Genomic DNA, 72,089 nt, shown 5'->3' on the forward strand with positions numbered 1-72,089 from the left:
GCATGACTGTGTCGATTTATTTCTGCTTTATCTGTGGGAGCCAGACAGACATACATATATAGAAGAAAGAAAGAAATACATTTATTTTATTTCATTTCATCCAGGGTGACAAAGCACAAAAATCTGTAGCTCTTACCCTGTCATCCAGGTTTTGCAGGGCTGCTTTTCCTCTGCTCTCCCGTATCTCGACCCTTGGCTGGGAGATGTCCGTCTGCCTGTCAATGACCTGTCCGTCACTCCTTCTACTGCCCCCCGGCAGTGACTGGAAATCCAACGTCTTGCTGTCGCCAGAACCTTCAACTGGACAGAACATGCCACAGAATTTCTGCCGTGGCATGGGGCTACCCGAGCCCATGTTCTTGAAGAAGGCAGGGACTTCCCCGGTAGTCGACATGATTGCACAGCGGGGTTGATGAGTTCTGATCCTTTGTAGCGCTGCTTGCGAATTGCGAACCCTAAGCTTGGACAGCCACCGCCTTGCCGGTTGATAGCGCAGGTGGTCGTCCCTGAACGGTATCAGCGCTGGATGAAAATACTGTTTCTGTCCTCAGTGCGAAAGGGAAGAATATCATTCATCATAATTTAATAGGAAAGGTGCGACATTATTTTATCTGTAAAATCGAAAATAGCTAAATATTTGCTAATGCAAGTCCAAATATTTCCTGAGCTCATCTCAAGCAATTACACAGAGATGCACCAAATGTTCACTATATCCTATAATTTTCTATACCCATACGATTTTGAGACCAAATGTAATCTCTTGCAGTCACATAATTGCTTTCTCATGTAGATAGAAAATACTGTATAACACACAGCCTAAATGCAAAACATGAATAAATGATCCAGTAACTTGCCCAGCCTAGTAACCTAATTCCCATCCCAAATGCGCAATGAATGAGTGAGGTTGAGATATGCTGAGAAGATTTACCTTTAAGATGCGAGCAAACTCCACAGTGTCTGGTAAATGGTGCTCAGATATAGCTGGAGGATATCAGAGCCGTCTGTCCGGAAGTAATGCCCAAAAATGAACAGTGCACTCACTAGCTAGGACAGACAATGCTTTCTTAATCAAATGTAGCTCATCTGTTGCCCCAATCGATTAAGAGTAGCCTACTACTTAGAGTGGTATGACGTCAATCAAAAGCCTCATACACTGGTCTGGTCTTAATGTGATTTGCACCGGAGAGGTAGTGAGAAAACTACGTCAATAAATGTAACTATTGGGTTAAATTGTGGTCAACTGAAAACTTCGAATCTTCAGAATGGGGTCAAAAGGCAGTCAGAGCACCTCTGACTTTTCCACGTCACACCCCGCTCAACAATGAAGGGCGCTGTCCCTTCAGCACCATCCCATCCACATGTGTGACTGGGCAAGTCTTCTGCACTAGTGGCGCTGAGAGCTCTGGCAGCAGTTGTTCATGTTCTGAATTCTTCCTCGCTTGCTCACACGTGGAAAAAACATGACTCAACTATATTCTGAAAAATAATTGCGTTTGAACTTTTACATATTTTCCTCAGTATCACAAAATCAGACTTTTTTTTTTATATCAGTGTCCACTGATATTTGGTATATACATGAATGCAGATTGTATAGGCCTATGTTTAGTTACATGATGATCATAAGTTCTCATGGGCATTTATGCATACTTGTACATTTGATGACATTAAATTGTATTTTTTCGATTACATAACATGTTATACATGGTTTCTTGTAACAGCATTAAGACAAAAGCTAGATCAGGCAGTATCACACATGATAATAGCGTTCAGCAGAGTCAAAACACAGTTTGCCCATCTTGGAAGGACACAAGGCCATTTTGTTCTCCTGTCAAGACAGACAGAGCCAAGGCCTAGTTTCCATAACAACATAGTACAAACTGGCCTGGCTGCTCTCCAGGGGGGACATCGGGGCCCGTGTCTGGGTGAGCATTAGGGTTGTCTAGGAAAGGGCAGAATGGAAGAGAGGAGTGGATGATTGGATGTCAAAGAGGAGTTTTTATGTCCACATGCAAACGCTAAAAGTATGTCCACACAACCACACCCAACAATCAAGAGTAGTGAGTAGTGAGAGGCCTGTCACTGTGGTGGCCTTTCATACTGTACAACCCTCTGTAATAAAGAGGGAAGAGGGAGGGACTTGGATAATAAGAGAGAAAAGTGGGCAGTTTGACAAAAAACTGAAGGGGCCCCATGTCTGACCTCTGGGTATTCCACCAGCATATGGAGGGTATGGTCCTGGCATTACGAAAACAGATGGTGTTCAAGGAGTCGTAAATCCATATTTTATACACTGTCGCTTCTGTTACACTGCCACAGATAACACATATCTGAACATCCCCCAATGGATAGAGAATGTGTTTCTGTGTCTGGATTAACAGGTAGTGCACAGCAATGATCACTGTTTTCTGTGGTAACAGACACACACACAAATAAACATTATGTTGCTCTCCATTCCTCCTCCTACCCCATCCCATCTCCTCCTCCTACACAATCCCCATATGGAACCTCAGAACACCTGCTTCCAGCCAATCCAGAGGCGGCAAGTTCCCCAGCTCCTCCCATTGCAGCTTGTGGTGTTACCATGGGTTACAGGGTGGTGGCCAGCTCTCTGTGTCGTTTCCTAGTGAAACACAACACTCCATATCTCAACAGGATTTTACTGATATTATCTAAAGAAAAAAGGGAGATGGAGGAGGATGTACATATAATGAACAAAAATATAAATGTATAATGCTACAATTTCAAGATTTTACTGAGTTACAGTTCATATAAGGGAATCAGTCAATTTAAATTAATTAGGCCCTAATCAAATTAATTAGGCCCTAATCTATAGATTTCACATGACTGGGCAGGGGCGCAGCCATGGGTTGGCCTGGGAGCATAGGCCCACCCACTGGGAGCCAGGTCCAGCAAATCAGAGTTTTTCCCCACAAAAGCTCTTTATTACAGACAGAAATACTCCTCAGTTTCTTCAGCTGTCCAGGTGGCTGGTCTCGAATGATCCCGTAGGTGAAACAGCCGGATGTCTGGCGTGGTTACACGTGGTCTACGGTTTTTAGTTCGTTTGGACGTACAGCAAAAGCCTCTAGAACGATATTGGAGGCAGCTTATGGTAGATAAATTAACATTCAACTCTCTGGCAACAGCTCTGGTGGAGATTCCTGCAGTCAGCATACCAATTGCACGGTCCTTCAAAACTTGAGACATCTGTGCCATTGTGTTGTGTGACAAAACTGCACATTTTAGAGTGGCCTTTTATTGTCCCCAGCACAAGGTGCACCTGTGAAATGATCATGCTGTTTAATCTGCTTCTTGATATGTCAAACCTGACAGGAGGATGGATTATATTTGCAAATGAGAAACAGGGACATAACCTAATTTGTGCACAACTGTCACGCCCTGACCTTAGATCCTTTTAATTCTCTATTTTGGTTAGGTCAGGATGTGACTAGGGTGGGCAATCCAGTTCATATTTCTTTGTTTGGCCTGGTATGGTTCCCAATCAGAGGCAGCTGTCTATCGTTGTCTCTGATTGGGGATCATACTTAGGCAGCCTTTTTCCCACCTTAGTTTGTGGGATCTTTATTTTTGTATAGTTGCTGTGTAGCCTGCAGATCTTTACGTTCGCTTTGTATTTTGTTGTTTTTCGGTGTTCATTTTAATAAAAGTAAGATGTTCGCCTACAACGCTGCACCTTGGTCTCCTCATTCTAACGAACGTAACAACAACATTTGAGAGAAATAACCTTTTTGTGAGTTTGGAAAATTTTGGGGATCTTTTATTTCAGCTCATGAAACATGGGACCAACACTTTACATGTTGTGATTATATTTTTGTTCAGTGTATTATGAAGGTGGAATGATGTCTAGGCATGCCATCCCACTTGTATGCATACATTATTACAAAGGAAGTAGAACTGAATTCTAGGATAATTCCTATTTGTATCCCCCCCTTCATTGATTACCATTAATTACTGTTCTGCCTCATGTCCCACTTGTTAGAGAAGAATTGGAGTGAGGGTGAATTTTTCTTGGATGCTGCTCAACAGCCACTGATTCAGCCGATTCAGGAAGCCGTACTGACTGTTTATCCGAGTCAACCACTTCACCACATGCCAGGCTGAGTATCAAAAGGTTCAGTGCAATTGTGTTAAGATCAAGTTACACTTCACTTTAGAGTCTGACTCTCAGTATCTGTGTCATTTGTATTGTCAGAGTGTACGAGTATTGCATAACTTCACCATATTGACACACATATCAGTCATTTCTACTGAACATGAACTTCATATAGGCTACAAACATACAGAGACACACAGGTCCCCAGCCTTCCCGAACACATAAAGCAGAGCCTCGCCTCATACTCATTTTCACCACTAGAGGACAGTATTCTTCATTAGGCACTGAACCAGAAAATACACTGAGTACACCAAACATTAGGAATTCTTGATACCAGTCACGGTTGGTGCCATTGAAGATGATGGAAGATGATAAAAAATGAGCATGTCCTTATTTCTATTACAGCATATTGGATGACTGTCATTCATATTCCATTCAACCAAATCAATCTAACATCAAGAGGTTTAGGCTACTACATGATACTTTAATTTTCCCTATACCCATCATGAGGTTGCTACAAACTAGCCTATTAATGAAAGGTTACAACGTAGGTGCACAGGTCGAGAGAAATTTGAGTAATCAAGGTGACAGACATTGACACATTCATTATTGTCTTGCACGCTCTTGCATGCGTCTGGCTGAATTAGGGTGTAATCTTTACTCCAACAGTTACAAACGAGAGTTTCTATTAGACAATATCAGGTATGTTTATTCCTGTTTCATTCCATTTGCTTCCATTTCAGAATTGTTTTTCAACAGAATCGACGGAATGAATACACCCCTGATCACATGCAAACACAGTTCACTTTCCTAGCAGCCACATAAAAAAAGCATGATCCCTTTGATCATTGTATTCCTTCTCGCATCTACGCGCTCACCTTCGCTCACCTTTTCCCTTCGCTTGTGGACAACACATCAGCTTTCTGTGACCAGTCAAAAAAAACTTTCCAAGCCAAACCTTCGTATCATAACTGCTTACCGCTACACACCGCCTACATCGTTGTCACCGTGTTAATATCATAGTGAACATAGCTACTAGAATTAGCGTGTTAGTAAACCCACTACAATCATGCAGTACCGCAAGCAGTTCAGCAGTTACACCGGCAGGCCCGATGACAATAAATTTAAAAAACAAAAGCTTATCTTGACTTGAAAGTGTTCCAATGTTGGATAGACATAGCCAGCTACCTAACATACAAGCCCTCTCTGTTTGACCCTGGTTTTTGAGTTGGTTAAACTAGCTAGCTGCATTCACTAGCTAAGTAAGTGAAAGTGAAAGTGAAAAAGAATACAACAACATATCTCTCTCTCTCTTGCTTCTCCTTTATTTGGGAAGAAATTCATTTGTTCAAAGCAGTTCAACTACTGCCTTTCTCTTTGAGTCAACTTCTCACCATATTTTATACACTGCAGTGCTAGCTAGCTGTACCTTATGCTTTCAGTGCTAGATTCATTCTCTGATCCTTTGATTGGGTGGACAACATGGCAGTTCATGCTGCAAGAGCTCTGATAGGTTGGAGGATGTCCTCTGGAAGTTGTCATAACTATTGTGTAAGTCTATGGAAGGGTGTGAGAACCATGAGCCTCCTAGGTTTTGTATTGAAGTCAATGTACGCAGAGGAGGACAGAAACTAGCTGTCTTCTGGCTACACCATGGTGCTACCCTATAGAATTCTGTTGAGGATACTGTAGACCTACATTGCAAAACAATGTGTTTTAATAAATTATTTGGTGATGTGAATATGTTTAGTATAGTTTATATAAAATGGATAACTTTAAGTGTTTCCCAATTTTATTTTTATGAAATTCACTGAAGAGAATGGTCCACCCCTTCCTCCTCTGAGGAGCCTCCAATGCTTCATACACATGGGAAACTGTTGAGCATGAAAAACCCAACAGTGTTGCAGTTCTTGACACTCAAAGCGCTGTGCCTGGCACCTACTACCATAACCTGTTCAAAGGCACTTCAATCTTGTGTCTTACCCATTCACCCTCTGAATGGCACACATACACATTCCACATACAAAATCCAGCTCCGACCGCAAGGCACTACAGAGGGTAGTGCGTATGGCCCAGTACATCACTGGGGCTTAGCTGCCTGCCATTCAGGACCTTTACACCAGACGGTGTCAGAGGAAGGCCCTAAAAATGTTCAAAGACCCCAGCCACTCTCTACTACCTCATGGCAAGCGGTACCAGAGTGCCAAGTCTAGGACAAAAAGGCTTCTCAACAGTTTTTACCCCCAAGCCATAAGACTCCTGAACAGGTAATCAAATGGCTACCCGGACTATTTGCTTTGTGTGCCACCCCCCCCAACCTCTCTTTTACGCTACTGCTACTCTCTGTTTATCTTATATGCATAGTCACTTTAATTATACATTCATGTACATACAGTGCCTTGCGAAAGTATTCGGCCCCATTGAACTTTGCGACCTTTTGCCACATTTCAGGTTTCAAACATAAAGATATAAAACTGTATTTTTTTGTGAAGAATCAACAACAAGTGAGACACAATCATGAAGTGGAACGACATTTATTGGATATTTCAAACTTTTTTAACAAATCAAAAAGTGAAAAATTGGGCGTGCAAAATTATTCAGCCCCTTTACTTTCAGTGCAGCAAACTCTCTCCAGAAGTTCAGTGAGGATCTCTGAATGATCCAATGTTGACCTAAATGACTAATGATGATAAATACAATCCACCTGTGTGTAATCAAGTCTCCGTATAAATGCACCTGCACTGTGATAGTCTCAGAGGTCCGTTAAAAGCGCAGAGAGCATCATGAAGAACAAGGAACACACCAGGCAGGTCCAAGATACTGTTGTGAAGAAGTTTAAAGCCGGATTTGGATACAAAAGATTTCCCAAGCTTTAAACATCCCAAGGAGCACTGTGCAAGCGATAATATTGAAATGGAAGGAGTATCAGACCACTGCAAATCTACCAAGACCTGGCTGTCCCTCTAAACTTTCAGCTCATACAAGGAGAAGACTGATCAGAGATGCAGCCAAGAGGCCCATGATCACTCTGGATGAACTGCAGAGTTCTACAGCTGAGGTGGGAGACTCTGTCCATAGGACAACAATCAGTCGTATATTGCACAAATCTGGCCTTTATGGAAGAGTGGTAAGAAGAAAGCCATTTCTTACAGATATCCATAAAAAGTGTCGTTTAAAGTTTGCCACAAGCCACCTGGGAGACACACCAAACATGTGGAAGAAGGTGCTCTGGTCAGATGCAACCAAAATTGAACTTTTTGGCAACAATGCAAAACGTTATGTTTGGCGTAAAAGCATCACAGCTGAACACACCATCCCCACTGTCAAACATGGTGGTGGCAGCATCATGGTTTGGGCCTGCTTTTCTTCAGCAGGGACAGGGAAGATGGTAAAAATTGATGGGAAGATGGATGGAGCCAAATACAGGACCATTCTGGAAGAAAACCTGATGGAGTCTGCAAAAGACCTGAGACTGGGACGGAGATTTGTCTTCCAACAAGACAATGATCCAAAATATAAAGCAAAATCTACAATGGAATGGTTCAAAAATAAACATATCCAGGTGTTAGAATGGCCAAGTCAAAGTTCAGACCTGAATCCAATCGAGAATCTGTGGAAAGAACTGAAAACTGCTGTTCAGAAATGCTCTCCATCCAACCTCACTGAGCTCGAGCTGTTTTGCAAGGAGGAATGGGAAAAAATTTCAGCCTCTCGATGTGCAAAACTGATAGAGACATACCCCAAGCGACTTACAGCTGTAATCGCAGCAAAAGGTGTCGCTACAAAGTATTAACTTAAGGGGGCTGAATAATTTTGCACGTCCAATTTTTCACTTTTTGATTTGTTAAAAAAGTTTGAAATATCCAATAAATGTCGTTCCACTTCATGATTGTGTCTCACTTGTTGTTGATTCTTCACAAAAAAATACAGTTTTATATCTTTATGTTTGAAGCCTGAAATGTGGCAAAAGGTCGCAAAGTTCAAGGGGGCCGAATATTTTCGCAAGGCACTGTATGTACATACTACCTAAATTGGGCCGACCAACCAGTGCACCCGCACATTGGCTAACCAGGCTATCCACCCACCAACCATCACCCGCCAACCCCTCTTTACGCTACTGCTACTCTCTGTCTATCATATATGCATAGTCACTTTAACCATATCTACATGTACATACTACCTCAATCAACCTGACTAACCGGTGTCTGTATGTAGGCTCGCTACTTTTATAGCCTCGCTACTGTTTATAGCCTCGCTACTTTTATAGCCTCGCTACTGTTTATAGCCTCGCTACTGTTTTTCACTGTCTTTTTACTGTTGTTTTTATTTCTTTACCTACCTATTGTTCACCTAATACCTTCTTTTGCACTATTGGTTAGAGCCTGTAAGTAAGCATTTCACTGTAAGGTGATTTGATTTGATGTCTCAATTGTCTCAAGGTGTCAAAATCCTTCTTTAACCGGTCTCCTCCCTTTCATCTGCACTGATTGAAGTGGATTTATCAGGCTACATGAATAAGGGATCTTAGCTTTCACCTGGTCAGTCTATGGGGCGGCAGGTAGCCTAGTGGTTAGAGCGTTGGGCCAGTAACAGGAAGGTTGCTGGATTGAATCCCTGAGCTGACAAGGTAAAAAATGTTGTTCTGCCCCTGAGAAAGGCAGTTAACCCACTGTTCCCCAGGCGCTGAAGACGTGTATGTCGATTAAGGCAACCCCCCGCACCTCTCTGATTCAGAGGGGTTGGGTTAAATGCGGAATACACATTTCAGTTGAATACATTCAGTTGGACAACTGACTTTCTATGTCATAGAAAGAGCAGGTGTTGTTCACCAGTGGTTGGTGAGACCTCTACAGTATATCTGTGCTGTGCCTACAGAAAGCCAGAGGCCACTAAAAGGGGTTTCACTGATTGATAATTTGAACCTAATCAGTTTAGTAACAGGATGTGTGTGAGTGTGCGTGCGTGCGAAAGAGAGAGGGGGGTGGTTACTTTCCAGTTGAGGAGCTTAAAAAGATATCCAAAATCATGTTAGAAGCAACAACACAGTGTTGTCAGTGTTGACTCCATGCACTTACATAAAGACAGCGATATGAGAAACAACAAGAGAGGGACAATGTCCAGGAAGAGAAAGAGGTTCCAGTCAGCAGAACCAGGCCTGTGGCCTCCCTAGGGACATTCAGGGAGAGACATGAGGAGCTCCATTGCAGGTGCGCACTCTGCTAAACATTTGGTGTTGTGTATGCCTGACCAGTTCCAAATGAAGGCTCTGGAATATGACAACTGACTGAGTGTTATAGGCTGAGGTATGAGGACTGGCTAGCAGCCATATCACCCTGCCTCTACCTGTTGGCTTTTATCTGAAGCAAAGCAGGAATGGGCTCTGACTGGTACCTGGGTAGGAGCTGAAAGGGGTGTCTCTCCAATGCATTCCCCAAATTTCCTTCTGACCACAATAGTTGTTCAGGAAAATACCAAAACCATGACAATAGTGAGATGATGCATTTAAGTTTGTGTGTGTTTCTAAACTGAACAAAAAATATGTTGATCCAATGTTTCATGAGCTGAAATAAAAGATCCCAAACATTTTCCATATGCACACAACGTTTATTTCTCTCAAATGCTGTGCACAAATTGGTTTACATCCCTGTTAGTGAACATTTCTCCTTTGCCAAGATAATCCATCCACCTGACAGGTGTGGCATATCAAAAAGTTAATTAAACAGCATGATCATTACACAGGTTCACCTTGTGCTGGGGACAATAAAAGACCACTCAAAAAGGTGCAGTTTTGTCACACAACGCCACAATGCCAAAGATGTCTCAAGTTTTGAGGGAGCATGCAATTGGCATGCTGACTGCAGGAATTGAAGGAAATGAACCACATATCATTGAGTGGTTCATTTCTCTACCATAAGCCGCCTCCTACATAATTGTAGAGAATTTGGCAGTATGTCCAACCGGCCTCACAACCGCAGACCACGTGTAACCACGCCAGCCTAGGACCTCCACGTGCAGCTTTTTCACCTGCAGGATTGTATGAGACCAGCCACCTGATGAAACTGAGTATTTCTGTCTGAAATAAAGCCCTTTTGTGGGGAAAAACTAATTCTGATTGGTTGGGCCTGGCTCCCAAGTTGGTGGGCCTATGCCCTTCCAGACTCACCCATGGCCACACCCCTGCAGCTTCATGTGAAATCCATTGATTATGGCCCATTGAATTTATTTCAATTGACAGATTTTCTTATATGAACTGTAACTCTGTAAAATCGTTGAAATTGTTGCATGTTGCGTTTATATTTTTGTTCAGTGTAGTTGATCAATCACAAAAGAATCCTTAGCAACAATTCAGCTTGATTCAGGGAATTTTATTGACAAATTATTTTTTACATTTTCCAATGAGGGGAAAAAACATCAAATGAAATCAAAAGGATGTGTATGATAATAACTATTGTTACCATAGCAGTCTGAGGGGAACCATTTCTACACATTCCTTTTCCTTTTCACATTGGGCCTTGCAAGGTGTCTTTCTAACATAATCTTCATTAAATCTCTGTAGTTCCATCTCATCATAGCTACACCTCATTCTCTGTCTGTTCAGACTCCAATGTCACAACAATACAGACAATAAAACTAATTGAGAAAAAAAACACCCCAAAAACATGCCATGGACTAGCCTCTCAATGTCTGATCACAGGCAGACAGTGAGACCAAAATAACCACAATGGAGGCTTGGGAACAGAGGTGAGGCACGTGGTTACTCAGAACAGTTGAGTTTCAAGGTGGACCTCAGTTCCTTTTGGCAGTTGTGTAGAGGGAGATGCAAATAAGATACTGTATACAAGAGGTTGATCTCAGCAAGGTCCAATGGTGGAGCTGGTACAAACAGCACATTGTGTCAACTTTGAAATACTGCTGTCCATCTTGGAGCACTGTGACATAGATCGCCGTGACAGTCAGAGCATGCTTAAGTTTGGACAGGCATATCAGAGGTCTACCCAGTGAACCAGGCCTAAATAACTAGGCCCATGATATGTTGTAGAGAACTCAAAACAGACAAACAAGAGAATGACACGCAACAGAACAAACACACCACCCCAGTGTGGCTACCCAACTTCCACCCACAAAACAACTGTCAGTTTACATTTAATAGGAAAAATATATCCATAATTTTCCAGTCATTCATGGCAGTTTTGAAAATGGTTTAAAATGCATTTGAAATGACAGACATTTTTATAATGATTAACAACTGGATACATGTGTAATATGATATTTTCCATCTAGGTGTAGATATATTCCTGATACCATAGGTCTTGTAGACATCTCATCTGGCAGGCCAAGCAGATTCCCTCCTGTGCACAGCGTCAGGTGGTTGTGGGTTTGAGATGGCCACTATGGTAACACCCTTCATAATCAAAACCCAGGCTTCATTATCAATACACCACTGGTGGTAAAATACATCTATAGGAAATTACCATAACTATAGTCAAATGTGTTTCTACTTCTGGACAAAATGATTACTTTCAAAGGCATGCTCACATCTTCAGGTTAGCTTCTTTCTTTCTGAATTTGGTTGGACCTGTTCAGGGTTTGAGAGTTTCACCCAACCACCGTTGTAGGTGGCACCATCTTGGGCTACTTCTATCTTCAAAATCTGTCGGGCAGACAGCTCTCTCTCGTACAACCAGGCAATTACAGAGTGCTGGAGCTAGTGTGTAGAAGAGTTAGGTTTGGTTTTACGCTTTGCCGCTTCCCAAAATACCCACCCAAACAGGAGCAAAGTATATGGCCTTACTCTGGAAGCAGTCAGAAAATGACTGATAGAAAGAGGGGCAGGGGGTAAAATAAGAGAAAGGGCAACGCATCTGTCCTGAGAACAGCACATCTCAGGTCTGCCCAGGATACAGGAAGAGGAAATGCTTTGACAGGTGGGAAAAAGCATACAGAGAGAGAGAGAAAGAGGGGTAAGGGAGAGAAGGAAAGTTTGAGGAGAGATGGGCATTCTTTGCAAAACAGCAACATTCCCCTCCCCCCAAAATATTACAGCCATTCCTCAGGCACTTCTTCAGTTTCCCGCTCAGAAAGAGCTTGTAGGGGGCGTGGTCAACCTCTTCCCAATGTACACCCTGAAGGGGGAGAGAGGGAGAGGGCAGTTACACCCTGAGTCATTAACTAGTAGGTTGATAAGTGACAGATACCCACCCAAACAGGAGCAAAGTATATGGCCTTACTCTGGAAGCAGTCAGAAAATGACTGATAGAAAGAGGGGCAGGGGGTAAAATAAGAGAAAGGGCAACGCATCTGTCCTGAGAACAGCACATCTCAGGTCTGCCCAGGATACAGGAAGAGGAAATGCTTTGACAGGTGGGAAAAAGCATACAGAGAGAGAGAGAAAGAGGGGTAAGGGAGAGAAGGAAAGTTTGAGGAGAGATGGGCATTCTTTGCAAAACAGCAACATTCCCCTCCCCCCAAAATATTACAGCCATTCCTCAGGCACTTCTTCAGTTTCTCTGTCCCTGTCATGTAATTTATAATGTATGCTGTCATAAAGTGTGTGTTAAGGGTGTGGTGCAGGTGTATATCCATGTCAGCAGCAGCTGTTTTACCAGCCAGACACAGACATAAACAGGGTTGGAGCATTGCAGCTTCCCACTGTCTGCTGCAGCCACACACCCTCTGCTGGTCTATACAGAAAACTGCATGGAAGTGTTTGTGTGTGTGTGTGTGTGTGTGTGTGAGCAGGTATGAGTCAGAGTTCATAATATATTGTTTCATAATTTTCTGTACATGCAGTTCTGTTCTATGGGTATCTGATTTCCAGTAAACAAAACAGTCCTCTCAATTTTCCTAACCACATTCTATATTGGATCGGATTGGGGTTTTCTAATTTTATGTTAACTGTAACAAAAGGAAATGAAAAGCTGTTCATGAGATTATATTTGGGAATTGCTGTGTTTGTCTACATTCATCTATGAATAGAGTATTTACTTGGCCAGTTAATGGCTAAATAATGGAAAATGTTTTTCTGCAGGCAGACCCATTGATGGGTTGAAACAAACATTCCATAAATGTCATCACTCGGCTTTTTCACTACCATAAAAAAAGTGACATCACATTTATCACAGAAATGATTGCCTAGCTGAGGTTGATGGCCAAATAGTGGCCTATGTTTTCTCTTACCCCAGCCCCAGAACCAGGATGTGTGACAGTAACAGCGAGGGGATGAACACTTTGAGGAACTCTGAAGAGAAGACGCCTCCTTTCTTCATCGCCCTTGTATTTCTCATGCTGAGTGTATCTGAACGCCGGGGGTGGCGGAAATGGAACTCCCTACAGGCAACAACACATTATAGTTACCATACAGTAACGTCAACATCATCATCAAGTTTACCAATCACTCTTCAACGAAAAACCAAAGTTGTCCATAACAGTATAATTCATCTTCTCTTCATCATGTCAAAATGTTCAGTCTAAGTTGTATAATGCAAACACACTAGGATTTACCAAGGAGACCAGATACACTAAGACTTGTATGTTTTAGGAGCAATGGGCTGTGTACATCACTCACTTAGGGGGAATGTTCTCGGGCCGACTGGACCAGTCTGCTACCCAGTCAGAGTCCTTCATGAGGATATCCATGTCCCTCTCCTTCTCCAGGGCATCCTCCTCTGACTGCACAGGAACACACGCTGAGCATTAGGACACTGATTTAAGTCAAATCAACAAGCCCATCCAACTCATCCTAGGTTGAGCCACTAAGACTATATGGCTGATCACCCATACAATACAGACCTTACAATAAACCCTGTGTGTGAGGCTGCCATGGTTACAGGCACATAGAGTCAAGTCTCCATTCATCAACAGACAAGAGTGTGGCTTTTCCATGTCATCCACTGACAGTGTGTGTGTGTGTGTGTGTATGCGTGTGTGTGTGTGTGTGTAACTGCAATGGAACCTGAAGCTGTGGCTACTGCCATGCCCATGGAGTCAAACCCACCGGGTCGGGGTTTCATGCCGCCATCACCATAGTAACAAATGCTATGGTTGTCATTCACATGGATACAGATAGTGAGGGAAGCAGCAGGTTATATTGCCATGGAAACAGACAAGTGACGTAGGCAGCTCAGGCAGACTGAGCAATAACTCTTACTTGGCTGTCTCTCCTGCTGCTCACGTCCACATCAAATATGATCTGTCCATCATGATCATCCTCCTGGGGACTATGAGGCCGGGGAGGACTGTAGGGAGGATCAAACAACAAAATAACAAACTGTTACAGCCAATCACTGCACTCCAAGTCTTTTCTCCCTTGGTGAATGAGAATGTAGGCAGTAATCAGGTTGAAGTTTTTGTTCAAATTCCCAATATATTAATAGAGAGATTTTATCTCTAATGGCTAAATGTGCATGCAGATCTTGCCTCTATTAGGATCTCACTTTGCCTCTCAGCCTGCAACCTCAAAGTGGATGGATGAGTCTGGATGAGTCTGTCTATCTGTAAGCTTCTGCAGTAAGCTGTTGTAGAAACACACCTGGTAAACATTGTCAGGTGACTCATTGACAGCTGACTGACTCCGGGTGATCAGATAAGCCTGGGTTTATAGCAGGCAGCCTCATGGGTCAGAAATGGAAAGCACACAGTGTGAGTGGATTTAAGTTTGGTGGGGAACATCACCCTGTGCACACACAGCTGATGAGGATGTTGTTTCCTATTGTAAATCCATTGTATTTACATCGCCATCACAGCACACTTTATACTATATGAATTCAGATATTAAATCACATTCATTTTGGGCTAGTACGTGACCTCACCAGGGAAATCAAAAGATTTTTAACCCTCCTTCTGTGTTCCGGTCGAATTGGACCGATTTACAAGTTCTCTCTGAAAAATGTAGTTCATTTAATCTGATTGTCATAAGGTTCCATGACTTTGTCCACACAGGGCATCTGAACACACAAAATACTTTTGATGACTTTCATAACATTTTGAGTGTTTTATTTAACTTTTGTACACCTGTGTTGTTCCCGCACACACACACCTCACTCCCCTTCTTGGTTTCCATGGCAACCCCCAAGGGAACCTTTCCCCAATATAATCTTTCCCCCACAGGCACCACACCACACCATTGTTTCAATAATATATAGAACTTTTCTCCAGCTCTGGTATATAAAGCTTTTTTGAGGCCTTGCTCGCAATTCATTCTGTGGCAGCACAACAACCAAACGATATACTGTATGTGAGACTCTTGATCATATCTTTGATCATGACACTGGTGAGGAGAAGAGAGTCCTTGTTAAACTTTGACACAAAGTAGTCTGTGATAAATAGCACAATATGTTTCATCTGAGTATTTGTTGTAGTCAAAATAATCCATACATGATGCTTTTTTTAACTCAAAAACTAGTTGTCTGAGCTCAGGTCAATGAGGCCTACAGGCCATAAATAGCAAATAGAAGTTCAAAACGTGTAATGTTCACAAGAACTTAAGTTGATAAAAAGATCTAACACAACATTAGGTGATAATTTATGTATTATTATGGATTTATTAATTTTGGACCGGGAACACAGAATTAATTAACATGAAAGGACCTCAACAGGGGGGGTAATTATCTACCTAGTTTTCCAAGGCCAAGATTAAAACTGTACTCTGCCCCCTACCTGTCACAGGAAGAGTTGCTGCGGCTGGACTCATGCTGAGCGTCCAGTAGAATTCTCTCCATGTCTCCATTATGGATAGAGGATGAGGAGGGCACGTGCTCCAGTCCCCCCACCATGGACTCCACCTCCTCCTCCACCTGAGGCAGGGGGAGCAGCTCCAGAGCCTGGCCTACGGCAGAGGCAGACTGGGACAACCTCGCTGCAGTTGTGGCCGCAGCTCTGTTCATCTCCAACTCCACCCAGGACCCTGAGGACAAGCACACATGGGACACATGATGTTAGTTCCATTCCGAAGTAAGGGGAGAATAAGCAAATGTATCCCCATTGAGCTCTAGAGAGCAACTTTGGTATGTTTTTGTATCTCATTGTTGATGTTATTACTATGGTTTCTGTTGGAGCAGACCTTGGGACATTGTGCCAGTATGCTGAACAAAAAATTATAAGAAAAACATTGTTTTTTTTCTGAAAAAAAAACCCCCAAACATTCAAAAGACAATGTAGACAAGGGAAGATGAAGGGGATAAAGATCAAACAACATTTTATTTGTCACGTTTTATAAACAACAGGTGAAAATGCTGACTTACTAACAGTGAAATGCTTACTATCCCTTCCCAACAAGGTAGAGAGAAAAATAGAACAATTAAAATAAAAAAACTATGACACAAAGAATAAATACACAATGAGTAACTAATAACTTGACTATATACACGGGGTACCAGTACCGAGTCGATGTGCAGGGGTAAGAGGCAATTGAGGTGGATATGTACATAAAGGTAGGGGTAAAGTGACTAGGCAACAGGATAGATAATAAACAATAGCAGCAGCGTATGTGATGGGTCAAAAGAGTTAGCGCAAAAAGGATCAATGCAGTCTGGGCAACTATATACAGTACGCTCTACCCTCTGTAGCACCTTGCGGTCGGATGCCAAGCAGTTGCCATACCAAGCGGTGAAGCAGCCAATCAAGATGCTCTCAATTGTGCAGCTATAAAACTTTGAAGATCTGATGACCCATGCCAAATATTTTCAGTCTCCTGAAGGGGAAGAGGTGTTGTCGTAACTTCTTTACTATTGTGTTGGTGTGTTTGGAGCATGATAATTCCTTAGGGATGTGGACACAGAGGCACTTGAAGCACTCGACCTGCTCCACTACAGTCCTGTCGATGTGGATGGGGGTGTGCTCGGCCCTCCGTTTCCTGTAGTCCACGATCAGCTCCTTTGTCTTGCTGACATTCAGATAGAGGTTTTTGTCCTGGCACCACACCACCTCACTGACCTCCTCCTTATTGGCTGCCTCATTGTCATCGGTGATCAGCATACCACCGTCGTGTTGTCAGCAAACTTAATGATGGTGTTGGGGTCGTGTGCGGCCACTCAGTTGTGGGTAAACAGGGAGTACAGGAGGAAACTACACACACACCCGAGTTGAGGGTCAGTGTGGGGGGTGTGTTGTTGCCTACTCTCACCACCTGGGGGCGGCTGTCAGGAAGTCCAGGATCCAGTTGCCAAGAGAGGTTGGAGGGCACTGTGTTGAACGCTGAGCTAGACAGACAGAAAGTCTGGCAGAAACACACAACCAAGGAAGTTTAACTCTCCCTAAGCCGGTCTTGTGTCTATTTACTGCATGGTGAAAGGGCAGTAAATACCTCTGTGTGATGTCAGTTTTTACAGTCCCTGTTGTGATATACAAGCCAGCTGATCATGCTCCTACATGAGCACAGGCAGGGACTGGCTACAGGGGAGAGTGCCAATAACAGCTTTGATACAAACTCTTCAGAGTAACACTGACACGAGTTTTGATTTGGCAATTTGAAATACATAAAGAAGCCACATCAGGCAACCAATACATGTACCACAATTGCCGAAGATTATACACACAACAAGTCTGTCACGACTTCTGCCGAAGTCGTTGCCTCTCCTTGTTCGGGCGGTGCTCGGCGTTCGACGTCACCGGTCTTCTAGCCATCATTGATCCATTTTTCATTTTCCATTGGTTTTGTCTTGTCTTCCCACACACCTGTTTTCAATCCCATTCATTACCTGTTGTGTATTTAACCCTCTGTTTCCCCTCATGTCTTTGTCAGAGATTGTTTATTGTCAGTGTAGTGTTTTTTGTATAGGTGCGCGACGGGTCTTCGTATCCATATTTGTTTATATTCATTTTTCTTATTAGTGTAATGGAGCATGTTACTTGGACATATATTAAAATACTCTTTTACACTCCGTTTGACTCTCCTGCGCCTGACTTCCCTGCCACCTATACACATATCTCTGACAAAGTCAAAGACTTGTTTTCATTGTGGTCCTCTATTGCAGAGGTTCCCAAACTTTTGCACCCGGGCCCCCCTTCCAGCATTGGGGAACATCCCGCGCCCCCCCTGAGCGTGCGCGCGCCACATCTATTTCTATGGGCACAGACACTATTCATGACACAAACTGGTTTTGCAGGTTTAAAGCTTATTTCCTGCAATTCTACACATTTTGCAGATAAAATTTTGCAGTTTTAAAGATAATTTTCTTGCAGTTCTATAAATTTTGACATGTCTAATGTGTATTCATGTAATATTTGGATAACTCAAACATAGCAAAAAACATTAGCTGACATGAGCTAGTTGATTTGGACATTTCTGACAAGTTATAAATAGCTCTCTAAGGTCTGCATCTGACTAACATGACAAGAGGAACTGATGATGCAATACCCAATTTCAAAATTGCACCTTGTGCATCTACTATTACAACTTTCAAGAGTATGTTGAAAGCCGGACTGAGAGAATTCCAAGAGTGTACAAAGCTGTCAAAGGCAAAGGGTGGCTAATTTGATTTGTTTAAGACTGATTACTACATGATACTATATGGGTTATTTCATAGTTTTGATGTCTTTCCTTGTATTCTACAATGTAGATAATAGTACAAATAAAGAAAAACTGGAATGAGTAGGTGTGTTCAAACTTTGGCGGGAAACCACTGCTATATTGGTAGGCAAGTTGCTGCAGGGCAAGAGACATCCACATACTGTCACTGGAGAGACATCCAGTATCTCAATTGAATTCAAATGGCTTTATTGGCATGGGAAACATATGTTTACATTGCCAATGCAAGTGAAATAGATAACAAACAAAAGTGAAATAAACAATAAAAAATTAACAGTAAATATTACACACAAACGTTTAAAAGGAATAGAGACATATCAAATCTCTCATTTTCCATCACACATCCTGCCAGAAAGGAGGAAGCTAGAGCTCACAAGCAGAGCACATGATCTCATAGCCAAGAGAGTAAACAATCTGGTCATGTGACAGTTAGAATCACTGGGTTGTCACTAGTTACCACAGCCACAAAGCCATAAACTCCACCTATTTCTACAATTTCTCTTCTTAAAATGTTATTATAAACCTAACCTTAATCACACTGCTAACCAACCGTACACCTAATCCTAACCTTAAAACAAAACAAAAATGATCTAGACATATGATCTAGACATTTTTTTCAACCTTGTGGCTATGGTAACTAGCACAAACTGTTTTCGCTGGCCAGGCATTGGATAAAAGCAGTCCCCATCCCCCTGCCCCAAGCCCGACTCAGCACCCAGGTTCATCCCAAGGATGACACAGTGGCATGAGCCGAGCCACTATCTACAGCTATTGTCTATGCTCCATCGCCTAAACAAGGTTACCATGGCGCCGGTAGTGAGCCGAACGTTCTGGCTGCTCCTCTCTCTGTTGTGTAGCCATTATCAGCTGTTGTAGGAGGTCACAGAGAAGCTCAGGAAGCCTAGTGTTATGAGCTGACCACCATCCACAACCCCCTGTCAAGCTGGCTTGAACCCCACAGGAACAAAGCCCACCAAAACCCCATGAAGCTCCTGGAGACCTTGCTTACTTGGTGTGGGGGATCCATGAAACATCATAAAAACTTGGTAGACACCCTGAAAAGATTCAAACAAATGAGGTAGAGAAACATAGATCCTGGTTCGTTCTAACCATAAAATATATAGCCTAACCAATGGCACCAAAGACTCACAAAAGAAGAGTAAAGTCAACTGAATTTCTAGTGTGTGGATGGGAGTGAGATGGGCAATTCCACAGTAACAGAGTGATGCTGAGACTGATTTTTCACCTTAAAATGTGTCAAACAAAAACCAATGATTGCAAAGTTAAACAAACCATACAACTCACAAGGCACAAGGAATACTTTTAGCAAACTACTCTTTACAAAAACACATTTACTTGAAGAACAGTGCAGATTCAGGGATAGCTCCCAACGTTTTTTATCCGACAATGACACTTCAGTATACAGGAAGCTTTACTCAATTCTGAGAATTACACAGCAAAAATGAGTGTCCACTTATTTATAGGCAGAGTGAGTAAGCTGTCTCTAGCAATAATAAACCTGTTCCCCCTCTGACCCTCACAGAAGCTAGCACGTAACTGACACGAGATGTACTCTCAAACTTCAGAATGAAAAGCTTCTGATCCCCAGCCTCACCACCCCCACTTTCGTACTCCACCCCTCCTGGCCCTGGTGTGTCCTGTAAAACGTTCTCCACTGTGTCCATAAATAAATCAGCGCGCCAAGTCAACGAGCCCCCCTGGTTCAGGGCTTGGTAATGCTCCACCACATCCAAACCCAGACCCATCCAAACCCAGGTTAACACAGAGCTGACTGTGTGATTACTCCAGAGGCATGGCATGTGTGACACTCTGATAAACACGTCCCTCAGTCCATTCCAGTCTGATCACATAGTCCATCAATATGTGCTAACAGGACAAATCCATATAGACACACTCATAACGACAAACACAGTTGAGTAGAAGACTCTGAGAAAGGAAGATCACAATGCAATGTTAAGATTAAATTGTGTTAAATGTATGTTTGGGGCTGATATAGTGAATACATCTGTAATAAAGCATATGGTATATGACATAGATCATTATAGACTGATCATATTGTATTATTATTTTCCATTAGGTATCAGGCTGTATACAAATTGACCAGACTCTCGAGTGCAGCAATCCCACATTGACAGGTGTGTTGAGGTAGGTGTAGCAGACACTCTTTGCTGGTTTACATATAAATTCACACTCGCCGATTAACTGATCATGGCTAGAAGGGATGCAGCTAATGTCAAATTGACAAAAGTCGCATGTTCCGAGTCGCGTCGGGGAGATTTTTTCGCATTTAAACTAACCATAACCCCTTTCCTAATTAACCTAACCTGCTACGAAAAGTCACTTCTGTTTGTCATTAGCTGGATCCCATCTAGTCAAAACCAGATTAAATAGCCCAGTAGGCTATGTGTATTGATTACATCGACGACAAGTAACGTTAGCTATTACACTGTTACACAATGCAAAATTAGCTGATTATACATTTTAAAAAATGATGTAATATTTCAAAGTAGATTTCGTTAGGTTTTCGGAATGTTTTTTCCTCAGCCCTTGGGTATATGAACTATTACAACATTTTTAAATTCCGAACATTTGGCCAAACCCAATATTTGATTTTTCAGACTTCTTTATTCTTCTTCTTCCATCGCGTCTTGTTGCATAGAGATTTATAGAAGCCTCTAGTGGCCAGAATTCTATTTTAGCATGGGCAGCGCCATTGAGGGCATCCGCCATTTGAAAGTAGTCATAGTAGTCCACCACTGGGTGGAGGTTCCTGTGGGTTGTGGCCTCAATGGCGCTGCCCATGAGGTCATAGAAACTATAATGGCATAGATAAAGAAGAGTCCTCCATTTATCTCTATGTCTTATTGCCATGAAAATCGCCCCGCCTATTCAGCACCACGTGCATCAACGATTGGTTTACTGATGGTCAATCATACAGTTTACACCGCCTCTTAAAATCCTATTGGTCCATGATACTGTCAATACAGAAATAGCACACCGTTCACGATGTTAGCCCTCCAACAACCCTTTTCCATGTCTACATAGAAAATCAACCCAAAGCTCAGTAGATTGTTTTATCTCTCAAAAACAGATAGTAAAGTATCAAAATACACAGTTTCAAATGATCTGACAAGTTTTCTAATAAACAATTAGAATGACATTGATATATAACCAAGCATTTCGAAGACACCTACCATTTAGTCCGTTGTTCTCTGATACAGCAGCAGCTTCGGACATCTTGCCTGTGTGCATGGTGGCTTGCATAAGACTGTCAATGCAACACGTGCACTTCCTCCACACACTCGGACGTGCGCGCAATCGCGTACCAAAACTGACCCGGGTCCCCTTTAATTTATTGTAGAGTAGCCACACAGTCACAGTATTTGTGTTTTGTTAGCTGATCTGGAACCAGTAGGTGGAACAGGAATATTCTTGGAACTCTGTGATGACGTCAGATAAGCCAGTTGTTGATAACGAAGGCAGTCGAGCAGGGTAGACAAACATTATGTAACTGCTGGAAATGGTTCACCACCTTGTGAGAAAATATCGGGGGAAAAATTATCAAATGGGCGTTCACTACTTTCACAATTACTGGCATCTGTATATTTCTGAGAACTGAAATACCTTTTTAATTGGAGAATGTGCACATATGCATGTACCCAAGGTGCATAAAAACAAGTCCTTGTATAAGAATGTCATGTACCTGGGGAATAGTCCATATTCATACTTCCATGTGGGGGGTTATCAACAAAGGGATGTCATCCTCAGACTATGGCAGGAATACAGTCTATTCTGAAGCAGAATGTAATGACCAGGGCGTGACACATTAGTAAAAAAAAAAAAAGTATTTACTTTATTCCTGTCATTGTAGATTTACAACAGTTGGATTGTATTTGTAATTATTGTCAAACATCATGATTTCAACCTTCAAATTTCACTGGTGTAGACACAGGCTTGACGAGCAAGATCATGGTAATGGGTACTCAGATTCAGGATTTTCCTTGAACCTAGCCATTTATGGTGGCAGTTCATGAAATGCCGGCTTAAAACGCTACACACATCTATAACGTTTCAATATGTCATTTGCGTTATACTAATAGAGTACAATGACACAGATCACGTATGATACCTATAGCACTTCTTTGACAACAGAAAACCGTCAACAGGAAAAAAGAAAGAAAAAAACCCAACAAGACACAGCAAGAACTCTGGTTCCCAGACTCAGTCAATTCTCTCCCAAGCCTTAGCCTGCTAGTCCACTCACAGCAATAGCAAGGAGTCCTCACTGGGCCAGACAGACTGGTTGTGCATCTAGTAGTGTGTGCAGAAAGGACCAGTCACACTACATACATACAACATGCTGTCAGTACATGTTTTAAAGTGTTCCTCTGAGGTGCAGCAGTCCACCACCAGCAGCAACAGCTTTGAGAGACAGCGAGGCTCTTTAATAAGTGTGAGTTTGTTTCCTATTGGGTTTGTGTATGCATGAATTGTTTGTGCGTGCACAAGTGAAGAAATGTGATATGATGAAGGCCGAAACGTTAATCTTTTAACCTTGCTTAAATAAAACAAATCATTTAACGGTGAGCAAGCATTGTGCCTTTTCCTTTCCAACTATGAAGACGAACAAAAATAAAAACTCCAGTTCTTGCAATTGAATTAAAAACAAAAAACAAACAGCTTGGCAGTTGACTAATAAAAAAACATGACTATGGCACCAGACAATGAGAGGAGTTGAACAGGGGTAGGGATGGTTCTAGGTGTGTTTTGATTTTTCTAACCATCAGCAAAAAAAAAAAAAAAAAAAAAAAAAAAAGTGTGCTTGTCAGACATACAAATAAAATGGTGCTCTTTACCCATGTTGCCCTGGGGCTGGGCTGGGCTGGGCTGGGTGGGGCGATACTTGGCGGGCGGCACACAGATTGGCACAACATCACCGAAACAATAACAAGTTGAGCGACGTGTCACTGTGCCACAGAGGCTGATGGTGGGCAAGAATGAGGTTTCAGTTTTCCACACCTGGAAGCATGGCATAGTCTGTTTTGTCCAATGACAGGTTTTGTTGTTGTTGACTGCGACGTTGTTGTCACTCAATCACTGTCCTGGACTAAAATGAGAGGCTGAAGGTAGTGGATGTCATGTCTGCCTTCACGGACACATCTAGTTCACTTTGTCCTGAAATATGTAGAGGTTGTTGGTGGTTGCCACAGCGATGATGTTGTCCTGGGGGTGCCAGGCAGTGTGGAGGATTTTCTTGTTGAAGTCCAGGCTGTCTACACTGATCTCGTCCTTCTTCCGCTTCCCGCCGGCACACACCTTGCGGGGCTTCAGGACCTGCCGTGGCTTACTGCTCTCCCGGGACGCCTCCAGGGTCACGTCCCGCCGCTGGCCCCGGTCAAACATCCGGAAGAAGTTGTTGTACGAGCCTGTCATCACCACACTGTAGAGGGAAATGAGGGAGAGGATTAAAACAAGAAATGAAGAACCTATGGCTTGTTATTGTCATTTATGAATACAATGAGAACTTGGCAATGCTAACCTGTCGTTTCCATTCCAGCAGCACTCAAACTTGTCAAAGATGCAGTCGTTCTCATAGAGCGAGCACAGCTTACTCCTGAGGTACTCGTGAACCTGCCATGGAGGGAGACAGACAGGTCAAAGGTCTTCAACATAGAGTCACATACCCGAACCTCAGCTCAGAGCTCACAACAGGGATCAACTCTGGGTGTTTAGGAGGGTCATTTTAATTCAAATGATTGAAATGGCTTACAACACAATTAAATAAGTTCAAAGTAAAACTCATTGTTTGGGTGCAATAGTGCAGCAGTCCGGCAAGAACTTAATCTTAGAGAACCCTCTAGTGGACATTGTCTGAAACGGCATAAAGAAAATGAGGTGGGTCAGTCCTTGATAAAAACCTACCCGCCGATAAAAGTAAATAATTATTCTACCATATATAATAATATACCGGGTGTCAACCCACTCTGCCCACAGTGGGTGAAAATCCTTATGTTATAAAATGCATTTTTACCAAGACAAATATGATTATTCATGTTCTGAATCGTTCAGTGGGGACTCGCTCTAACATTTCATTAACAGTGTATCCATAGTTGGATTTTGTAACCTAATACATCCGATAAAAAGCACAGAGCTCTGCTGACAGAGCGGTGCAGATTTCTCGAAGCAACTTGAGGATTTGACATGTTTCAGTGCTCCGTTGACATTTCACAGAGATAAGCTTGTTTTTATGAGAAATCTTCACATTAATATGAAAAGCGTATACTAACATATGAAAATGCTACATGTCACGTCTCAAAATCAATATCCATATTACCTCGATATTGTTTTATGTCATGCGGATTCGAGAACAAAGATGAGTTCAATGGGAGCCTGTCTGGTAGCTTAATTCTTGCACAGCATCCATGCAGTGCAATTTTCCTTATTTTTACCTGGGTTATTATAGAGGGGTGAGGTTTGGACCATTGGTTTTCTTAGAGAATTATCTACACAATTAACATATTTTACCCACTGGTCAAAATATGCGTTTTTTATTGACACCCTATAATATGCCATTTAGCAGACAGATTTATTAAAAGCGACTTACAGTCATGCATGCACACAAACTACCAAGTCTGTTGACTTTCCCCAACCTCAAACCCCCACACACACACTCCCTCTGCCAGTCCCACCTGGTACGCCCCACACTCCCTCTACCAGTCTCACCTGGAACGTCTCCACAGGCCTGGTCTCCATGTTCAGGTCCCAGATCTTGACAGACAGGTAGTCTCTGGTCATCATGTAGCGTCCGTTGTGGCTGAACTTGACATCCGAGATGGATGAAATTATCTCAGAGAAGAAGGAGCGGTTACTGGGGTCCTCTGGCTCCTCGAACACTGGAGGGGGAGATGAGGTAACGTTCATTTATAAACTGCTATTAGCGATAAGTGCATGTTGCTGTGCTAGCAAGCCTTTTCCAAGATATTCCCACATCTGTCCTTAGCAGCGATGTGAATTCATTCAAGCCAGTGGTCAAATGTGTAAGCCCCTAATATAGAGGTTGATGCTGAAGCCTCTAAGTGACTGGTGATCATAGGTACTCACGTTTGGAGTGCTTGTCACATAGCGCTGATGCCCTCATGTCACAGAGGCGGATGGAGCCCTTACTGCTGCTGTAGACAAAGGTGTTGCACTGGTTAGGATGGAACTCAGCTGCTGTGATCACCTCTGTCAGCTCCTCCATGTTGACTGGCTTTATATCCACAATGTCTTGGAGGGGCTAGAGTCAAGGGGGACTAACAACTACTGAGAAGGTATTCAGGATAAACTGGTGGTGTACACACACACACACACACAATAATTAACAGCTGATTGAGGATACTAAAGCTGCGGTCAGTGATCTCCTGGTGCCAGAGGTTGATGCGCAGGTCATCTGCGGATAGATATGTCTCATGGTCACTGTTAATTGAGATGGAGTTGATGTGGTAGGTGTGGGCGTTGGCAAACACCCTTCGAGGGCTCGCCTCCACCATAAGGTCCATAGGTCTAAACACGGGCACCTGCAAGGGCACAGAGGGAAGAGTTAGCGGGTGAGGGTCACAGTGACAACAAGTGTCTCTCTATACTATAACCCCTGGCATGTAATCAGCTAGCTAAGCAGGTACCCGAAGTGCAGTGACAGTGTTGGGGTCGATGCAGCGTCCATCCTCCTCTTTCAGGTTGTAACCCTCCAGTCGCTTGTCTCGTTCACTGATCTTCCACAACTTTATAGTTTTGTCTGCCAATCAGAACAGACAAGTAGATAAATATATTTAACAGCCAAACAAAGCTCGTACAAAAGTTCACCAGAGAGTGAACTGGCTGTTTGTAGGTGAAGGTAACTGACTAACCGTTAGTGGACAACAGGAACTGAGCTGCGTTCTTCTGGGGCAGCCAGCGGATTTTATTGATCTTCTCCTCAATCTCCAAACTTTTCAAGTAGTCAAACTCGGGCTCATGGCTCTGGAAAGTGCTGTAAACATTGTACTCACTGCGGCACTGTGGCTGACTCTTATTCTGTTAGGAGGAGGAAAAGAGGATATGGAGTAAGGGATGGAGAAAGGCAGAGGAAAGGCTGGAAAATGTTTGCTTTTGTCTTCCTCATCACCTCCTTTTCATTCAAACATAACTAGAATTAATAATGCAGATTTTGAATTCAAACTAAACTTCCAAACAGGCAGCCATACCTCTATTTCCTGCTGAAAGATGACGACCCTGCCGCCCTTGTCTCCTGTGGCTAGCAGCTCTCCTGAGTGGTTGAACTCCACAGTAGATATGATGTCGGCTGAACAACATCAGGAAAACAAGAAATTAGGCCACTATCATTTTCTATCCAACACTTAAGGAATTTCAGGTCATTGTATCCATGCAAGGGCAGGTAGCATGTCAGCATTACAGGCATTGGATTAGTTAGGGAGTCTGTCTGATGTCTAGGAGCTAGAGTCTTAGGCCTGGATGAGTTGAGGCAGGCCATAGTATTCTACTGAGAATGTGAACGCATCCAAAGCAAACACACAATGATCGGTAACCTAGTTTCTACAGGCCGCAGCACACATTACACCAACAGCAGTATGGAGGCTTTTTAGACAGAGGCTGACACACACGCTTTGTTGCCTATTGGAGCAGAAAGACAATGCCGAGAAAGGTTGCAGGAGCAGGAGGCCATTGTCTGGGCTGAACACCCTGGGGCCGAGGGTATGTGGGTGAGTGTTTGTATCGCGTGTAAGGATGGGGAGGCTGAATGCCACGTTGTCAATACACTGACTGACACCCCCCCACCCCCCATTTACCACACATACATATGCCTAGTGCCAGTCTACAGAGTAACACACACTAAATCCTTAAGAGATTGACCTACGACCATGAGCAGTGCACACAGTGAATCAGTTCACCTTCTGTGCAGGTTTAGACTGATCTAGGATCCAGACCTACCACTTCAGCCCAGAGGCGGACCCCATGGCGGCAGAGCGTGACACCCACACTGCTCAAATCACAGACAAATGCACCTTTATTAGCCCAATAATGTTGTTGGCAGAACACTGGCTCAGTAGGAATGGTAGACCATAGACTTACGGACACCTGGTAATCTGATGCTCTTCAGCAGCCAACCAGAAATATGTTTCATTCTACAAATCAGGGCTCTCTCTAGGATTGGGTGGTGGTGATGTAGCCCTGAGGTTGGGTACGGGGGAGGTCGAGCATTTAGCATTTTTCAAAAACCCACAACTGCGACTTTCTAAAACCTAGAGTCTTATATTATATCAAACACTGTAGCCAACACCGTAGTAGAGTGTTTGATCCTAACTTAAATTAAGGTGGTCACAATGACACATTTTTCTAGGTTAAATTTAGGGGGTATTCGACATACAAGTAGGGCTGTGACATACCAGTACTGCAATATTTTTTTTCATGGCAAAAATGAAAACATATGGCTATATCAAGAGGTCAGATCAAGAACTGATTATTATAGGCCTACTAATCTAACAGCCTGACATGACTTTCTCTGAAGAGCGATATTAGTCTAACAGCTCTCTGCCGTGTCTGTTTTCTACCACGTAGCAACACACACACTGAACTATCACAACAACACGCACTTCCTTGCTAGTCAATGCGCTTCCTCCTACTATGGTTGCGGGGATCAAAGCATGTGCCGGCAAAAAACTGTTTGCCTAGTTTACTAAATGCTGTAGCTAACTACCTTCGTCATAATGCTGCCTCATCTAAGGTGATGAGCACATAACTACAAAATAGTGGTTGACTAACACATACAATGTTGGAAAATGTTTATTGCTAAAAGTTGGTTGTCCATTTTCGCTACCATTTTCCTCACGCATCATTGGTGTCAACGGGGACGAAGTGGAGGGCTGCCATCCAGCATGGGGGAGGAAAATAATACTATGACTACTGGGGGTGGGCCCAAGGAAGGCCAGAGCAGAGTTAAGAGTTTATTTCTCCTCGCCAAAGTCCTCTGATTGGCTCAGTTCCAACTTCAGACTGTTGTCAAAAAACAAAAATGTGCCAAGTCGAAGCCTATTATTTGCGTATTTTTTGCAATAGGACCTCAAATTACAGCCATGGTACGCAAAACGTGTGCAGGTTGGCAGATCTGAGGATTTGCAGGAGATGATAGAATTGCTCGGCAACTCGGCATACAGTGCACCTTTGTTGGATGTTCAGACAAACTGTCTGCATGAAAGCAGCAAGCAAGCCACTGTCAGAAATCAACTTCGCAGCCACTCTTGCACATAGTGTTAGACTGTTTGCAAGGATAGCAGTGTGATATTTAGGGAGATTAGGAGACATGGGTGACCACAAGGGAATGCAAGATAAGTAGATGAGCGTGTCTCATTGACTAGGATTTATCCAGCACAATAGTTTACAATAAATTACTAAATGATTAACAACTACTAGGACTCCATGATGATTCTGCAACAAGTACTGCCATTGGTCATAGCAACAGTGGTACTGTACAATGTGAGTAAGGGCTCTTACCTTCGGCCACGTCATCATCAATGGCACCCTTCACCTGAGAGAAGCACCACTGCACGTCATTGCTCCCACCTCCAGTTCCTGAAATGGCAGAATGACAGTTACGGATCAAGATATCTATCGCATGATGGTTTACGTTACAAATCTGACAGGAAGAGGAGTTTAGAAGAGAGGGGGGAGCCTGTATCCTGACCATTGCAGTGAGAAAATGTGTAGACAGTCTCAGAAGGTCATTCTGTGTCTGTCTTGGTCTGATCTCGTGCAATAAGCCAATTTGTCTTTAATAACATACTTCATGGACAGACAATACAGTAGAAATTAACAGCAATGGCCTAGGACTGTACTTCCACAGCCTATTGACAATACAACTCGCAGGCAGAGGCACAGCTCAAGATCAACAGCAGTTAATGTCAAAAGTTCCAACAACATACACTAGGTCAAAGCAGGGGGAATACTACAGTACGATATTTCTATAATACAGCGCATTTGGAAAGTATTCAAACCCCTTGACCTTTTTCCAATTGTTACATTAGCCTTAAATCTTTTCCCCCCCTCAATCTACACACAATACCCCATAATGACAAACAGACCCTTTGCTATGAGCTTTGAAATTGAGCTCAGGTGCATCCTGTTTCCATTGATCATCCTTGAGATGTTTCTACAACTTGATTGAAGTCCACCTGTGGTAAATTCAATTTATTGGACAGGATTTGGAAAGGCACACATCTGCCTAAGGTCCCAGTTGACAGTGCATGTCAGAGCAAAAACCAAGCCATGAGGTCGAAGGAATTGTCCGTAGAGCTCCGAGACAGGATTGTGTCGAGGCACAGATCTGGGGAAAGGTACCAAAACTTCTGCAGTATAGAAGGTCCCCAAGAACACAGTGGCCTCCATTATTCTTAAATGGAAGAAGTTTGGAACCACCAACTCTTCCTAGAGCTTGCTGCTCGGCCAAACTGAGCAATCGGGGGAGAAGTGGCCAGACGGAAGCCATTCCTCAGTAACAGACACATAACAGCCCGCTTGGGAGTTTGCCAATAGGCACCTAAAAACTCAAGACCATGAGAAACCAGATTCTCTGGTCTGATGAAATCAAGATTGAACTCTTTGGGCTGAATGCCAAGGGTCACATTGAAAGGAAACCTGGCACCATCCCTACAGTGAAGCATGGTGGTGGCAGAATAACGCTGTGGGGATGTTTTTCAGCAGCAGGGACTGGGAGACTAGTAATGATAGAGGGAAAGATGAACGGAACAAAAGTAGAGAGATCCTTGATGAAAACCTGCTCCATAGTGCTCATGACTTTAGACTGGGGCGAAGGTTTACCTTACAACAGGACAACAACCCTAAACACACAGCCAAGACAATGCAGGAGTGACTTCGGGACAAGTCTCTGAATGTCCTTGAGTGGCCCAGTCAGTGCCAGGACTTGAACCCGATTTAACATCTCCGGAGAGACCTGAAAATAGCTGTGCAGCGACCCACCCCATCCAACCTGACAGAGCTTGAGAGGATCTGCAGAGAAGAATGGGAGTAACCCAAATACAGTGCCAAGCTTGTAGCATCATACCCAAGAAGACTCGATGCTGTAATTGCTGCCAAAGGTGTTTCAACAAAGTACTGAGTAAAGGGTCTGAATACTTATGTAAATGTGATATTGCAGTTAGTATTTAGTGGTAATATTTTTTTCTTTCTTTGAAAAACCTGTTTTTGTCATTATGGGGTATTGTGTGTAGATTGATGAGGATTTAAAAAAAATCAATTTTAGAATACTGCTGTAACGTAACAAAATGTGGAAAAAGTCAAGAGTCTGAATACTTTCCGAATGCACTGTAGATCAGAAATATAAAACTTTCCCCAAAAAGATGTGCACAGCCAGCCCCAAATTTGTCAAAATCAAAATCTCTCTCTCTTGCTGGGTTAATACAGGTACAGTATAACTAGTCCTGACAGGTACTTGATTGAAAACTGCCATTACACAATGAAACAGGTTGAGTTGTACATTTCCACATGTGATCATTTATTTCATTGCACAATGAAACTGGTGAGATTTGTCCATACAAATATACGTTTGGGGTGTAGATTGGTTGGGTGTGTGATAACTGCAGGAGGAACGGTTATGACAATGAGGTTCTCAATGCAGAGGGGGAAGCCTAATGTCCTATCGATAAAAGGCAATGGGATTGGTTTATTTTCTGAAATTAGGTTGTCATCTGCCTCTGCAGAAAATTGTGATACAAGCACCATAGAGCCATTTGGCAACAAGTAATAACTTACTCCATCTAGGGCTGGGCAAGATGGCCTAGAAATCAAATCTAGATTATTCCAAATTTATGGGCAAAAAACAAACAAACAAAAAAAACTTTGTTGTACAATTAAAAAGGTCAAATACACTGCATTTCAAACAGTCAGCAATAATCTAATGAATTGAGCTTGTGAAATTAGGGTAAATAAACTTTTTTGCAGTAATCATTGATCTGGCACTCATGTCTGTCCATGAAAATGCCCTTTTTGTTACAAATTTATCCAGAACCATGCATTATGCATTTTCACTAATAATTACTAACCTCTTGTAGCACGCATTATAGAAAATCAACACAGGTTTCAAACAACTTCAAGCACAATCCCACATGCTAGTGAATAGCCAGATGTTTTTTCAAGTTGCCACCTACTTGCTATTTAAAAAAAGGCATAACAGTTGAATTGTTATGAACACACCCTTCTGTCCATCTGAAAAGGATGTTAGCCTTTCCACTTTGTTCCGATTTTGAAATCAAGGAGCTTACTTTATTTTGCAGAATGAGAACAAGTTGCCAATTCCTTATAAAATAGTGTTGGGTGCTCATTGCATTTATAAAACAGACTAGACAGTATAAGTCTTTGGCTAAAATGATGCTAGCGCTACATGGTAACGCAATGCAACACGCAATCAATTGAGCATTCATTTTCCAGAATCAATGTTCAATGATCCTACTAAAACAGGGGTGTCTTCTGAGAGCAAATTGTGTAGTTAGAACATAAAAAGGTATCGTTAGAAGGGTCAACTTCCTCTAATTCAGTAAAATAATTTCTCAGTGTGCTTTGATGTTAATATGACTGATTCTGTTGGACCAAACCTCAAAAGCAAATAGCGAGTTAGAAGAAATCTCTCAACTTCGTTGGTGTGAGTGGCAGGGGCTTGGTGTCTGTGTGTGTAAACAGAGAGGAAGAGGCAAAGCGAGAGGTTTCACTATTGCCAAAATCTGTCCAAAATAAGCCCAATGCGTTTATTTTGGACCTAAGCTTGTCGCCAGCCTTCCAGCCTTTGGGACGACGACGACGATTGTTAGGGCAGGGACATGAGTATCTCGTCATCATATTCAGATCTCCGGTGTAAATGGGAAGGTGCACACAGCACAGATGGAGCGAAGGAGATGAGACCAAAAAGACAAGAGAGGACATAATCGCTCATAAAAACAAAAAATACAAAACCTTGATTCTTGTGATAAAGGTATTTTGAATATTGCGCAAAACATGAACCCGAATGAATTTAATATAAATCGACCAGTCCTAATTCCATCATTAGAGAGGCATTGCAAAGGCCTATTTAGCTGGCTAATTTACAATACATGCTGGAAGGCAGACAGGCCTATATTTAGAGCGCTGCCTACTTTGTCACACTGAATAGGGAAGTCGATTGAATGGGCTGCTGCACAGTCACTATGGGGAGTTCTTTCTAGAGTGCCCAGTTAAATTGTGCATAAGAGGATTGATTTACAGTGGGGCAAAAAAAGTATTTAGTCAGCCACCAATTGTGCAAGTTCTCCCACTTAAAAATATGAGAGGCCTGTAATTTATCATAGGTACACTTCAACTATGACAGACAAAATGAGATTTTTTTTCTCTCCAGAAAATCACATTGTAGGATTTTTAATGAATTGATTTGCAAATTATGGTGGAAAATAAGTATTTGGTCAATAACAAAAGTTTCTCAATACTTTGTTATATACCCTTTGTTGGCAATGGCAGAGGTCAAACGTTTTCTGTAAGTCTTCACAAGGATTTCACACACGGTTGATGGTATTTTGGCCCATTCCTCCATGCAGATCTCCTCTAGAGCAGTGATGTTTTGGGGCTGTTGCTGGGCAACACGGACTTCAACTCCCTCCAAAGATTTTCTATGGGGTTGAGATCTGGAGACTGGCTAGGCCACTCCAGGACCTTGAAATGCTTCTTACGAAGCCCCTCCTTCGTTGCCCGGGCGGTGTGTTTGGGATCATTGTCATGCTGAAAGACCCAGCCACATTTCATCTTCAATGCCCTTGCAGATGGAAGGAGGTTTTCACTCAAAATCTCACGATACATGGCCCCATTCATTCTTTCCTTTACATGGATCAGTCGTCCTGGTCCCTTTGCAGAAAAACAGCCCCAAAGCATGATGTTTCCACCCCCATGCTTCACAGTAGGTATGGTGTTCTTTGGATGCAACTCAGCATTCTTTGTCCTCCATACACGACGAGTTGAGTTTTTACCAAAAAGTTATATTTTGGTTTAATCTGACCATATGACATTCTCCCAATCTTCTTCTGGATCATCCAAATGCTCTCTAGCAAACTTCAGATGGGCCTGGGCATGTACTGGCTTAAGCAGGGGGACACGTCTGGCACTGCAGGATTTGAGTCCCTGGCGGCGTAGTGTGTTACTGATGGTAGGCTTTGTTCCTTTGGTCCCAGCTCTCTGCAGGTCATTCAATAGGTCCCCCCCATGTGGTTCTGGGATTTTTGCTCACCGTTCTTGTGATCAGTTTGACCCCACGGGGTGATATCTTACGTGGAGCCCCAGATCGAGGGAGGTTATCAGTGGTCTTGTATGTCTTCCATTTCCTAATAATTGCTCCAACAGTTGATTTCTTCAAACCAAGCTGCTTACCTATTGCAGATTCAGGTCTTCCCAGCCTGGTGCAGGTCTACAATTTTGTTTCTGGTGTCCTTTGACAGCTCTTTGCTCTTGGCCATAGTGGAGTTTGAGGTTGTGGACAGGTGTCTTTTATACTGATAACAAGTCCAAACAGGTGCCATTAATACAGGTAACGAGTGGAGGACAGAGGAGACTCTTAAAGAAGAAGTTACAGGTCTGTGAGAGCCAGACATCTTGCTTGTTTGTAGGTGACCAAATACTTATTTTCCACCATAATTTGCAAATAAATTCATAAAAAATCCTACAATGTGATTTTGTGGATTTTTCCCCCTCATTTTGTCTGTCATAGTTGAAGTGTACCTATGATGAAAATTACAGGCCACTCATCTTTTTAAGTGGGAGAACTTGCACAATTGGTGGCTGACTAAATACTTTTTTGCCCCACTGTATTTATTTCTAAAATGGTTAAACTAGTGAGAAATATGTGACTGCAAAAATCTGTGAATTTGCTTAATTTACCATCCTAAATTAAAACAGAATTATTTTGGCATATCTAATTAATATCTAATCTAGTTGCTCTACTTTCCATGATGTGGACTGTACGTATTACTACACCACACACGTGGATGCTTTGACCAGATCGAATTACACATCCTTTTTACCTCAGATTGGTGACGATGACAAGATCAGTTGCTTAAAACAGATCAACATATTTTGTTTTGTACTATTGATTTTGTCATAGGCTGCTGGGCCACCAGCCAATACACTGATTTGACAGTCAAACTACGACTTAAATGCAGACAACCGTTGTCATGGTTGATATCCTATGGCGGGTCGTGATTTGTTGAGGTTAACAGAAAAAGTGATCGGTTCCGTTTTCCGTGATGGCAGCCTCCCAAAATCAACATCTGCCATTTCATAATATAGAAATGAGCCTTCTACAAGTTCTCATCTAACCAACCATATATAGGTTATTCCAAGTTTCCATGTGGCCTTAGAATAGTGTTATTTTAAAACTGCACTACACCCCAAACGTTTGCTGCCGGTTCTATTGATTTCACCCTGATATCCAAGGAACCGATTAACAAAACAAATGTGTTGCGTTACAGTTACCGTGTTGGCAACACCTCAAGATGTAGCTAGCTCTCTTCTAGAAATTGTCCATAAACCAGTGATGTACACAGTATTCCCAGATTGTTTTTGTTTTTTTGCCATGTTGATTTTAACAGGATGCGCAACCTCAATTTATTTCAACATAATTGATGAGTGATTGAAAAAAAAAAGTGTTGTGGTGATCTTTCTGTTTTGGTGAACCTGTATCATTCCAAAACGTAGCCAACTGTGTTCTGCAGGTTGTCATCAAACCAGTGAGGTAAAAATATTTTGAGTTGGTTTTTGAGTTGTGGTAGTTTCAACAGCGCATGACTGAAACATTGTTGCATTTAAACTTTAGACCACCGGTTAGTCTGAGGAAAATAATAAAAATATACAGTTGAAGTCGGAAGTTCACAAACACCTTAGCCAAATACATTTAAACTCAGGTTCACAATTTCTGACATTTAATCCTAGTAAAAAATCAGTTTTAGGTCAGTTAGGATTACTACTTTATTTTAAGAATGCGAAATATCAGAATAATAGTGGAAAGAATGATTTATTTCAGCTTTTATATATTTCATCACATTCCAAGTGGGTAGGAAGTTTACATACACTCAATTAGTATTTGGTAGCATTGCCATTAAATTGTTTAACTTGGGTCAAACATTTCGGGTAGCCTTCCACAAATTTCCCACAATAAGTTGGGTGAATTTTGGCCCATTCCTCCTGACAGAGCTGGTGTAACTGAGTCAGATTTGTAGGGCTCCTTGCACACCCACGCCTTTTCAATTCTGCCCACACATTTTCTGTGATTGAGGTCAGGGCTTTGTGATGGCCACTCCAATAGCTTGACATTGTTGTCCTTAACTACTTGACGCACCCACCCCGTTAGCGGGATCATTTTCATCAACATCCGCTGAATTGCAGAGCGCCAAATTCAAATTACTAAAAATATAAAATTTTCATGAAATCACAAGTGCAATATAGCAAAACACACCTAGCTTGTTGTTAATCCACCTGGGGTGTCTAATTTCAATAAAGCTTCTCGGCGAAAGCTATCCAAGTGTTTATGTAAGCACATCTCTCTCAGTAGACAAAATATTACAAACAGCTAGCAGCCAAGTAGATTGGTCACGAATTTCAGAAAAGCAATAAATAAATTGCTTACCTCTGATGATCTTCGGATGTTTGCACTCACGAGACTCCCAGTTACACAATAAATGTTAATTTTGTTCCATAAAGATTATTTTTATATCCAAAATACCTCAATTTGTTTGGCGCGTTTATGTTCAGAAATCCACAGGCTCGAGCGGTCACGACATCGCAGACGAAAATTCCAAATAGTATCCGTAAAGTGCGTAGAAAGATGTCAGATGTTTTTTTTAAATCAATCCTCAGGTTGTTTTTACAATATATAATCGATCATATGTCAACTGGAATGTAGCTTCTTCCATAGGAGAGAGAGAAAATGGCTGTTGCGCATGAAAAACTCTGCTGGCACCCAGCCATCAACTGACGCGATGGGTTCTTTCTCGCTCATTTTTCAAAATAAAAGCCTGAAACTATGTCTAAAGACTGTTCACAGCTTGAGGAAGCCATATGAAAATGAATCTGGTTGATATCCCTTTAAATGGAGGCAAGGCATCCACTGGAACAGAGAGCTTTCAGGAAAAACAGCACTTCCTTGTTGAATTTTCCTCAGGTTTTCGCCTGCAATATCAGTTATGTTATACTCACAGACAATATTTTGACAGTTTTGGAAACTTTAGTGTTTTCTATCCTAATCTGACAATTATATGCATATTCTAGTTTCTGGGCCTGAGAAATAGGCAGTTCCAAATGGGTACGGTTTTTAGCCAAAAACGAAAATACTGCCCCCCACACAATAAGTTAAGCCATTTTGCCACAACTTTGGAAGTATGCTTGGGGTCATTGTCCATTTGGAAGACCCATTTGCAACCAAGCTTTAACTTCCTGACTGATGTCTTGAGATGCTTCAATATATCCACATAATTTCCCCCTCCCTCATGATACCATCTATTTAGTGAAGTGCACCAGTCCCTCCTGCAGCAAAGCATCCCCACAACATGATGCTGCCACCCCCGTGCTTCACGGTTGGGATGGTGTACTTTGGCTTGCAAGCATCCACTTTTTTCCTCCAAACAGAACAATTGTCATTATGGCCAAACAGTTCTATTTTTGTTTAATTAGACCAGAGGACATTTCTCCAAAAAGTACGATCTTAGTCCCCATGTTTAGTTGCAAACTATAGTCTGCCTTTATGGCGGTTTTGGAGCAGTGGCTTCTTCCTTGCTGAGCGGCCTTTCAGGTTATGTTGATATAGGACTCGTTTTACTGTATAGACACTTTTGCACCCGTTTCCTCCAGCATCTTCACAAGGTCCGTTGCTGTTGTTCTGGGATTGATTTGCACTTTTCGCACCGAAGTACATTCATCTCAAGGACACAGATCGCGTCACCTTCCTGAGCGATATGACAGCTTTGTGGTCCCATGGTGTTTATACTTGCGTACTATTGTTTGTACAGATGAACATGGTACTTTCAGGCGTTTGGAAATTGCTCCAAAGATGAACCGGACTTATGGAGTTCTACGAAAAAAATTCTGAGGCCTTGGCTGATTTCTTTTGATTTTCCCATGATTTCAAGCAAAAAGGCACAGTTTGAAGGTAGGCCTGAAATGCATCCACAGGTACACCTCCAATTGACTCAAATCAAGTTAATTAGCCCAAAGCCATGAAAGCATTTTCTGGAATTTTCCAAGCTGTTTAAAGGCACAGTCAACTTAGTGTATGTAAACTTCTGACCCACTGGAATTGTGATACAGTGAATAATAAGTGAAATAATCTGTCTGTAACAATTGTTGGAAAAATTACTTGTCATGCACAAAGTAGATGTCCTAACAGACTTGCCAAAACTATAGTTTGTTAACAAGAAATTTGTGGAGTGGTTGAAAAACTATTTTTAATGACTCTGGACATGAAGTAGTTGTGCTTTTGTATTGTTATGACTTCATGGGGCCTACTAGAGTGAATGGGCTGCTTATTCTTTAACATTATATGATGCTGTGTGTGACTTCTGCAGCCTGTCTATCAGTCGTGTCTATGTGTTTGACCAAAATTAGCTCTCCTTCAGTGCCATAGTATGCACAGGTATTAAGGTCACTGTTCTTTCAGGACCATTAGTCTGTCACCTTTGATGTGACATAGTTGTCCCTTTTGGTGATGGTGTTATAGTGGTGTTGGCTATCATGAGTTGTGTAAACAGTGCATTATTTTATGCTGTGTCACGTTGTGTCTATGCCGGTTCGGTCTTTGTGTGTGCGGCAGCCCGAAGCACGGCCAGGCCTGTTAGATTCATTCAAAAATTATTGCTCCTCCTTCAATAGAACTAGAATGGTCCAACTACAGTAGATATGTAGGGCGCATTAAGTGAAGCTATGTTTTTTGTTATTTTCTTGATTTTTTTGTCCCTCTGAAGGCCTAGGTCCTATAGTCACAGTTCACCACTGCAGAGATCACCAAAATGGGTTTGCCCAGCCTACACTAAATCTCATGCATAATCTGAGTCATAGCTAGATGCATTCTGCATTAGATTGACTTCAGCCAGGTATTTATCATCACACCTAGCAATCCACCTGAGGGAAATGGCAGTTATATTGTGTTGATAATCTTCATTTTCAAGCACAAGTAAATATCAAATCAAATCCCACATCCAGTTGAATTACATCCAGCTGTAAAACTCAACTGTGACTCATGGCTTAATCCATGATGGTGGTGGGGCATTAAAGGTGGACATCGTACAGGTAGGTATGTGCAAGGTGCTGTTCAGAAGAGGCAAGTCATCATTCACTAATCTTTCACATCATGACTCCCGCTCAACTCGCCAGTCAGTCTGCGGCGACTGGCGAACCTGCTAAATGTGTTAAGATAGCCTTCCATTGCAAGACATCATATAGAAATGGTGGTTCGAGAACGTCAACGTGCTATCCCACAATGCAGGACAGAGGAAACTCACAAATGCCACCGGTGTCTCTCTCAAAGTTTAGGTTAGCTTGCTGCGCACAGGCCTAGCAAGCTACCAGTAGCTAGTTAGCTAACGTGATAGTACTATCACATTATGGATAATTTAGCAAGCTAGCTAGCTTGACTAACAATAATTGGTCGCATGGCTAACTCACCTCATCTTAGACAGTTAGCTATATTATATACCATAGCCACAATGGTAACGGAAAGTATAGTCTTTGGTATAACTGTGGCTAGCAACAGTATAATACTACCTGTTAGCTTGAAATGAAAGCGATGCATATTAGCTAGTTATGATGTGTGAGAGGAACGTGGAGCTAGGACCCCAGTGATGATGATTGGTTCAGGGCCAGTGATATGTCATGAGTTACCTTACTTAGTTAACGTTAGTTATCTTTAGCAGTTAGTTAAGTTAGCTAGACTTGCAGTTACCTCTAAACACAGTATTGTTTATATATAACGTCATTACCGCCGGTATATTTCCTAGCTAACGTTAGCAGCTAGCTAGATAGCTATTGCAATGCTATATTTAGACTTCTCTAGCTAGCTACAGTTCCGTTATTACCACCGGGCTATGTGTCTTATCAGTTAGTTAGCTAGCTACCATTACCTGCCATGGCGAGTGGGATTCTAGCCGCGCGCTCGATTCCCGGGCTTGTATGTCCGGGTATGGACTCGTGCAAGCGGTATTTCTCAAATGATGGCGCTATATAGTGGGACAGACGTTGCGGGCCACCCTCCTGCTTGACTTTCTTTCCTCCCTCTCCCGGCTTGTTCAATCACTCGCGCACCCTCCCGGACAAGTCCTTCCAACACCAGCCATTCGCAGACAGTTCAAAATGGCGCTATCGCGTCTGGTCTTTTTCCACTATGGTCCATGCTATCTGGGATCCTTGGGACGTCCCAACTCTGACGTTTACTCTTCTTCTTCTTTGTACGGGGCTTTCGGGTAGACTAGACGCTATGCCGTTCACAGTTTGGAAAGTGCATAGCACATTTGTTCACGAGATAAGGAAAAGGATATTGCACCGCCATCTAACCCGATACACCACTATCCTCACCACCCCCTCCCACTACTTTGGCCCACACATAACCTACTCCAGGCCATAGGGCTGGGAGGCTGCAACCCCTTCTCTCAACCCCCCCTGTAGTTATTCTGCACTAAAATCTCTGATAACCAAAAACTTATCTGCGGCTGCTACTACCTGGAAACTTCAACCTGTCTCACTAGCACAGGACATTTCTGATCCCCAGCAACATGACCACCCACACAATTGAAACACTCCTCTTTTTCAACTGAAACTACACATTATTTTGTGTATGCCCTCCTCCACACTTCTCACACCTCAGAATCTACCTCCTACATACTCCTGCAACATAATAATAATTTATTAAATTTCTATAGCGCTTTTCATGGAATCTCAAGCTGCTTGACGAGCAAAAAAAACAAACAAGCAATGTATCATGAAAGGTCAGCCAGTAGAGGCCAATCATTTGAAAGCTGCATCCTCTGCAGATATAGAGGATCAGTTCATGGCTTGAACCATCAGCGGATGGTAGACAATGGTGATGATCTTGTTGAGGGCAAGACTGGGAACCAGACCGAGTCTTATAGCCACTGGACTTCTCCTCTTCCTCTCTGTATAACACCCACTTGGGTGATGCCTCAGCAGCTCTGGGCACCAGAAGACTCACCACACCAGTCATCCTCATTATGAACCCTCTGCCTCAGCACTGCTGTATTTCTGTATCTCCCATTCCTATCACGCTTCAGACGACTCCTCAAATTATGTTCTCAAAAGATCTTGAAGCCAGGTGAAACAAAGAAGATGGTACTGTGTCCAGATGCATTGTTCAGACAAAAGCTAGCTAGCCAAGCCAAAAAGTGTTAACCTGTCAGTCAGTCTGAAAATCTGTGGCTCAAAAAACGCCAGATATATGCAATAAAAACTTGATGTTATCAAATACAAAAGAGCTGATTTAAAAAACAACAATTAAAAAGTAAAAAAACAAAACATGTACACATTTACAGGAGCTCTGTGCTAAGGCTGCTAATAGGGCGCCATGGTGACTATAACGTGACCATAAACATGTTATCAGGCTACTGCTTGATGTCTTGAAACGAGCAGCTGAGCAGCATACACACACAACATCTAAACAAGTCCATCTAACGTTACACTATTGAAGTTGTAAATGTTCTAGGGTCTTCTTCTTGTGAATTTCCCGGCGGATTAGACGGTTTTCGTGTATTGCTGCCTTTCTCAGTTGGGCATTCCACATTGTAACAAAACAAAACATTTAAGGGAAAGGGGAAATGGGAAAAACTTAAGTTGCACCGCCATCTAAACCTGCACCTAAACACTATCCCCCAAAACCCACCACCCCATCCCATTACTTGACCCTAAACGATCCTACACCAGGCCATAGGCTGGTGGATAGAACCCTTTTTCTCAAAACTTCCTGTAGATCTTCTGCACTAAAATCTCTCACACTCAAATCTTTCCCTCCCGATGCAACTACCACATCTATCGTCTGTGATTTCCGCTCCATCAGTGCACTACGTTGATCACCGTGGCTATAAACGCAAGAAATCTAACCTTACTAAAACAGCCTCTCTGGGTCTCACTCCTGAAGAGTCTACTCAATGAGGGGCTCCCAGTCAACTCACTCACCCTTTGGCTATCTTTTATACTCTTCACCGCCTCACCACTCTGGCAATCTCAACCTGTCTCTCTCTCACAGGGCACTTCGGATCCCAGCTACATGGGCACCCCCACAGTTGACACACAGTGCTTTCTTTATTCCACCTGTACACTCTCTATGACTATGCCCTCCTGCAAATTGCTCACATTGTGGGATCTCCCTTTTACATACTGCTGCAACATGTCCGAATCCTTGGCACCTAAAGCACCGAAGCAGGTTCGGAACATAGGCCCTCACAGAATAGCAAATATAACCTAACCTGACCATATCAGAAGAAACTCTGTGTCAAAGCTCAAGACAGACAGAGCATTTGTTAACCACTCAACACAGAATAGCCGAATGTGCACACTTCATTTGAAATCGTTTGGAGAATAACCTTTCTATTTTATTAAAGCTATGTTCAACTGTATTCTTCATACTATAAAATAAGAAAAAATAATGCCACAGAATTCTAAGCACATCTTGTCTGCTAAATTAACTAATATAGCCCACAGCCATATGCCATAGCCATATCAGGGCCTAACATAAGGACAAGTCAGAGTATGCTATTCTGTTATTCTGAAAAAGACTGTCTAAAATAAATAATGGATTTATTTTGATGGTGTAGGCTATATTAATTGACTTATACTTTTTAAAAACGTAGATGTTCCAAAGGTCTGCATCAGTGGCTTGTAGGCTATGCATGGAAGCCAGGAGATGCTAAACATGTTTATGTTAATTAACTGTCAATTACCATGAGACCGGCAGTTATTTGCTTGACAAAATGTCATAACCGCCACAGCCCTACTCCTACTGGTCCAAAACCATCTCTGGTAGAAATCTCAGGGCATACATTGAAAGTCTCCCCTACACCCGCCACTGCAGGTAGGCCCACTTCAACCTGGACTGGCTCAACCTCAGAGCGCTCACCACTGCTTTCGAACTTCCTTTCTCAAGGGAACACGAAGACCTATAAGTCATATTACTTGGTTTGTAATCCTTGTTAAGTATCTTGCTAGCTGGATCGAATTTTCCGTTAGCTAGCCAGATAAATGTTGAGCAACATTAGCCAACTTAACTGATCAAATAACTGAGTTTATGGTGTGAAAATTAGCTGGCTAATAAAGTCCGACAGCTAACGTTAGCTAGCTAACGTTACAACATCAGATGAGCTAACGCTAGTAACCTAACCAATTCTCTATAGTATTAACTGGTATATGACTCCTTGATGTTACCTCAAAGTTATAACGTGTTAGTTGCTTACTGGACCCTGGCAATCTGTGTGAAATGTTAACTAGCTAACAAACTATCTGTGAACTAATGTTTTCCCTCTACAGTATGTGGTTAATTTTCTGAATGAGAGAATTAGGTGAAAATGATACATTACTTGTTAAACAAGTGGATTCAGGGATCAAGTGTAGCTGGAGCTGGGCCTGGCTTAAGCTGGATGCCACTATATCGGTGAAAGGAACACCACACACTTTCCCTCTTTCCCACTTTTTCAATATAGTGGATAAAAAGGGTGTATTCTCTGCCTGAAAAATATAAATTATGCCAACAAAGGGTATCATGCTCTACTGGTACATCGTAGAACCGATGTCCACAGGCAGAAAGTGTACAATGTAATAATGTGCAGTGTAGCCCGAAGATATTGCCTTTGTTTTATTGAACTTGACAGTAACATCTGTGTGTGAGTGAGGGGGGATTATTACATTGTTTACTCAGTGAATGTTATTTTTGCACAGATGTAGCCTTGTGCACTTGATCGATGTCTACTATAGTGGCCACTATAATAGAGCAAAAAATAGAATGCCTGTTTGTTTCATTCTATTTCTGCTTTAAGAAGTTTTTTCCCAAGTGCAATATTTAGATGTGTGCGGTCACAAGCGGTCTATTATAAATGCTGTCATGGCTAACTGCAATATTAGTGTATTGTTTTTTCTCAAGACTTGAGTGTCATTTGCAGTAAAGTCTAGGCAACAAATAACATTGGATTGCTATCTTTAATTTAGCTGTGAGTTAGGTTTACATTAACCACTTTATTTTACACACAGAGACTGATCATGTAGATCATATTCTTTGTTGTTTAATTAGTAAAAACCTGCATTTCCCCCTAGCAGGGATTTTTTTTTACATTTTCACCTTTTTGGGCCCTCACCAGTTTGCATCCCTGCATATTCATCATCTCCAGCACCACCACAACATCAACATGTGAAAATGGCACCTTTCTATGTTTGAGGAAAAAAACAAGAGGAAGATAAGTGTTTCCAGTGACATTGGTGTGCATCGTGTGATTTTAACCAATTATGAGTAGGCATTGACTACTAATTGTCTACTAATTGGTTGATTATGTCATTGGAAATGCTTCTATCTTTTTTTACTACAAAACATAGAAACACTCCATTTTCACATATGTTGATGTTGGGTGGTGCTGGAGATGATATGAAGTTGAGCAATTTAGAAATGTCCCTTTAAAGGGTTATGGTTAGGTAAGCGTTATGCTTAAAGTTAGAGTAGGGGTTAAAGTTAGAGTTTAGGGTAGGGATGTCCCAAGGTTTTCTGATAGCACTAAAGTAACGTCGGGAGAGTGATGGGTGTGGAGTCAGGCACAGAGAGCAGAAGTTTCACGGGGAAAAAACGCTTTAATGTCCTCAGTAAACAGGAACAGGTACAAAAATGGGTGAAGCCAAAACACAGGCGCAACACAACCCAAAGACCACTGTTGCATAAACCGGACAGCGAAAACCCAAAATCAACAATATACCACCTACGTACAATAACAACAAACCTGCACAACCACAAGCGGGCTAAACAAACTTAAATAATACCCACCCCAAAACCCCAACAAGGAACAGGTGAAAACAATTAGACAAAAACAAAAGAAAAGGAAAAGGGGATCGGTGGCAGCTAGTAGACCGGCGACGACGACCGCTGAGCGCCACCCGAACAGGAAGGGGAGCCACCTTCGGTGATATTCGTGACAACTAACCCTTCCACCATAGCCAAAACCAAAAAGTCAAAATTGGCTACACAAAATCAAGTATGGGTAACTGCAAACATAGAGTGTCAAATCACATTTGATTTTATTTGACCTGTTTGAGTGTGTCTGAAAGTGGGCGTTGCAAAAGAAGTGGGTGGATCAACGGCGATGGGTGTAACATCAGCGCTTCAATATTGGTTAGACCGGCCACAGCCAGGTGCACCACGGGTCAGTTTAATGTTTACATAGCAGGTTAAGAGAACTACTGTTAGATTAGACTAGATTAGAGTTTAGTTGTCACATGTACAGGGTTGCAGATGTAATTACAGGGTACATTGAAATTCTTGAGCTCCGAGATCCAACAATGCAGGACAAAGCCAAATAAACAATATAGTGTTGGTCCCATGTATCATGAGCTGAAATAAAAGATCCCAGAAATGTTCTATATGCACAAAATGCTTATTTCTTTAAAATGCTAAAATTTGTTTACATCCCTATTAGTAAGCATTTCTTTTGCCAAGATAATCCACCCACCAGACAGGTGTGGCATTTCAAGAAGCTGATTAAACAGCATGATCATTACACAGGTGCATCTTATGCTGGGGCCAATAAAAGGCCACTCTAAAATGTGCAGTTTTGTCACACAACACAATGCCACAGATGTCTTAAGTTTTGAGGGTGCAATTGGCATGGTGACTTCAGGAATGTCCACCAAAACTGTTGCCAGAGAATTGAATGTTAATTTCTCTACCATAAGCAACCTCCTACATTGTTTTAGAGAATTTGGCAGTACGTCCAACAGGGCACACAACTGCAGACCATGTTAATGGTGTCGTGTGGGTAAGCGGTTTGCTGAAGTTAACGATATCAACAGAGTACCCCATGGTGTCGGTGGGGTTATGGTTTGGGCAGGAATATACTACGGACAATGAACACAATTGCATTTTATCGAATGGCAATTTGAATGCACAAAAATAGAGTGACAAGATCCAGAGGCCCATTGGGAGGCCCATTTCTTTTAAGGTATCTGTGACAGATGCATATCTGTATTCCCAGTCATGTGAAATCAATAAATTAGAGCCTAATCAATTTACTTCAAATGACTGATTTCCTCATATGAACTGTATCTCAACAAAATCTTAGAAATTGTTGCATGTTGTGTTTTTTTGTTTTGTTCAGTATATAATAAAAATAGATAATAACAATACAAATAATAATACATACATACTGTACACTACTGTGGACACCTGCTCATCGAATATCTCATTCCAAAATCATGGGCATTAATATGGAGTTGGTACCCCCTTTACTGCTATAACAGCCTCCACTCTTCTGAGAAGGCTTTCCACTAGATGTTGGGTTATTGCTGCAGTGACTTGCTTCCATTCAGCCACAAGAGCCTTAGTGAGGTCGTGCACTTCCACAACAATCTCGACAAACCGTTCTGTATGGACCTCGCTTTATCCACGGGGGCATTGTCATGTTGAAACAGGAAAGTGCCTTCCCCAAACAGTTGTCACAAAGTTGGAAGCACAGAATCGTCTAGAATGTCATTGTATGCTGTAGCGTTAAGATTCCCCTTCAATGGAGCTAATGGGATTAGCCCTAATCATTGAAAAACAGCCCCAGATAATTTTTCCTCCTCCACAAAACTTTACAGTTGGCACTATGTATTGGGGCAGGTAGCGTTCTCCTGGCATTTGTCAAACCCAGATTCCTCTGTCGGACTGCCAGATGGTGAAGCGTGATTCATCACTCCAGGGAACCTGTTTCCACTGCTTCAGAGTCCAATGACAGCGAGCTTTACACCACTCCAGCCAACGCTTGGGATTGCGCATGGTGTTCTTAGGCTTGTGTGTGGCTGCTCGGCCATGGAAACACATTTCATGAAGCTCCCGACGAACAGTTATTGTGCTGATGTTGCTTCGAGAGGCAGCCGTCACGCACCACACCGTCAGAGTGCCTACCTCCTCTGGGTAGGCCGTCAGCCTACTACTGTTGTGTGGTCAGCGAACTTGATGATGGACTTGGAACTGTGAGAGGCCACGCAGTCATGGGGAAGAAAAGGAGTACAGGAGGGAAATGAGGATGCGCCTGTGTTGAGAATCAGTGTCGATGAGGTAATGTTTCCTACCTTCACCACTTGGGGGCGGCCCATCAGGAAGTCCAGGACACAGTTGCATGGGGAGGAGTTCAGTCCCAGGGCTGTGAGCTTTGTGCTGAGCTTAGAGGGCACTAAGGTATTAATGGATAAGATGTTGTTGATGAACAGTATCTTCACATATGCATTCCTTTTGTCCAGGTGGGTGAGGGCAGTGTGCAGTGCAATGGCGATTGCTTCGTCCGTGAATCTGTCAGGGCTGTAGGCAAATTGTATAGGGTCTAGTGTATCGGGAGGGAGGAGGTGATGTGGGCTTTGACCAGGTTACTTTCTAAATGTAATCCATTACAGTTAATAGTTACCTGTCCAAAATTGTAATCAGTAACGTAACTTTTGGATTACCCAAACTCAGTAACGTAATCTGATTACATTCTATTAATTTTAGATTACCTTCCCCTTAAAAGAAGACAAAAATGCATGTTACCAATATAACGACATCTATTGCAGGATAAATCAATGTAAAAGTTTACATAGCTGGCCATATATGGATGTTACATTTTACTTTATGGGTTGGTTATGTAGGCTTCTTCTAACCCATCGCTTTCTACTACATATAATATAATACAATGAAATTATATCTTTACATTAAAAACAAAGTCTGTCAGAATTCCAGTCATTCCAATTAATCTTATGCTCCTTTATCTTCAAGAATAATACTTGGAAATATATAAGTATAGATTAGTCAAATTGTTTTACCTGAGCATGACCCCAAAACTAAGGATTTATTAGCCATGATGTTTATGATTTTGTTGTCTTAGAGGACTGACTGGGCTCATTGATTCGAGTTGAAAAATAAATGCTGCGATTATGAAAAATGGAATGCCATATTCTGCATTTGCTATGGGTCTATTGTTGACCTTTTTGTTGGTGACACTTTGATATCTTCATAATATGCAGCTGTTTAAAGGGCAAATCCACAGATGAAACAATAACAAAACGGACACCCCACATCTGGTTTGGTAAAAGCTGAGGGATGGGCCTGGAGAAATGTAACCACTCTCAGATTAATAGACAGAGCTATGGATGCAAGGACTGACCATCCATTATATAACAATTATTGTTTTAACCATGTTACATTTACAATGTTTACAAACATTGGAGTAAAACAAGCTTATATTTTGGGTTCTCGTGGAGTATGACAGTTGAACTAAACTCATGGCATTTATTTATTTGTAAGATATAATCTTCAAGAATCAATGTATATACATGTATATACATATGTATACATAATTTCTAAGACCAAAAAATGGATGTAGCAACTACAGATTGCCCCTTTAAGTCTATCAAAAGTTCGAGCATGTATCCATTAGGCCTATGGATTTTTTTTTTATCAGCATGAATTATATTGAGCAATAAAAGTCTCACTTTTATTCCGTAGGTTGGGATCCACACTGTAAAGCTGTTGCAAGAGTGCATTTTCCAATGGCTGTCCACCGATTTCAAAAACAATGATTGATAGGCAGCTTAAACTTCTTGAATTCAACCATTATTGGGTTCAAATACACATTTAGATTTGAAAACAGCCATCCACAACAACCACAATCTGTAAGGCGCAAGTAGCTAAATGAGAGAACAGCAGTGTGATTCACATCAATGCGCTATGTAGATATCACTGCTGTCATCCTTACCTCCAAGCGTTTATTCAAGTTGAATGATCTTTGGATGCCCACAGCAGTCGCACCATTGGAAGAAATAGATTGGACTGTAGCCTAGAAAAGCCTATTCCTGCTCTTTTCTCGTTATCAATCAAACACATTTGGTGTGTCATCATAGTGGTCTTTGATTTGTGGTCAGACTCGCTCAGGTGGAACAAATTTAAACTTGCACCTTTTTTCAATGTTGATTTGAATGTCATTGAGAAAACAGAGAAGTGTTAAATATTATTTTTCCTTTCCGAATTTAAAAGTAATCCTTGAAGTAATCATCTACTTTTCCAAAAGTATCTGTAATTCAATTACAATATTTTTGATGGTAACGTAACGGATTACAGTTAACGTTTTTTTGTAATCCCTTATATGTTAAGGATTACATGTAATCCCTTAGATGTTAAGGATTACATGTAATCCCTTATATGTTAAGGATTACATGTAATCCCTTATATGTTAAGGATTACATGTAATCCCTTATATGTTAAGGATTACATGTAATCCGTTACGCCTCATGATGATGGAAGTGAGTGCTACGGGTCGGTAGTCATTCAGTTCAGTCACTTTCCCTTCTGGGGCACCTGGATGATAGGTGGACATCTTGAAGCAGGAGGGGGGTAGCGGCCTGACCTAGAGAGCGATTGAAAATGTCAGAAAACACAATAGCCAGCTGGTCTGCAAATGCTCTGAGGGAGCGGCTAGGGATGCCATCTGGGCCTGTAGCCTTGCGAGGGTTAACACGTTTGAATGATTTACAGATGTTTTCAGTGGAGACCGTAAGTACGTAACCCTCATCCTCATGGGTTCTCCTCGTCTGCTCAGAGTCATTATTGTGCTCGAAGCATGAGAATAAAGTTTTTTAGGTAATCTGGTAGGGCGGCGTTCGTGTCCTTGACATGGCTGGCTTTCTTTTTGTAATCCGTGATCGTTAGGAGCTCCTGCCACGCCTCGTGTCTGACCCACTGAACTGCTCCTCCACATTGTCTCTATACATGTTTTGCCATTTTGATGAATCTGTATAGGTTGTATTTGTTTGTTTAACCATACTATTGTCCCCGGTCACCTTGCCATGTCTATAAGCAGCATCTCTCTACTTCTACAAGGCTGCCATCCATCTACGGTTTTTGATTCGGGAAAGTTTTGATAGACACTAATCGGTATCACATCATCTATGCATTTTTTTATGAATCCGTTGACTGAGTCGGTGTATTCATTGATGTTATCCCCAGAGGCGACCCGGAATGTAGCAGGTTAAGAGAATTAACTTAGCAGGTTAGGGTAATTAACGCGGCAGGTTAGGAGAATGAGGTTAAGGTTAGGAAAAGGGTTAGGTTTTGGCTTAGCTAAAATGGGTAGCAGGTTAGGATAATGAACATGGCAAGTTAGGATAAGAAGTTTAAGGTTAGGAAAAGAGTTAGCTAAAATGCTACAGTTGTCAAAAATCGAGTTGTATTGCAGCCCAATCAGCCACGCAAAACAGTCTTGTGTGGCAACAAATCTCCCCAATTATCTGATTCTCTTTCCATACACCCACTTCCCTTGTACCTCCCGCTTCTGTTGACACGCCCACTTTCAGACACACTCCATGTATGTATTTACTCATGACCCCCCAAAAAAAACATTGGTCTTAATTTAAGGTTAGGTTTACGCATAAAGTTAACAATGTGTTTAGGGTTAAGGCTAGGTTTAAAACACAATTTTAAGAAGAGAAATTGTGGCTATAGAAGCTAGTGACTACAGGGTGGAAGTGGTGAGGCGAGAGGTTTTACCCTGCCCAAAATCTGTCCATGAAAATAAGCCCACGAAGTGAGGAATTTTTGTATGGAGGTCAATGAGAGAGCGTGCATTTGTGTCAACAAAATTGCTAATTTGCTAGATCGAATAGAAGTGTCATAGTGGTTAGCTTGTTACGAATGCACTGATATAAGTGGATGCATGTGGCATTTCGGCAACTTTGAAAAATAGTTGCCATGGACGTTGCCATTGAGGGCTTTTTAAAGTAGTCAATTGGGTGGGGATTCCAATGAGTTGGGAGCAATCAGCCAATGCAGAACAAGAAAATTGACCACTTTAAAATGGAGATAGCCTCAATGGCACTGCCCATTCTGTCACAGATGCTATAATGGCACTGATATACAAAGATGGGTCCTATCTCTATGCCCTCTCAGTGGCTGGAATGGTCCCACCTTATCTTGCCTCCTCCAGCCTGCCTTCCATCTTTCAGGACATGTATTTTCATTGTTAAAGTGGTCACTTGACTGTCTTGTCACTCTAATTGATAATCTTTAGTGACGACCTGTCTGGTCCCACATGACTTCTTCTTCTTCAGTGGGTTTTTTCTGCGGTTGGCATCCAATGTCATTGCTGCATTGGATGCAGTGGGCCACAGACAGTGAGGAACTACCGTAAAACTTCAATTAATAGGCCAGGCATTTATTTGCTTCAATCACTGAACACAGTACCCAGGCGTCTTATTTCCTTAATGCACACAGTTTATGCTCCACATGTTGAAAAGACTACCACACTATTTGTTGTGACCAGTATAAACATTATAATAACAAATCCATCGCAGATCAGACTTGCAAAGACTAGGCTGCCTATCATACACCCTTGATTTCGCACTTCAGAGCTGTATCCATCTGACAGGAAACAGTCCACCTTTATCAATGGTTCATTTTCTTCCCCTAATGTGTTAAACTGTGGAATACCTCAGGGCAGCTGCCTTGGGCCACTTCTTTATTTAATATATACCAACGACCTTCCATATGCCTTGGTTGAAACTCAATCTACTATATTTGCAGATGATACTACAATTTATGCAGCAAGACAATCGGTTCAACAGGTACAGCAGGTTTTACAAGGAGATTTGTAGAATATCAGGAGGTGGGTTTGCCAAAACAACCTTGTTTTAAACACCAAGAAAACCAAAGTTATGTTGGTCTGTTCAACTAGGAAAAGGCCAAAACAGCATGGGATACAATTAAGTATGGGAGGAGAACAAATTGAAGAAGTGGCAGAAACCAAACTATTGGGAGTGCAGCTAGATAACTGCTTATCATGGTCGTCTCAAATAACTAATCTATGTAAAAAAATATATATATTAAAACAGCATGCATAATCAGAAGGATAGCTAAATATTTACCAGGAAAAATTATTCAGCAAATAACACAAGCATTAATTGAGAGTCAGGTGAACTACTGTTCGGTGGTCTGGGGAAATGCATCATCAAGTGAAGTTAGGAGGCTGCAGAATGCACAGAATAAAGCAGCAAGGATTGTTTTAAGGTGGAGATATGGTTCTTCTGTTGCAGTCATGCGCAGTGTTCTTGGTTGGTCATCAATCGACAAGGTCATTGAAAAAAACATGCTTATTTTATTTTATAATATACATCATTTAAAACGGCCAAGTTGGTAAATACTAGGAATAGATTGTCCACCATCTATGCGTTATCCAGACAGAAAAGAGAAATAGGCAAAAGAACATTTCGATTTTGTCACGTTCTGACCTTTATTTCCTTTGTTTTGTATTTATTTAGTATGGTCAGGGCGTGAGTTGGGTGGGCAGTCTATGTTTGTTTTTCTATGTTTTGGGGTATTTCTATGTTTCGGCCTAGTATGGTTCTCAATCAGAGGCAGGTGTCATTAGTTGTCTCTGATTGAGAATCATACTTAGGTAGCCTGGGTTTCACTGTGTGTTTGTGGGTGATTGTTCCTGTCTCTGTGTTTTGCACCAGACAGGGCTGTTTTTGGTTGTCCACGTTTGTTGTTTTGTAGTGTTCGTGTTTATCCTTTTGTTATTAAACATGAATCAATATAATCACGCTGCTTTTTGGTCCGCCTCTACTTCACCACAGGAAAACCCTTACAGAATCACCCACCACAACAGGACCAAGCGGCGTGATAACGGGCAACAGCAACAGCAGCGAAAAGAGGAATGGACATGGGAGGATGAATTGGATGGTAAAGGACCCTGGGCACAGCCTGGAGAATATCGCCGCCCCAAAGAAGAGCTGGAGGCGGCGAAGGCGGAGAGGCGCTGGTATGAGGAGGCAGCACGGCGGCGTGGATGGAAGCCCGAGAGTCAGCCCCAAAAATGTATTGGGGGGGGCACACAGGAAGTGTGGCGAAGCCAGGTAGGAGACCTGCGCCAACTTCCTGTGCTTACCGGGGGGCTGGAGAGACCGGGCAGGCACCTTGTTATGCTGTGAAGCGCACGGTGTCCCCAGTGCGGGTGCATAGCCCGGTGTGGTACATTCCAGCTCCGCGTATCGGCCGGGCTAGAGTGGGCATCGAGCCAAGTGCCATGAAGCCGGCTCTACGCATTTGGTCGCCAGTGCGTCTCCTTGGGCCGGCTTACATGGCACCAGCCTTGCGCACGGTGTCTCCGGTTCGCCTGCATAGCCCAGTGCGGGCTATTCCACCTCGCCGCACTGGCAGGGCGACCGGGACCATTCAACCGGGTAAGGTTGGGCAGGCTCGGTGCTCAAGAGCTCCAGTGCGCCTGCACGGTCCGGTCTATCCGTCACCACCTCCACGCACCAGCCCTCCGGTGGCAGCCCCCCGCACCAGGCTGTCTCTCCGGCTCATCCTTACAGGGGCTCCCGCCTGCCCAGCGGAGCCGGAGCATTCCTCCTCACCAGCGCTGTCGGAGTCTCCCGCCTCTCCAGCGCTGCCAGAGCCTTCCTCCTCTCTAGTGCAGCCGGAGTCTCCCGCCTGTTCGGCGCTACCAGAGCTCCCGCCCCTCATTCCAGAGACACCAGAGCTACTCAGTCCAGCGCCGCCTGAGCCACCCGTCTGCCCAGCGCCGCCTGAGCCACCCGTCTGCCCAGCGCCGCCTGAGCCACCCGTCTGCCCAGCGCCGCCTGAGCCACCCGTCTGCCCAGCGCCGCCTGAGCCGCCCGTCTTCCCAGCGCCGCCTGAGCCGCCCGTCTGCCCAGCGCCGCCTGAGCCGCCCGTCTGCCCAGCGCCGCCTGAGCCGCCCGTCTGCCCAGCGCCGCCTGAGCCGCCCGTCTGCCCAGCGCCGCCTGAGCCGCCCGTCTGCCCAGCGCCGCCTGAGCCGCCCGTCTGCCCAGCGCCGCCTGAGCCACCCGTCTGCCCAGCGCCGATTTTTTATAATTCAATGCACGTTTTGTGCACAAAGGTGATGACTAAAGTGTCTTATTAGGAATTTTCAAATCAGACTTATTTGTATGGCATTGTAAGGAAATTGTCTTTCTGTGCCGGGTGTCAGTTAAACTGCAGTACGGAAGAAGAACTGTAGGAGCAGTCAAAACTGTGCTTCGGCCTTAAGTGTCTCCATTCCACTGCTCCTGTTGACTTTTGCCTCTGCCTTGTTCATTGACACTTCAACATCCACCATAGCCACGGGAAGTAGGGGTTCTGCAGCAATCCCTGATAAATCCCAATGAATTTTTTTTTTTTTATAAAATATTTTTTCTTCTTCACCAAATTAGTGCACTAGGCCTTTCTTCCTGTATGAGCGGAGAAAAATACTTGTCAGCAGAGCTGGGAGAAAAGTGTACTGATGGTGTTCTGAGTGATGGTTTACGACACCTGTGGTGTATGTGTAGCAATGGCGGATTAACATTAAAACTCGTTATCTATGATTGATGGTGCTGGTTGTCCTTGCTCGCTGTAACTAACAAAGTAATACATGGTACCAGGAGTGGAAGTTGTGTTTTTTCTGTGAATGTTGGAGTTTATGGAAGTGCAATGGATGTAATCAAGCCACCAGAGGCTTTGAGCCTGGATGGGAATGTGGATGCGAATTGGAAAACATTTCGGCAGCGGTTGTTGCTGTATATGTCTGCCATTGGAGTTACAAAGGAGTCGGGTGAATGTAAAGTTGCTCTCTTACTATAGCGGGAACACAGGCGATCGATATATTCAATACCTTCACGTTTGCAAATGAGGATAAAGACCAGTTTGCGGAGTTACTGGATCAGTTTGATGCATATTGTTCACCTAAGAAGAACGAGACATATGAACGTTATGTGTGAACGTTTTTCTTACTGATTTGAGATTAAATTACACGTCTGTGCTTTTTGTAGACCTAACCTCATCTCCGCTTCGAGATCAGATTGTGTTTGGTATAAATTATTCCAGAGTTAGATTGCCACAGGACAGTGAGTTACAGTGAGCTGGCACAATTGCCTGTTAAAACCTTTAGCTCCACACCGGCAAACACTGCTATGGAGGTGGAAAGCGCATCAATGGATTTTGTAGATTAGGACACAAGGGGGCGCAATGAGCAAAGGAGCCACAAACAATATGACTTTGATCAAAGGATTCACAAACAATATGATTGTGACAGGTGGGGCACCACACCAGGCACCAGACCAGGAAGTATCCTGCCTTTGGGAAATGTTACTACAAGTGCAAGTGAGAAAATATTTTTTTTGAAATGTGTTTTACAAAGGACAAGTATGGGAGACAAAATGTTCACACCATTGAAATGGAGAATGAACAAAGTGATTTGTTTGTGGGCACTGTGGAATGCGTGGAGGATGGGCAAGAACCATCACAGGTCCTTACTGTAGTTAGTGACCATTGGGTTGTACAATGGTACAATTTTGACCTTAAAGCTGGATTCAGGAGCTAAAGCCAACCTAATCAATATGAGGAATTGTCATGAGTTAAAGCACAAACCAGTCGTCATGCAAAAGGCTGTGGCTCTCAAAGCGTACAATGCCCAAGTAATTGAGACTAAAGGTTTGTGTCGATTAACTGTAAAAGGGAAAACAAGAAGCCACACACTTAATGTTTGTGATTGTACCAGAGGGGCATGATTCTCTTTTTGGGGGATACAGCATGTGAGTCGTTGGGCCTGGTTAAGCGAGTGTACACCATTAATGACTTTGACTGGCTGCTCAGTGTTCAACGGGTGACAAGTAATCAAAATGGTGAGGAGATTGCTCAAAGATATTCGGATGTGTTCACAGGATTTGGAGCATTACCTCTCCTTCACTCGATTACCCTCACAGAGAATGTCAAGCCAGTGATTCGTGCACCGCGCAGCGTTCCAGTGCCACTACGGAAGGATCTAAAGGAGGAGTTGGGAGGAATGGTGAAACTCGATGTGCTCGTGAAAACAGAGGAGAATACAGACTGGGTCAATTCCATAGTGTGTGTCCGGAAAAGGAACGGAGATCTTAAAGTCTGTATGGACCCCAAGGACCTTAATAAATGTATCAAAAGGGAGCAGTTTCAGATTCATAAGAGGGAGGAGATAGTGTGCGAAATGGCTGGCGCACATTATTTCTCCAAGTTGGATGCTTCAAATGGATTCTGGTAGGTGAGGTCGGATGCAGCCAGCACCAAACTGTGTACTGTCAATACCCCCTTTGGAAGATATTCCTTAAAGAGGTTACCTTTTGGCATAAGCTGCCCCTGAGCTCTTTCACAAGGCCATGGAAAGTGTCATTGAGGGGTTAGAGAGGGAGTTTGTGTGTATGTGGATGATTTTGTGTTCTGGGGGTCCATTATTCAGGAACACAATGAGCGGATGGAAAAGACTACAGAGGGTTCAGAAGCATGGTTTGAAGCTAAATCATATAGGAAAGGCATTCAGCGGGTTTTGGGTATGGTCAAGTTTGTACCAAATCTGTCAGCTAGAACAGTGAAATTAAGGACACTCCTTCAGGACAAGACTGAGTTCTCGTGGAACAGAGAACATGAAAGAGAGTGGAACAATATAAAGAACATTTTTGCTGAAGCCAGTGCAAAAAATTGTCAAACCTGAGAGGCCTACTAAGGTGTCCAACGGACTCCTCCAAAGATGGCATTGGAGCAGTGCTGCTTCAGGAGCATCAAGGTGTGTGGAAGCCTGTGGCTTATGCAGCCCCTTCTTTGACCGATGCTGAGAAGCGTTATGCTCAAGTAGAAAAGGAGTGCCTAGGGTTGGTCGTTGGTTGTGACAAGTTTCACTGTTACATTTGTCACCGAAGGTGACTCTAGAAACAGACCATAAACCCCTTATTCCAATCTCTCTAAATCTGAATGACATCCCTCTTCATCTTCAAAGGATGATGATGAAGTTGCAACACTATGATTTTCTTCTAAACTATGGGCCTGTGTCAACTTTAGTGGTAGCAGATGCCCTCTCAAGGGCTCCACCAGTAGTGGCCCAAATCAGCCTCAGTCAGGAGTCTATGGAGGAGGAGGAGGTTGCCCTGCATGTGGATATGGTCATGGAGTCACTTCCTGTTTCTGAGCAGCAACTAAGAAAAATAGCTGACGAGACCACAACGGATGCCATTCTTTGCAAGGTGATTCATAATCTGGAAAATGGCTGGCAAAAAGGCTCTTGTAAGCAGTACTTCCCACTAAGCGCAGAGCTGTCAATGGTGTGCTGTTGAAGAACAATAGAATGGTGATACCGACTTCAATGAAACAGGAGATGTTACAGAGAGTACATGAAGGACATCTGGGGGCTGAGAAATGTAAGAAAAGGGCTAAAGAGTCCCTTTAATGGTCAAATATAAATGCTGACATTGAGCAAATGGTGGGAAATTGTGACACGTCTCAAATGTCATTATAGACAGCCCAAGGAGCCCATGGTTATGGGAGAGGTACCCGCCTCATCCTGGGAGAAGGTTGGAGTCGACTTGTTTCACTGCAATGGTAAGGACTATTTGTTGACTATCGACTACTTGTCAAATTTCCCTGAAATTGCACTCTTGTCCAGCACAAGAGCAAAGACGGTCATTTTGCACTTGAAATGTTTTGCTAGGCATGGGATTCCCCTAGTGGTGGCTTCTGATAATACATGTCAGTTTGAGATGTTTGCAGAGCATTATGAGTTCAGACTTATAACCTCTACTACGCTGTATAAGTAACGGAAAGGCTGAAAAGGTGTGCAAATCTTGAAGAGACTCTTAAAAAAGGCAGCAAACAGTGGGACTGATCCATACTTGGCTTTATTGTCTTACAGAGCAGCTCCCTTGGAATGTGGCCGGTCACCTGCAGAACTCTTAATGGCCGCAATAGAGAAAACCTTTTGAGAACACAGGATGCTCAGGACACCAGCATACTGCCACTGGAAACACAGAAAAAAGAAACGAGAACAAGTGGGGATGTGACTAGGAGTAGGACAGAAGCTTCGGACACAGTGCCTTTGAATATTCAGTGGTGATGTTTAATGAACCAAAGACTGACTCATTGAGTTGTTGTGGTTTGTTCTGATATGTTCACAATTGACTATTTGGAAACAGAGATGAATTGATATTTGTGAATTGACATTGCTTGTTGATGAAATGTGTACGTTTTGTATAAAAAAAATAGATATACACTACCGTTCAAAAGTTTGAGGTCTCTTAGAATTGTCCTTGTTTTTGAAAGAAAATACAAATTGATCAGAAATACAGTGTAGACATTGTTAATGTTGTAAATTACTATTGTAGCTGGCCATTTTGAGCCTGTAATCGAACCCACAAATTCTGATGCTCCAGATACTCAACTAGACTAAAGAAGGCCAATTTGATTGCTTCTTTAATCAGAACAACAGTTTTCAGCTGTGCTAAGATAATTGAAAAATGGTTTTCTAATGATCAATTAGTCTTTTTGAAATTATAAACTTGGATTAGCTGACACAACGTGCCGTTGGAACACAGGAGTGATGCTTGTTTAATGGGCCTCTGTACGCCTATGTAGATATTCCATACAAAATCAGCCAATTCCACCTACAATGGTCATTTACAACATAAACAATGTCTGCACTGTATTTCTGATCAATTTGATGTTATTTTAATGGACAAAAAAATTGCTTTTCTTTCAAAAACAAGGAAAATTCTAAGTGACCCCAAACTTTTGAACAGTAGTGTGTATATATGTAAAAAAGAAAAGAAAAAAAAGGAAGATAATTGATGGGGTTCTGAGTGATGGTTTACAACACTCTTTTACGACACCTGTGGTGTATGTGTAGCAATGGTGGAATAACATTAAAACTCGTTAACTATGATTGATGGAACTGGTTGTCCTTGCTCACTGTAACTAACAAAGTAATACACTAGGCCTTTATTCCTGTATGAGCGGAGAAAAATACTTGTCAGCAGAGCTGGGAGGAAAGTACCCGAAAACATCTTCCCACCTCCCCACTGCTAAGGGCCTGCTTGGCCAGTACATCAGCTGCCTTGATCCCCTCCAGTCCCACATGGACTGGGATCCAAGTAAATCTTATCTGTATACCCATCTGTCTCACCCTGCCATGGGTTTGTAGTACTTCATACAGCAGGTCTTGTCTACTACGTGAGCTAGAGGACTGCAGACTCATCAATACTCTCCCACATGATATTATCATAACCTGCCAGGTACTGGAAGAAAGGAAAGGGGCTGCAGCTACTACAGATGTGGAGGTATGCCTCACTTCTCACCAATTCGGAAATTAAATATTGTTTTGCAGGTCAGAAGTGTCCGCATAGCCTTTTCCCTCTTAGAATCACTGTGGTGGAGGTAGCTTGACGTTCGATAGGCCTAGGTTTGACTTTCGCATCTAGCTAATGTTCATAACTATGAATGCCAGCATGCAGAAATGTCAGATCCAATGATGTGTATAAACCTGGTATAAACCCTGGAAACCACGTGTTTGATGCCATACCATTCGCTCAGTTCCAGCCATTATTATGAGCCGTCCTCCCCTACGCCACTGATGTCAACATTAGTTCTTGCCAATATATACTCGATTACAGACATCTTAATGCATAGTCAACATAAAAGAAATCATAAAATAAAAAATATCGAAACATTTTTGCTCACTGGAATAAAATGGGGCCACTGTGCCGATTGGCTATGGCTCTATAATTGGGTGATGGCCTGTGCTGGGGCGCATTCATTTTGTTATAGGCTGCTGTACATAAACAAGTGCACCGGGTTAGTAGAGCTGCATTTGTTTTGTAACCGGGCGGCCTCCCAGGCGTGAGTCCATACACACACGCACAAATCATTTTGTTTTGGCGACATTATTTGCTAGCTGTAATGTGCCTCTGACTGGAGGTAGGACTCTAATTCCATTTTGTAGAGTGTGCTGACACATTATGTAGTGCTCCCAGCACTGACCTCCCACTAGCCAGCAATCAAAAGGTAGGTATAGTTCTCCCACCTGCTGGCTGTGGTATGTAGGCTAGGCATTCTGACAACCTTTCATCTCATTGTCAGAAGTCACAACCCGTATGTGCCTGTGTTTATGTGTTTTCCCCCTCGCAGTCCCCGCCGTTCCATGAGTTGCTGTTTAATCCATTTTCTAAAGGTCATTTTGCTGTTTGCTTGAGTAACTGGAGATGGAAGGGAGTTCCATGCGATCATGGCTCTGTATAATACTGTGCGTTGCTGTCAATTCGTTTTGGACTTGTGGACCCCTGGTGACATGTCTTGTGGGGTATGTAATGGGTCTCTGAGCTGAATGTTATTTGATTATGCAGACAATTTTCATCACAGTAATTTTTCTCATAACTAGAAGAGAAGCAGTTAATCTCTCATCAACCCTCAACCAGGAAGTACTGGCATGCATGTTGTTGATGTTAGTTCTGTGTGTGTAGTTAAGGGCAATCCGTGCTACTCTGTTTTGAGCCAGATGCAGCTTTGCCACTGTAGGTCTTTCTTTGCTGCACTTGACTATATTACCAGACAGTAATCAAGATGGGACAAGACCAGAGCCTGAACAACTCGTACAGTTGATTTGTGTCAAAAACGCAGAACATATTTTAATAACAAATCCCTCCCCATCTTCTCTGTGTGTGCGTGCTTGTGTGTGTGTGAGAGAGAGATTACGTGAAAAGGCATTGAACAAGAGTGTGTATGTGGGAGGAATGAGTAAAAATAGGAGAGATTTGGTGAGAAGGAGACAGACAAAGGGAAGGTGCTGATGGAGCCACTGTGTGGGAGCATGGAGGGTGACCTCTGCTCTGAGTCCTGCCTTCAGGTTAGAGGGAGAAATAGTATTGCAGCTACAGTAATAACAAGAAAAAGCTACACAATTGAACTGTTTAGGCTAATTGCAGATTTATTAAGTAGGTGGCTTGTATTGTATGAGGAAAAACAGCAATGTACAGCAAATATTCCATAAAATATGTGAATTACATCCATGTTTAGTTTGTTGCAACAATATGTTTCTGTTGCACAAGATGTCTACAGGCATTGAAACTTGATCCATGATGAAAGGTATTGTATAGCTATCGAACACAAGCAGAGACATTAAATAGGGTTATTATTTGAAATGATTCCCCACTTTTTAAGTCATATTTTGGTGCAGCAGATGGCACTGTTGTCCTACTGTACTGATGCCACATCTCAGAGAGAATAGCTCAGAAACAAACAGAGAATACTGAAGATAGTAGATGGCAGTCCTCCTCCATGACACCCTTCGCCCCCACCAAACTAAAGACACCTCAGGGACTGCAGCACGGAGGGGGGATGGACTGACACTGACAGGAGAGAGGAAAGAAGGAAACTAATGTTATGCTAGAGAGGGCAGTCTTGCCCAACTATACCGCATAGGGAAAAAGAATGATAGAAATGAATGAAGCTGGGCTGGAGGGGTGAAGGGGATGAGGAGAGATGGGGAAGTTGGGTTTGGGGGTGTGTCAGAGAGGAGATGAGGCAGTGGGGCCAAGCGTGGAAACAACAGAGATTGAGGGGGTTGGAAGAGGAGAGCAATTGGGGAAGAGAGCTGGAGAGAAGAGAAGGAGAGGATGCAACATAGTGAGGCTGGTTGCGGGAGGGAATGTTGGTCTGGCACCCATGTGATCTCTTGGACAGCTTCCCTAGTCGACAGGCTTTCGATGACAGCCTTTTAATTACACTATGAGAGCCACCCGGGGGTGTGGTAGCTAATGGTGTTGTTATCCCTGCCGCTTGACTCTAACAACAGTTTAGCCAAGTATCCAACTTTGTTATTTATCAAAAGCAGCTCAGTCGATGTGAAGATACATTGCATAAGTCCCTTACTACTTTCCCTTCCACACCCATTGTACAGGAATAATATATATTTCAGAGCTTTAGTGTTATGCCAATGGACATTTTGTCATGTACATTAGTTTAACCCACTTAAGACTAGTCCCGTGACGCTTGTGGGAGTCGTAGAGCAAAACAGAGAGTCGTGAGAGTAAAGATTTTCCATAATGGTTTGTAGACCAAACCGTTTGGACGGTAAAGAGGTTTTCGGGAGAATACCTATTTTCGGGATGTCTCATGGCCTGACAACACTGCTGAAGATATGACACTCTTCACTGCAGATATGGAAGGCCGACATCGGTAGATACGGTTGATAGAGACGAAGCCCATGCCTTAGATTTTTATGGGGGATTTTTTTATTATGCTCATTTGATTTCCGTGGGGGCATGGACATCGACTCTAGAGGTCATAATACAGAAATGAAGACAAAGAGGAACCAGAAAACAAAGGGATAAAAGCAATCAGAATTTGTTGTGCTTTTGCTTATTTATTTTGCTCATGTGTATTACCGTTCCCCTGGCACCCATTCAATCCAAGAATGAGATTTATTGGCAGTATTGTTGCTAAATTAAGTCACAATTAACCAAATGACCCCCTTATCATGCCATTTTTCAGTCTATTTATGTATGAAGGCAATAATCAAATTTGATCATAGCATTCACTCTGGCGGATCGTCCAATGCAAAATATAATAATGGAAAACCAATGGAGTGTAGGAGATGCCCTTATTGTCTCTACTGCAGTCATATTAAAGAGAGCCCTTCTTCAGCATACTGTGGTACAATTGAAAATGGGCCCAGGACATTCACACACAGTATATGGTTTAATGGTTTATTTGAAGTAAAACTAAAAAAGGAAAGCAAGAACAGTATGCCCATAGTAGCTGCTTTTTCATTCCCCTGTGTTTCCATAGTAATCTCATCATTCTATTTGTTGTTGGCCCAATTCCGTGGAATGTCAAAAAGGGATTACTTAAACATGAAAACAAGATGAAAGAACGCTACTAAACACATACAGTAGTGATGGAGAGAGTCTCTTCCTTCCTAGTGTGTAGTCTTTCAGCCCTCATTTCTTTTCACTAAGTGCTGTGAGTAAGGACCATTACCCAGGCTAGAGGATAATCACCTCCCCAGAGTGGTGACCCGTTTATGGCATTGGACGGGGTTAATGAAAACAGCCCACCCAGATGTACAGAACAGCATGCACAACACAATAGGCATTCTGGAAACAACCCACTTTAGATGTACTGACCATAGAAATAAATGGTACAGACACAACACACAAAACACACATTCTAGAACAGGCAGCTAACCTTGTAGTCTCAAGAGCATATGAAGAGTTCAAACAGTTCACCGACATGTAGTAGATCACACAACACATAATCAGCAGTTTACTGTTAACACAGAAGCACTCTTTGTGTTCTCTCTTTACTCTTGCTTATGTACACATACTGTAAGAAGGTAAGATGAAGACATGACTGAAAAAACATCTTATTCGAAAGGGTCTACATACAGTATGCCCAAATGGGCATCTCAGTCTTGGTTAAGAAGACTTTTCGTATGCATGATCACATAAACATGCAGGAAAAGCTAATAGAGCTTTTCCTTTGAGGATCTTTTCCCGTGGTAAATCGTGATTAGAGTAATAGGCTAGTTGACTGTCAGGATCTAGGGGGTTACAGAGAATATTCTGTGGAGCGGATTTGTGGGATTAGGATCATGTATTTTTGGCTCTATAAAGTCTATGGGATTAGGCACTGTCTATGACATGCATCTCCAGTCCTTTCTGAGGCTTAGACATACCTCATCATTCAATGCTGTGAATCAGCTACAGTATATAACTTATTTCTTCATCATCTATTCTACATTTATTTCAGTGTCCAAACCTATGAGTGAGGGAGCAGCTGTCTATTGGTGTGACACAGATGAAGAGTCATATATGAATGTTTCAGCCATCTCCGAGCCCACTCTGTACCTGTCATTTGTTGAATTTTGGCCTAAGGACACCAGACAGAGAAAGAACAAGCCTTGATGGTTTCGTCCTCTGAGGGTCTTTCTGCAAATAACATCCTACCCCAGCTGCTTGTTTCTCAGGCAGCGATGTGAGAGTGTATGGAGGAGGCCTATTACATAGTAACCCCCTGCTCTGTATGCCGTTATAGGCTTTCCTGTAGAGATCCTATAAAGTCACTGATCCAATGTTGAAGAGCTCACTGTGGCATCATAAGCTCTGTGCTTATTCATTTGATCTCATTGACTGCAACATACCCAGAGTGTTACTACAAACATACCCAGAGTGTTACTTAACCATGCTACAAAATAATGTGCAACACTGGTAGAGATTCAGCACACTATTTGACTAGACTATTCCTAATAGCTTCAAATGAATCTACAGTGGTTGTATATTTTATGCATTGTTGTTGTTTTTTTGCACTTAATGTTGTTCAGTAGATATTGCATATGTAATGCTTGTTTTCCCCACTCAAAACTGCATTTATTATAAACTGCATCATTTGTGTAAATTGAACATTGTGCTGCACATTTGTTAAATTATACAGTCGCAAGGGGCTCTTGAATTACAGATGCAGAAACTAGACTGATTACTGAAGATTTGTGTCTTGCCTTCTGGACATACATTTGAAGGCGCACAAAGTGTGTGTGTGTGTTACGTGTGTGTTTGCTTGGTGGTAAACAAACACACACAATGCAGTGACCGTGGCTTCCTTATACTGTAGATATCAGAAATCAAGGCTTCTTCACAAAAGCTAATAGAAAAACCCCCAGGATGAGAAAAGGCTCAGAGCAGAAAAGGTCAGGTCCTGTGAGGGAAAATGGTGGCATTTCCCAATCTCAATTTGAGTAGAGAGAGCGATAGCAGACTTATCACTGAGAGAGGAAGTCTACCTCTGCTTCCAGGTCAAGAGGATGGCTAAGACCTGATCACTGGGTCTGAAATCCACCTCAGAATGAGTGTTACACACACACACACACGATTATGGTGCAGTTCATATAAGATTGTCAGGGACATCATCATATTGAGAGGGGGTGCCAACCGATTCAGTGGGTGAGATTGGGATGGAGAATAGAATGGAAACCCTTTGTAGACTATGAGATACTGTCAGTGTGGTAAAAAACAAAAATCTATCACGAAGACACATTTGGCAGGTTGCCCCACCTAACCTCATTAACACTATAGAGCCAATCGGCACACATGCCAGCACATAAATAGCACTTGCAAAGATACTCAGCTTTTCTAACCGAGAGAGAAAATCACAATTACAACCAGATCTTCACAAGCCACAGAACTGTCTTTTCTCACAGTTTGATTTGAACACTGTGATCTTCGCCGTATTGTAATCTCTGTGCTCCCTTATTGTAGTCAATGTCGACTGATCTGTGTTTTGACGCATGACTAAATCCAGCACATCACTGACTGTCTTAGCCATTATGCACATCATACAGTTGATAAGAGGTGTCATTGGTAAAGCCAGACAGGGTTGAAGAACATCCCCTCTGTGCTCATATTAGTAACCATCATCTCCCATCCAACATAAAGAGATGTCTCTTCTTAATATGGCTCATCGCCTTGCATCAAATATGACATGCTATTAGATGAGACATCAAGAATGCATCATGTCATCCTTTATACATTTTCAGCGGCGGGAATTGGATTTGTTTCATCTATTCCATGCTATCATAGACATATAGGCTATTTAGACAAACACAATGGAATTGTATTTTTCCACAGCATGCACAATCAGAGATGTTATTTTCCATCAGAGGTTTTAATTCTTTATCAGTCATAAGGGAACTATTAAGCAGGCAGAGCATAGAATTGTTTCCATTGTGTACAGTATGTTCTGTGTTTGGACAAGAAGTAATTTCCCTGTCTGCCAGTTGCCATGGCACTGAGAAGAAAATATCTTACATTTTGGGAGTGAGGGTCTGGTTCTTTTTATACTACTTTTTGCTCTTAGCCAAACCACTCCGATCCAGATTAAGTGAAAGTGAAAATCTCTAGGCCTAATGATGAGGGCGCAGGGCATACAATTCAATGTCCACATTAATTCACAGCACCCTCAAGAGTTTCTGTTATATTAAGACCACTGTTTCAGTCAACCCATGATGCGAACCAGCCCCTACTCTCCTACTTTTTTTCTTTGTCTGAAAAAGCTTTTTAGACTGAATAACTAGCCTCTCCTTGACTCTGAGCCTTTTGGACAACTTGTAAAGGACTTGTCGTACTAATCCTAATGGCAAGCAATCCCCTTTTGTATCCTTTCATATGAGAATGAAACATTGTTAACACAGTAGAGATGTCTTTCTGCCATGTTATGGCACTTCCTAAAAACCATGTTGGAGTCTAGTCATTAGGGGTACAGTACATGCTGCTTTGAGAAGCAACCTTCAGGGTGTCTAAATAATATTGTAGTCGCCAACAGTTTTCATGGCATCTTTGTTTTTAATTATTGTTATAGGCTCCAATACTCCTTACTGGACAGTACTGGCTTACTTTCACCCCTGGTCATTATCATGGAGAAGGCTTTCACTGAGCAGGAATAAGTGACATCTTGCTAAAGCATGCTGGGAGCTGTCAGGCCTAAGGGTGTGTAACGAACAGTAGTTGGAGGCCCCTCCCATCAATACTTTACTCTACATGAAGCAACAAGCATTAAAAAGCCTAGACTCCTAATTCTACAACAGTCCCAACATACTGTATCAATCAGAGCATCCCACATACTTCCTTATACTGCATGTAATGCAAATACAAAATTATGAATGGCAATGCTTGTTAATGTAAATTGCAATACATCTACAAACAAGCTATAACTGTTATTTCCAGGGAGCTGTATTTCTGTTGACTTTGTAAGGGTAGAGAAGGCGAGGAAGTGACAGGGGCATTGACTGTGAGAGGAAGAGTTTCGGCCTCCCTCTGAGGAGGAGTTTATGAAAGGGGAGCTAGCAAATGGCTGTTGACAGGGCAGGAGGTATTCATCAAAGAAACAAGCTGTGAGAGCCCTGAGACCAGAGTTAGGGCTGGAATGAATCTCATTGAAACAAATCTAATCTAAGTTCAGCCACAGAAGCCATTTATAACCCTATAACATCACAACATGCATCTGCAGAGAGGAGGGAGAAAGAGAGAGAGAGGGGGGAGCAGAGGGGGCAATGTCCTCCCCTCATGACCAACTGATCAATCATTTTTCTCATGCAGTAGTTACTCATTTTCGTAGTACAGCCCAATTTACCATACCGTGTATTTTATGAATAAATGAATAAATACATACATACATAGGCATTGCCATTTGAGCGTACAATTTCATAGAGTAACACAGCACACGTTGAAGCATTCAAAGAAGAAAACACTGTAGTTTTCACGAGACTGTCATGCCTTCAATTCATGAGTGCCTGTGGGTCAGTGGAAATCCATCCATCTCCAAAGCTCTACAGACCTGACGGGTAACCTGTTTTAACCAGACACTCATATTCCCTTTAACTCTTTGACTGCAGACAAGTCGTCTCCGGGGATGTCCTGGCTAATACAAAGCAGTTTAGAGAACGGCTCTGCCTATTATGCTGCTCTTCCCTATTGTCTTCTGACTGCTGTTCAATACACATTTATCTCTGATAATAGAGAGTGAAAACAATAAATAACAGACGTTTTGTGTGATTCATCACCTTAACCTAATTTTATTGGCTGTGGCCGTCATAGTCACTGGAGTAATAGTAAACAAACACAGAAGGAATGACCAGAAACTCACATTAAACACCCACTGGATTTCTAGAAAATAGGGGAGCAGCAGCTTGATGAAAGATATTGTTTTATTAGTTCTAAGAGTCAAGCAATATTTCATTTAAGGGATTTCAAGGAAATGAATGGCTATGCTTGTATATATTGATAGAAAATCTCTTCTAGTATATCAGTGGTTTATAAGCAGAGAAATTGGACAATGTGAATGGAGTTTTGGGCGAACTCAGGAAAATTGGCAATCATTTAAGTTTCACATTTTATTAGTCCTATGTCGTATTTAAAGACATCCTCCATAAATGTTTGAACTTTTACTGTTTAAAAGCGATATCCCAAGTATAAATACAGTAAATAAAAAATACAAAGTTGTATCATCACAAACACCAGATAGGTGCAGCGACGTGTTGTTTTACAGGGTCAGCCATACCAGTACAGCACCCCTGGAGCAATTTTAGGTTAAGTGCCTTGCTCAAGGGCACATCAATTTTTCACCTTCTCGGCTCGGGTATTCGAACCAGCAAGCTTTTGGTTACTGTCTCAACACTCTAACAACTAGGCCACCTGCACACACACAAAACGGTAAAAAATTACATTTTGAGCAAAATAGTAAAACATTTTTTTTTTAAACTGCAAACTTCAAGAAGTAGGTCATTCAATGAGTTGGTCTGATGGGATTTTTCGTGATGTCATCAGCCTCCTCCCTTGCTTGAGGAACAATAGAGGAGAAATAGAGAATGAAAGACTTACCTGGACCACCTATTGAGAATATATATGCCCTTCGTTAAGTAAATCAGGTGTTAAATTAGGTAAAAAGTAGACTGGAGTGCCACTAATGTGAGTGCTGGCCCTGAATGGTTCTCAGTGGACTTCAGAGGCTCTGACAGTGTACCTCAGGCAGCTCCATGAGGTTTCCCAGCCAAACACAGAGCTCTCTCCTCACCACGCTCCCTGAGTAATCCATGATCAAAGGTCCCAGGGAAATGGGGATGGATTCTCCGCTCTAACAACCAGACTTTTTCTGATAGGGAAAATTGAAGCCATTTTCTTTATCTTCATTCTGCAGGTTAGCTCTCAGTGGTTTGGAGAGATAGACCTTGCCATGATAGTGCAGCCTGGCACAATGCAGAACACACAGGCAGATATGACTGAACGCTTCTCAGTGCGTTTGATGTCTATTTTCACCCCCTGCATTAATGTTCCCCCATGAACAACAAAATTAATGATAAGCAAAATGTGAAACAGCAGTCCAGTGCTCAACATTTCCCAATGAGACCAACAGGATGTGGTCTCAAGCAATTATTTCTCCAGACTTTGAATTGAATGTCTGATTGATGGTGTGTTATTCTCCAAATAACATTTGAAATACGATCATCAAAATTTTTGTCACTTTAATCAATGAAGGAGACTGATAGCTTTATTGTGTATGGGGGACTTTGAGCACAGGGACTGTGAGTTAGTATTTGCTCCTGACATTTCATAGCATAATTACGATTCCTCTCATAACAGTTTCTGCCCATGTTTATAGTGGTTTAATTTCACTCCCATTGCTTTATTATACTGTCACAGTGTTGAAGAGGAATATCAATTCTGCTCTCCCCTTTTTAGTTAATATTTATGTTACTATGTTCCATCTCCTCCCTATCTGTGCTTGGTGATCCGTGCCTCTGGTGGTGACAGCAGAGTGAGATGGGAGACTAGCGGCCTGATCTGCAGTGCTGTGAAAAAGCGTTTGCCCACTTTCTAATTCTCTCTGCTTTTGCATATTTTTGATACTGAATGTTATCAGATCTTCAACCAAAACCTAATATTAGATGAAGATAACCTGAGTGAACAAATAACACAACAATGACATATTTATTTCATAAAACAAAGTTGTGCAACACACAATGCTCCTGTGTGAAAACGTAATTGCCCTACTACACTCAATAACTGGTTGTGCCATTTTTAGCTGCAATGACTTCAAACCAAACGCTCCCTGTAGTTGTTGATCAGTCTCTCACGTTGCTGTGGAGGAATTTTGGCCCACTCTTCAATGCAGAACTGCTTTAACTCTGCGACATTTGTGGGTTTTCAAGCATGAACTGCTAGTTTCAAGTCCTGCCACAACATCTCAGTTGGTATTAGGTCTGGACTTTGACTAGGCCATTTCAAAACTTCAAATTTGTTGCTTTACATTTTCATGTAGACTTCATTGTGTGTTTTGGATCATTATCTTGCTGCATGACCCAGCTGTGCTTCAGCTTCAACTCGCAAACGGATGGCCCGACATTCTGCTGTAGAATTCTCTGATACAGAGCAGAATTCATGGTTCCTTCTATTAATGAAAGTCTTCCAGGTCGTGAGGCAGCAAAGCATCCCCAAACCATCACACTACCACCACCATGGTTGACCATTGGTATAAGGTTCTTACTGTGGAATGCAGGTTTTCGCCAGGGATAATGGGATCCATGTCGTCAAAAAATAAAGAAAATCAGAAAGGAGGCAAATACTTTTTCACGGCACTGTATATGGCATTCTACCCAGAGACAAAGGATCCGTCACACACAACACTCCGAACCCAGTCAACCACAACCACACTGAGAGAGAGGGAGGGAGGTAGGGGGGAGAGCGAAAGAGAGAGTTTGTTGAGTGTTCCCATATGACGTAAGTAAGACCCATCCACATCGACGGGTCTGTAGTGGAGCGGATCGAGAGCTTCAAGTTCCTTGGCGTCTACATCACTAAGGAATTAACATGGTCTACACACACCTGCATATTCACGAAGAGGGCACAACATCTCATCTTCCCCCTCAGGAGGCAGAAAAGATATGGCATGGGCCCTTTTGATTCTCAAAAAGTTCCACAGCTGCACTATCGAGAGCATCACCGCTTGGTATGGAAAATGCACCGCCCTCAACTGCAAAGAGCTACAGAGGGGGGTGTGGACATCCCAGTAAATCACTGTAGGGCTGAGTTCCCTACCACCCAGGACCTCTATACCATGCAGGGTCAGAGGAAGGCCCGAGAAATTGCCAAAGACCAACCACCCAAGCCATAGACCAGGGTTATTCAACTCTTACCCTACGAGGACCGCAGCCTGCTGGTTTCCTGTTCTACCTGATAATTAATTGCACATACCTGTTGTCCCAGGTCTAAATCAGTCCCTGATTAGAGGGGAACAATGAAAACATGCAGTGGAACTGGCTTCTAGGTCCAGAGTTGAGTTTGAGGGCCATAGACTGTTCACTCTGCTACCACCCGCCAAACAGTATTGGACCATCAGCTGTTGGACCAACAGACGCCGAGACAGCTTCTACCCCTAAGCCATTAGACTGCTAAATAGCCAGACTGCTAAATAGTTCAATAAATGGTAACCAGGACTATCTGCACTGACCCTATGCACTCTCACAATACCATATATACACTGTATACTGTATATACAGTACTAGTCAAAAGTTTGGGTTGTTACTTTGAACAATCTCAAACATTAAGTATATTTTTATTTGTTTAACACTTTTTTGTTACTATTCCATATGTGTTATTTTATAGTTTTGTTGCCTTCACTATTATTCTACAATGTAGAAAATAGTAAAAATAAAGATTTGATTTGATTTGAAAAACCCTTGAATGGAGTAGGTGTGTCTAAACGTTTTACTGGTACTGTATACACAGTATTTATACACACGCACTAAATATTCACACACACTCACTCACACACCACACTCACACAAAAACCTCAAATAAATTACCCACACACACACCAAACAAAAAGGGGCACTGGAAGTGATACAGCCCAGGAGAGACTTAGCTCAAACTAACTCCATTATCCATGTGTGTTAACCAGAAGAAGTCATCGAGTGCTCTGGCAAAACCTAGGCTCCACCATGCATCCGGAATACATTCACTTCCTGTGGGCAGCCACTAAGAAACACCAAACAGGGGGTTTAAATATATACAGCTCAAGTCACATGACCAGGCAATTAATAGGCAATATAAAAAGCTTGTTAGGTTAAACATGCAAATGAGTCACACTTATGACACACACACTGTATATGGCATACACACACACTTCTCCACTCATCATATGGTGCTGCTACTCTGTTCTTTATCTAATCTATTTTATCTCTCTTTCTTCAACCACATGACTAGAAAACTAGAGACAGAGGAAGTGTGGGGGACAGAGAGAGATCAGAGGATGGAAACTAGGCGGATGTCCAGATGCCCAGACTGACTGATTCATGCTCTGGAGCCTCCAAAACACAGAGAGGGTGATTGGCAGACACATCTGAGGTGTCGGGGAGAAACTGTGAGGACAGAAAGAAACAACCCAGGAAACAACCAGGATGGAGTCAAACAAATCTACAAGGCAAACAGAGTCAATAATACATCAGTCAGACAGCTTATGTTTTGTGGTTCTAGGAAACATGAACATAAAGAAGACACAGACTAAAGAAACACGCCTAAAGGCTGCCTGGATAACAGTAAACCTTTCAAAAACAGTACCTTTCTGTTTATCCCCTCACATTAAAGAGGAAAAACAATGCAACGAAGTGAAGACCCCCACCCCACCCCTCAAAAAGGCAAAACGATGCAGGTTAAATCCACTTGAATTCAATCACTTTTTGACAGCATTCCTGATGATTTTAACAAAACTTTACACACATTTTTCCCATGGAAGAAGTGGTCAGAAAGTGATTTTTGGACCTGAATGCCAAAACATTCAGAAGATTAAGG

At 42.5% G+C, this 72,089-nt stretch overlaps 3 protein-coding genes across 5 annotated transcripts in view; all 3 read right to left on the reverse strand.

Moving 5' to 3' along the window:
- LOC110509871 (dihydropyrimidinase-related protein 2) overlaps positions 1–1,326 on the reverse strand; it is a 22,498-nt gene extending 21,172 nt beyond the window's left edge. Inside the window, exons 1-2 of one of the 3 annotated variants that reach the window (XR_005040342.1) lie at positions 929–1,326; positions 137–546 (exon numbers count right to left, since the gene is read on the reverse strand). Coding sequence is in view for 2 of the 3 variants with exons in the window: in XM_036967286.1 (XP_036823181.1) it covers positions 137–394 (258 nt within the window). In the remaining variant the exon portion in view is untranslated. The remainder of the gene's footprint in view (positions 1–136; positions 547–928) is intronic. The other 2 variants (XM_036967286.1, XM_036967285.1) reach the window with 2 other exon arrangements.
- Positions 1,327–10,458: 9,132 nt separating this feature from the next.
- On the reverse strand, positions 10,459–22,129 carry LOC110509873 (BCL2/adenovirus E1B 19 kDa protein-interacting protein 3-like). The gene is made up of 6 exons (XM_021591051.2): positions 21,854–22,129; positions 15,770–16,016; positions 14,262–14,349; positions 13,680–13,783; positions 13,292–13,441; positions 10,459–12,237 (listed from the first exon to the last, which is right to left on the reverse strand). The coding sequence occupies exons 1-6, from the start codon at positions 21,921–21,923 to the stop codon at positions 12,189–12,191; spliced, it is 708 nt and encodes a 235-aa protein (XP_021446726.1). The 5' UTR covers positions 21,924–22,129; the 3' UTR covers positions 10,459–12,188.
- Positions 22,130–22,489: 360 nt separating this feature from the next.
- LOC110509872 (serine/threonine-protein phosphatase 2A 55 kDa regulatory subunit B alpha isoform) lies at positions 22,490–40,103 on the reverse strand. The gene is made up of 10 exons (XM_021591050.2): positions 39,827–40,103; positions 29,187–29,264; positions 26,882–26,979; positions 26,546–26,711; positions 26,321–26,433; positions 26,038–26,215; positions 25,761–25,925; positions 25,383–25,552; positions 24,199–24,290; positions 22,490–24,099 (listed from the first exon to the last, which is right to left on the reverse strand). The coding sequence occupies exons 1-10, from the start codon at positions 39,831–39,833 to the stop codon at positions 23,820–23,822; spliced, it is 1,347 nt and encodes a 448-aa protein (XP_021446725.1). The 5' UTR covers positions 39,834–40,103; the 3' UTR covers positions 22,490–23,819.
- Between the last annotated feature and the right edge of the window lie 31,986 nt (positions 40,104–72,089).

This window comes from Oncorhynchus mykiss, chromosome Y (genome assembly GCF_013265735.2).
Source record: "Oncorhynchus mykiss isolate Arlee chromosome Y, USDA_OmykA_1.1, whole genome shotgun sequence".
Classification (NCBI taxonomy): Eukaryota; Metazoa; Chordata; class Actinopteri; order Salmoniformes; family Salmonidae; genus Oncorhynchus; species Oncorhynchus mykiss.

What these genes read in the sequence shown, in the direction of transcription:
- LOC110509873 (XM_021591051.2), bottom strand. Translation starts at nt 21,923, where the DNA reads ATGCAAGCCACCATGCACACAGGCAAGATGTCCGAAGCTGCTGCTGTA. An exon ending in AGCAACTCTTCCTGTGACAG is followed by an intron (nt 14,350 to 15,769) that starts GTAGGGGGCAGA and finishes TCCTCCCTACAG; the next exon opens with TCCTCCCCGGCCTCATAGTC. An exon ending in GCAGCAGGAGAGACAGCCAA is followed by an intron (nt 13,784 to 14,261) that starts GTAAGAGTTATT and finishes GTTCCTGTGCAG; the next exon opens with TCAGAGGAGGATGCCCTGGA.
- LOC110509872 (XM_021591050.2), bottom strand. An exon ending in GGCCTGTGGAGACGTTCCAG is followed by an intron (nt 24,291 to 25,382) that starts GTGAGACTGGTA and finishes CCTCCATGGCAG; the next exon opens with GTTCACGAGTACCTCAGGAG. An exon ending in TGCTGGAATGGAAACGACAG is followed by an intron (nt 24,100 to 24,198) that starts GTTAGCATTGCC and finishes TTCCCTCTACAG; the next exon opens with TGTGGTGATGACAGGCTCGT.